The sequence below is a fragment of the Magnolia sinica genome, chromosome 3 (genome assembly GCF_029962835.1).
Source record: "Magnolia sinica isolate HGM2019 chromosome 3, MsV1, whole genome shotgun sequence".
In the NCBI taxonomy this organism is placed as follows: Eukaryota; Viridiplantae; Streptophyta; class Magnoliopsida; order Magnoliales; family Magnoliaceae; genus Magnolia; species Magnolia sinica.
In genome coordinates this window covers 19,736,283-19,804,080 of record NC_080575.1, presented here as the reverse complement: position 1 = coordinate 19,804,080, position 67,798 = coordinate 19,736,283, and the positions used below count along the sequence as shown (strand labels likewise).

The 67,798-nt window shown below is 40.7% G+C and overlaps 2 protein-coding genes across 4 annotated transcripts in view; both read right to left on the bottom strand.

Annotated features, from left to right (window-relative positions):
* Positions 1-7,118: 7,118 nt before the first annotated feature.
* Positions 7,119-14,826, bottom strand: LOC131239655 (small ribosomal subunit protein eS8-like). Of its 2 annotated transcripts, none has more exons than XM_058237460.1 (5): positions 14,678-14,826; positions 14,520-14,592; positions 10,282-10,618; positions 7,563-7,738; positions 7,119-7,438 (listed from the first exon to the last, which is right to left on the bottom strand). In XM_058237460.1, the coding sequence occupies exons 1-5, from the start codon at positions 14,679-14,681 to the stop codon at positions 7,354-7,356; spliced, it is 675 nt and encodes a 224-aa protein (XP_058093443.1). In that variant the 5' UTR covers positions 14,682-14,826; the 3' UTR covers positions 7,119-7,353. The 2 variants fall into 2 exon arrangements, with proteins under 2 accessions (XP_058093443.1, XP_058093444.1); XM_058237461.1 differs by having other exon boundaries at positions 7,563-7,732.
* Positions 14,827-65,076: 50,250 nt separating this feature from the next.
* The window catches only part of LOC131239653 (70 kDa peptidyl-prolyl isomerase-like), an 8,109-nt gene continuing 5,387 nt past the window's right edge, over positions 65,077-67,798 (bottom strand). Inside the window, exons 7-13 of one of the 2 annotated variants that reach the window (XM_058237459.1) lie at positions 67,659-67,748; positions 67,399-67,574; positions 67,170-67,292; positions 66,717-66,863; positions 66,208-66,335; positions 65,952-66,087; positions 65,077-65,467 (exon numbers count right to left, since the gene is read on the bottom strand). In XM_058237459.1, the coding sequence (XP_058093442.1) occupies positions 65,955-66,087; positions 66,208-66,335; positions 66,717-66,863; positions 67,170-67,292; positions 67,399-67,574; positions 67,659-67,748 (797 nt within the window). In that variant the 3' untranslated portion in view covers positions 65,077-65,467; positions 65,952-65,954. The remainder of the gene's footprint in view (positions 65,468-65,951; positions 66,088-66,207; positions 66,336-66,716; positions 66,864-67,169; positions 67,293-67,398; positions 67,575-67,658; positions 67,749-67,798) is intronic. The other variant, XM_058237458.1, reaches the window with a different exon arrangement.

The following is a 67,798-nucleotide window of genomic DNA, read 5'->3' as shown; positions in this document are numbered from 1 at the left end:
TTCAATGCGGACGCGGTTTGCGATTTGGCAGTGTCAGTTCCTAGTAGCGACTCGCTGCTGGACGGTGCTATGTTAGACTCGCTATGATGTATGTGCTCCATCCACGCCGTTCATCCATTTTTCCAGATCATTTTAGAGATGAAAGAAAAACCGAGGTAGATCAAAATCTCAATTGGACCACACCATATCAAACAGTGGTGATTGAACGCTCACTACTAAAAACTAACTTCTTGGGGTTACGAATGTTCTGTATTAATCTTATATTTGTATATTCCCTTCATCCAGATCTGTGCCACCTTATCAATGGTTTAGATTGGAATCAAAGATTACGGTGGGCCCTAAAAATGTTTCAACGGTGAGTGTCATTATCCCCACTCTTTCCTTAGTTGTTACACTTTATCTTCTAATTTTCATATCTTTTTGTTGTATTCATACTTAAAATGAGTTTTTAAAACAGATGAACGGCGTGGATATAAAACATATACATCAAGATGGGCCCCACACGGCCAAACACATTGCGCCGCGCCACCGCTGGGTTTGGTGCGAGCAACACCACCTAATCCGCGTCCCTTAGCTGTAGTCCTGTAGCTGTATGCCACTGCAAAGATAGTGCCTTACACGTGTCTTCCAAAGCAATGGTTTGGATTACGTGTGCAGTCGCCCGTATTCAATGTGAAACGAACATCTACACCCACTCTAACACCATCCTCACCCATCTTTCTACTTTTGGCTGAAAGAGTGGTACAACTTGGACTGAATTTATTACCAAAACAGAAAAGATTGGAATGCATGGTATATTACTTCCCTGCTATTGTCTTAAAAGTGAAAATCAAAAGGTAAGGAAAGCCCGGTATTGTGATCGTGGCCCATCCAACAGTGGGGCCCACCAGATAGCTTACATAACCGGAAACGGTGGCTGATGGTCGGTGATCTGTGGGCCCCACCACGATGTATGTGTTTCATCCATGCCGTTCATCCATTTTTACACATCATTTTAGGGTTTGATCCCAAAAATGAGAGGGATATAAATCTCAGGTGGACCACACCACAGGGAAACAATAGTGATTGAGATATCCACCATTAAAATCCTCCTAAGGCCCAACGTACTGTTTATTTGACATCCAATCGGTTGATTAGGTCATATAGACCTAGATGAAGGGAAAAAACAAAGATCAGCTTGATCCAAAACTTTCATGGCCTCCAAAATGTTTTTAATGGTAGACGTTCATTCAACACTGTTTCCTGTAATGTGGTCCACCTGAGATTGGGGTATACCTCACTTTGGGTCTCATACCCTAAAATAATCTAGAAAAATGGATGGACGGTGAGGATGAAACACATACATCATGGTGGGGCCGACAGAGGACCCACCATCAGCCAATGGCTGATGGCAGGGGGAGTAGCCAATCCGTTTCCACGTAACCCGGTGGGCAGATGAGATCCCTGACTGTGGGGCCCACCGTGATGTATGTTCCTCACGCTATCCTACCATATCGGCAGCTCATTTTAGGGCAAGATCTCAAAAAATGAAGCAGATCCAAATATCAGGAGATGCCACTGGAAACAATGGTGATTGACCATTAAAAGTTTCATGTGGGCCATCAAAGTTTTGGATTGGGCTGATATTTTATGTGACCCTTCATCCAGGTCTTTGTGACCTTATTAAAAGGTTGGATGGTAAATTAACATTTTGGTGGACCTTAAGAAGATTTTAATGGTGGGGGATTCAATCACAACTTGTTTCCTGTGGTGTAGTTCACTTAAGATTTGAATCTGCTTTAGTTTTGGGATCATGCCATACAATGAGCTCTCAAAACGGATCGACGGTGTGGATGTAAGTTAAATATGGCCCCCACGGGGATCTACCCACCTAGGTGTGGAGATAAGTAGCATTTAAGCAAATAAGATACTTTGCAATTATGTTTACCCAACTAACTTAAGTGTTTTAAAAAAGTAAATAAAATTTGGTGGTGTACAGATGTGCTTCCAGATGTCCATGCTATTTAAGGAGGGAACCTTAAATATGAGGAGAACGGATGTAGATTGACCTGATGCTGACAATCTCTGTGGTGATAGGTTTTGATTAGGTCATGTGTCATTGTGGGCTTAATAGACTGCATAGTCAGGATGTAGATTTCATGATGTATGTGTTTTATTCATGTGGTCCATATATTTTTATAGATTATTTTTAGGGCAATGGCTCAAAAATGAGTTGGATCCAAATCTTTTAAGTCCCCACATAAAAAGAAAACAATGGTGATTCAATGCCCACTATAATGCTTTTTTGCAACATTAAAAGCTTTATAGGGCACGCTATAATGCTTTTTTGCCATCTAACCTGTCGATTGGGTCATAGACACTTGTATGAAGGGAAAAAACAAATATCAATTTCATCCGAAACAGCTTTTGTATACTGCGAGAAGTTTTAAATAGTGGGCATTCAATCACCACTGTTTTCAGTGGTGTGGTTTACATGAGATTTAGATCTTCTTCATTTTGGTCCCGTGCCTTAAAATGACCTAGAGAAAAAAAAAATTAGAAAAAAGGATAGGTGGTGTGGATATAACACATATATCATGGTGGGGCCCACAAAGTACCATTCATTAGCTATTCGCCACTGAAAGCAATGAGAGAGGCCATTGGTTTGGTTTGTCAGAGATGGAGCCCACACTTAACAGACGCATATGGCCTAATCATCCTGTCACCTCCTTAGATCATGCAGCTGGGTGATGTTGGAATGTGGCGGGGTTTGATTAGGACATACAGTCAAGGATGGAGCCACGCAAAGCATGTTTTGTATTATTGGGTGGAACATCCCTATAGCAGCACATGTCCTAATTAAATCCCTCCAACGTGTTGCTCTAGGCATGTCCCAATAACGAGGAGCTATGAACATAGCTTTTCTTAGTTGAACATGCTTTGCCTGGGCCTATCTCTGGAAGGTAAGTCGGGTGGTGATCCCAACACCATCTTTATCCCTGGTGACAGGATTTTACAGGACCCACCATGATGTATGTGATCTATCCATGCTGTCCATCCATTTCGCTGGCTCATTTTAAGGCATGGACCTAAAATAGTAGTGCATCCAAAGCTCAACTAGATCACGCCACATGAAAAGCGAGAATTGAATGCCTACCTTTGAAAGCTTTTAGGGGTACAAAGTAGTTTTGGGTCAAGCTGGTATTTTCGTTTACCATTCATCCAAGTCTTTGTGACCTTGCGAACAAGTTTAATAGAAAATAAGCATCACAATGGTACTAGATAGATGTGGGACCCTCCACTACCTAAGTTGTGCCGGAATAGCTCTATACACTCACCATGATAGATGTGTTTTATCCACCCGCCTGGCCGTCTATTTTGCCAACTTATTTTAGGCTATGAGATTGAACACCCATGTTGAAATTCCGCCTTAAGTGACTTTATGAAAAGGCTGGATGGCAAGTACACATTGTGGTGGGCCTCTAAAAAGTAGACCTTGAGAATATAAATATCAACTTATCCAAAACGTCTATAGTTTTCAACTATTGTAGGCATTCAATCCTCATTATTTCTTGTAGTGCGGTCCTTTTGAGCAATCCATGATCTAGGGTTGTACACGAACTGAGTTAGCTTGGTTAGCTGCTCGATTTGACTCACTTTGAAATTGAGTTCAAGCCAATTCAAGCTGATTTTTTGAGTTCGAAAAAATTTTAAACCGAGTTCGAGCTTGCCCGAGCACGACTCAACTCGGATTGAACCCCAACTCGAATCGAACTCGGATCGAACTAGTTCGGTGACTCGGTTACTTGATGTTGATGTTGCTCACCAAGTATTTGATGAAATTACTCGATGAAGTGTCCGCTGATGGCAAGGAAAGTATGTATATGAAACAAATACCATTTTATATTGATTTTGATGTTGCCTACAAGATGTTTGATGAAATATCTGTAAAACCGCTACTACTGTTTTACATAGTAGTGAGAATTTGAAAGTACAGTCCATGTGTTTGTGAAAATACTGCACAGGCGAACTCGGCTCGAACTGGCTCGAGCTGCTAACTGAACTGAGTTGAGTTGGCCAGTCAGGCTCGAGGACCGAATCGAGCTGGGTCAGCTAGTAGCCAAGCTAAGTTGAGTCGTGCCAAGCTCGACTCAGTTTGACTGGTGTGCACGTCTAATTCCATGTGCCTAATTTTCAGGCTAATCACCTCAAATGTTAAAAAAAAACAATTAAAAAAAAAAAAACCTTTTCAAAATGATAAATGGAATGGACAAAACACATACATAACAATGGGCCACACAGAACCCGTTGCGGGACCGTCCCCCTCTAGCTAGGTCCTGGTGAAGGTAGTACCCATGTTTTATCCATGGTCCATCGATTTAGATAGATCATTTTAGGGCATGAAGAGGCAGATCCAAGGTTCAAGTGAGCCATACCACTAGAGCCAGTGGTGATAATGACGCCCCCATTGAAACCTTCCTGGGGCCTACCCTGACTTTTATTTGCCATCCTATGTATTTATTAGGTTACACAAACCTGGATGGAGGGAAAACATAAATATCAACTTGATCCAAAACCTTCTGCGCTCCAAGAGGTCTTCAACGGTAGGCCTTCAATCCCTGTGGTGTATTACACATTAGCCTTCCATCTGCCTCCTTTTGGGGGATCATGCGTCAAAATGGAAGGACGGCATAAATAAAACAGATACATCACGGTGGGCCCAGAGCCCCTGACAGGACCGTCCGTCTCTGGCTAGGTCCTGGTGGGGGTAGTACCCAAATCAATCCAGGCTGATGCAATGTGGAACTACTGTCCACATCACCGGTGGCACTAGTACTGTGTTAATGTCAAACATCAACACCGTGCATTTGATGGGTCCCCTTTAGTTTATGGGATATCCTAAAAATCAGGGTCCCCTTTAGTTTATGGGATATCCTAAAAATCAGCCACACGGAACTCAAGTGGACCATACCATCTAAAACCATGTGAAGACATGCCCAAAACATATAAAAGCACTAGGTGGGGCCACCTGAGTTTTGGATGCGGCTAAAACTTAGTCTAACTCCTCGTCCAAGTGAGGCACACACAATGGATGGGCGGATTTGTGAACCACATCTTGATGGGCCCAATAAATGATTATGAACGTTTTAATGGGAGGATAACCCCTCGCAACTGTTATATGTGGTGTGACCCACCCAATTCATAGATCGAATGGATTTTTAATCCCATGGCCCACCCACGGAATGGTGCATCTGACTGATGGGGTAGATGTTTGACACACAACGGTAGGGCCCACACAGCTTGACCCTATGAGAAGTTTCCATGAGGTCAACCTCATTTAACCATGAGGGCTAATTACTGGGTTTTTATGTCCTGCCAAATCCACAAACCATAGCTACTACCCCACCAGCGCCTAGCTAGAGACTCGTTCGGGCATGAACCCCAAATGGGAGCATATCAAAGGTTCAAGTGGACCACACCACAGTAAGCACCGGGGAACCATTTCTTACCGTTGAAAACTTGCTGGGGCCCACCTTGATGTTTATCTGCCATCCAACCTGGTTCTTTAAGGTCACATAGACCTGGATGAAGGGAGAAAAAAACAAAAGCATCTTGTTCCAGAACTTGTGGCCCCCAAGAAGTTTTCAAAAGGCAGGGTTTCAAACCCCACTTCCTGTGGTTTGGTCCACTTGAGCCTCCAATCCTTTTTAGGTTCACGCCCTAAAATGATCTGTCAATATACATCTCAGTGGACCCCACAGAGACCCTGACAGGACCATCGTCTCTAGTCAAGTCCATGTGGGGTCAAGTACCTAATTTCACCACATCTACCACAGAGTTAACTGCTTTCATGTTATGTTGAGAGAGAGAGAGAGAGAGAGAGAGAGAGAGAGAGGTCCACGTGGGCCATGCAAAATAGGGATTTTGAACAGGTAAAGAGGTCACTTGAGAAGAACCACCAGTAATGGGGTGCTAAGGAGGTCACTTGAGAAGAACCATCAGTAATGGGGTGCTATAGGAAGACTGATCATGATCAAATATCACTGTGGCTGAAGATTTGACAGGAGGGTTTTTGATGGCTAGATGAGGGTATTGCTCAAGGATCCTCCCTTTAGCCTTCAAGCCATGTATAAATTCTCGGTTCCCTAAGGATGTTTGGGTGGATGAGACCTCTCACCCAATAAACCCTACATGAATGGATCCCAAAAAAAAAAAAAACATAAAGATCAACCTAACTATCCCAATCAAATATGGGAAAAATGGGCAGAGAAACTAAACAGGTCAACTTATCATCTTGAAAAATCTATTCAGTAGACCCCACCATATATTGTTTATGATTAGGAGCACGGCTTGGGTTGGGGTCAGGCTGGATATCCTCAACCCCGACCCTGGGTCAGGTTGGGCTTTGGGTTGAGGATGAGGCGCATTCAATAAACAGTATGAATCATTAACACCCAACAGCTATTCTCTGGATGTATCATGTAACAGTATATCTCAAACCCTCTCCAACAGGATAGTTTGATGGGAAGAGATTTGGAACACTTTAATTAATAGCCCACAAGACATCCAACGATCCTTACTAAAAAAACATAAAACAAATAGGGATGAAATTTCCAATCTGAGATTCTCATTTCAACGCATATCCCTTATCCTCAGATAAGCCCATATTCTAAATGGTTCGGATCACTGAAACATGACCAGACATCCACCGGCTATATTCCAGATGTTTTAGCAAGCCTGCATGCAGACAAGAATATCTAGTTGAAGACCTTGGAAATTGGATTATAACATGATGAGGATCCACCTATTGAACAGTCTGGATCACCCAACAATCTGCCTCACCTGGTCAGTAGAATTTACTTCTTGGGTGAACCCCTGTTTTTGGCACTATAACAAGGTAAACTGGAATCGGCCAATCGAGACATTCCTTTGAAACATGGTATCTGGTACACCCAAAGGAATGAAGTTCCTACCGAAATTCCAGTTTGAGCCACAGCCATTCATTGAATTTTGGTCAAATCAGTGTGGAATTGATCCAATTTGCAGACTCATTTTCTAGATCTTCACACATGCATTCATGCTGCCTGCCATTGACGGAAATGATCATTCAAAAGTGTTCCAGACCCATTTTCTAGATCTTCCCCCAAACATTTATGTCTACCATTAATGGAAATGATTGTTCAAAACCGTTCCGATGTCGAATCACATAAAACTTGCTAAGGTCTCTCATATAACTAAAAATGCATAACAAAATTTCAGTCATTTGCATGAGTTCACATTAGGACATTCTTCATTAAATAGAAGAGCACCACCACGATATGAATCTAAAGCTAAGGGGTAGAGCAAGAAATAAGAAACCTGGAGCGGATTTAATTAAGCAGCACTGGCACCACCCTTGCCCTTCTTCCTCTGGATCTTCTTCATATAAAACTCGAGCTCCTTCCCCTCCAATATGTATCTGTTAAGAAAAAAAGCCAAGAGATTACTCACACTGCTGACAAAGAAAGAAGAACCGAATGGAACAAAGAAGAGTATAATGCATGAAGCAGGAGATGCTGCTTTCAATTGATTTCTGCACTTACCCATCAGCTCTGCCACATTGTCCAGGGCGGGAAGAAATGGCAGCTAATAACCTACCACCACCAAACTGCTCCTCGATATGGGGATCGAGCTTATGGCCCTGCTGGCGCTTCTCCAACTTCCTTGTTACATGGTTGCTCTTCTTTGCCTCCTCTGCAGCACCTTCTCCCTCCTGGCCCTGTATAACCAAACAAAATAACTGAGAATCTTTTGATCGCCACCAGATAAATCTCCATTAAAATAAATAAATAAATAAAGGAAGAAGACATGCATGCAAGCCTTTCAAGCTCCTTATCTTTGCATGCTGCATTTTCAACAGCTAACGTAGTTCAAAAAACTAAAAAATAGAATTGACTTGATGTTCAGTCGGGTGGAGTCGTCTCGAAGACTCGAATGAATCTTGACTTGACTTGACTCGATGCTATAAAATATATAAGCAGGTAATTAATACATATATGTAAAATTAATACATAAATTTATTCATAAAAAAGCACAGCTTCTGGTGGGGAATGGTGGTAACAGGGCTGTGCTTTATCAGTACTGACGCAAGTTCGATTTGTATCCTGCATATTTTTCATTTACTAAAATACCCATCATGACTTGGCAGCTGACTTGGTTCGAGTCATGCTGAGTTGTATAGAGTCGGGGGAGTTTTGAGCCAACTCGAAGAGTCTTGTCGAGTTCAGAACGAGTCAAGCTCATGTCTGAGTTTCCTCAAGATCCTGTTGAGTGGAGTTGACTTGCCTGAGCTTCAGTCAAATCAGTGAGTTTTATGACTATGAATGCTATATCCCAAACACATAATTTACACAATCTAACATATATACTATATATAATGCAAGCAGTGGGGGGGACAATTTTACCCAGCAAATGGTTTTCCGAGTGCAAACATTATTAAATATTCCAAAGACATGGAGAGACCTTTTAAATAAAGTGAAGTTTATTTTATTTATGGAAACGTAAAATGAGACTGCCGTTCAAAGGCCGGTTATTATTTTATCAGCAGAAGGCCTCCAAGAATTTACATTTTAGCCACTCAAAGACTCTTCTTTGCATGTAGCCTGCACGGATGCAGTATTAGGTTCCCATGCAACGAAGGCTTTATGGGGCGCAACCAACTCACACAAAATGACATGAAAAAAAAAGTATTTTTAAGTTTAAAATTATTATTTTTAAAAGAAGTTAGAAAGCAATGACTCCAGCCAATTGTAAACTAAGAGACGTAAGACTGCTGTAGGTGAATCTGAGTTGATATAGTGATTTCCACTACGAGTTAGCATGCCTCGACAAGGTATATCTCAGTGAGAACATTCACTTGCAGATGTCTATAATGTTCAACAACAAATTTTGGAGAGCTTTGCTCAGCCCACATGCCTGGACAAGTCAGCGCCACCACTTATGCCAGCTTGGCACACAGGTGCAACAATTAAGCCAACCATCAGATGCCTACCACTCTGTAGATTCTCTATCCTAAGAATCAGGTCAGTCCTAACTGGGTAGGGCATGATTAATTGATCAAATGTACAGTTGGGAAAAAAATCAGCCGAAGTTTTCTTTTTTTGAAGGGTTAATCAGCCAAAGTTTTACAACCGGCAGACTTACATCGTTGGGGAAAAAATCAGCCGAAGTTTTCTTTGTGGTTAATCAGCCAAAGTTTTACAACTGGCAGACTTACTTCTAATGGCTTCCAAGGTGGGGTCCACCTGATGGATGTTTTGGATATTTAGCCATTTTTCCATACTGAGATGCAGTGGCGTGTGCATTGGATATTTCGCCATTTTGCCATACTGAGATATGTGGTGGCGTGTGCATTGGCAGACTTATCCATGCGTGTGGCTTAGCAAAAGCTCTAATTCGGATATTGAGTATGAAGCCCTTTATTTTAGCAAGGTGACCATGTCAAGGGCATTGCCATGGTCAGTGCTTGGAGCATCAAACCAAATTAAAGCCCAGAAGGTCACTTTTTTGAAGATTCAAGGTCACCAAACTTTTCAATCCTCATACCCTTGCATATCCAAGTTCCAATGCTACTACGATAACTTCCCCGTGCTTATTACTCATCAAAACTGAGCTTTAGCAAATTTTTCCAGAGGCCAAACCATGAATCTTGCCTTCATCAACCTTCCATTTCTCCCCAATACGTGCTCATGTTGGGTTGGTTACTAGGAAGGAAACTCGGATATCCTGCCCTATTGCACATGATTTTTAAAAAAACGGCCTACTTTTTATTGGATAGACTTCCGCACTGATTTCTTTATTGGTTATCTAAGAGACAGTTCGCATTAAATTTATAATGAAGGGATATGTAAGTCACAACGTTGAACTAAAATCCCCTCCACAGCCTTGGATCAACTTGTTGTCTTCTATCTAACACCATTACAAAACATGCATGAAAGATTTCAAAGCATCAGATCTTGCAATCAGAAAGATAAGCACTGATGTGGAGACAACCTATATATAATCCATTATCAAATGGAAAAAAGAAAAGAATTTTATGTTGCAAAAAAAAAAAAAAAAAAAAAAAAAAAACCAACAGCAACAACAAAGAAGATCAGATCATGCCATAGCAGCAAAAACATTAACAATAAAAAAAATAATATAAAACTGATTGGATTCATATTATGATCACAAAGCAGCAAGCAACTAAATAACTGATTTCAATTTATTAGAAATTTTATGAATTAATCAGAAGCAATAAAGATAGAATAAACAGCATAGTACCTCTGTGGCTTCCTTCTTGGCGGCGGCTGGAGCCTTCTTCTTCCTGCCAATATCAACACCATAGTGTTGGAGGTACCACTGCTTGAAGGGTGCAGCATCAACCTGGACAATGGCACTTTTCACTAGGGTCTGTGTCCTGACAAGCTCATTGTTCGAGGCATTGTAAACCACGTCGAGGATACGCGTCTTACGGGTAACAGCCTCGCTTCCCCACGAGTAATTTCCTGTGTCCAATCTGAGTGCCCTCCATTTCACATTCCCTCCCCTAACTCGAACTCTCCTAACTGTCTTATTGCTAGACAGTTTCGTATTTGCGGGCTGGCGTCCGAGTTCATACCTTTAGCAAACCAATCAAATGTGTGAACAGAGATTCTTTAAAGCTATTAAAGTCAATCTTATATCCTATATGGTGAACATCTCCATCTTAAAAATGATCCCAATCATGGTATACGGTATACCAACACAGTTACGTAACAGCTATTACAGAAGGAAAAAAAAAAAAAGGGGCACATAATGGAGCTGAAACAAAATTTTCAAGAAAGAAAATTAAAAGGCCATGACAGCTGTTATGGCCCATATCGTAAGGGTAACAGTGGTGGCTATTACGGCCCAACCGTCACCATTACGGAATACCTTGATCCCAATAACCAACCCTCAGTGGAAATTTGCACCAGACAGAATCCCTAAGCTTCTGGTCAGTGTTTTAAAACCAGGACCAACAGCTGGAGAGACCGATTTGAATCAGAACTGGCCAACAAACAAGCTGTTGACCTTAAAACCCATGAAGAATATGTAACTACATCAGTCAAAGCTTGAAACCATGACTAATTCCAAGCAGTCCAACACTAGCTAACAGAAAATTGGTTGTTAATTCTCTTTTTCTTATTATTTCAGATGAGGCAGACTTCTAGACCAAAACAAGCCAGGAATGACCAGTTGGACAGGCCGTTGGACCAAACCGTGAGCAAAAACAGATCAAAGTCTGGCTGATAGCGGACAACCAACCATCGCATCAAAAGCCCCAAAGCTGATGGAGAATGACCGGTTTCTCCCTATATGCAAGGCCTCCCGAGCAAACCCAAGCAAGACCTCCCCGTGAGCAACCCTTGCTTCGCACTGATCCCCGAATTGCACGGTCCCACTGTGGGCCCCACCTTGTGGTCATTCTGCATCTCACAAACCCCACATCGTGGTCATTCTACATCTCACAGACCCCATCTCATGGGCCACCCCACCCCCAATGTGGAGATGCGATGCATCCTTGGAATCACACCAAGATGCCCCCACATCATCCACCCATGCCAATGAGGAGTCTTGAAGACTAGGCTCTTGCTCTTACACCATTTTGATAGTGGACAACCAACCAACGTACCAAAAGCTCCAGAGATGATAGGGAATGACCAATTTATCCCTATATGCAGGCCTTCCCAAGCAAACCCAAGCAAGACATCCCCGTGAGCAACCCCCACTTCGCACAGGTCCCCGAATCACATAGTCACACAGTGGGCCCCACCTCATGGCCATTCTGCATCTCACATACCCCACATTATGAGCCACCCACCCTAGCGTGGAGATACAGTGCACCCTTGGAATCCCACCAAGATGCCCCCGCATCACTGGCCTAGGTTTTAAAATGTTGATTCTTATTACTAGCATGCACACAGATGGATATGCAACAAGAGCGATGCTCTACATTCAAAAGGCTAAGAATCCACCGATAACCGTCAAGATCATCCAATTGGTGCAATTTTTACAGGTGTAGCCCATCTACAGCACTAGATAGAAAGCAAACTCAGAAAAAGAAAAAGAGAAAAAAGAATTGAAAACAAACCAGAACTGAATTTTCAACTCAATTGTTAAAAAATGCAACTCCATTGTGCAACACATGATTTTATAGCAACAACCCTATCAATAAACCACACTTCCTGAAACTGGAATACCAAAAAATGCATTTTAGATCAGTCTAAATGCTTAGAATCTAAATCAGATAATCAAAGGAAATATAAATTTGAAAGAAGAAAGGGAGATTTTTGTGGAAAGAAACATACAGTGCTTGATTGGATGGGCATTATTTTGTACAGCAAGCATACCCATAGGCCCACCTTCCTATGATATGAACATTCATCTAGTGGACCAATAATAAATGACTCATGACCCTAGAATCGACCCATTGGTAAATCTTAGCCACTAAAATATAGCATATACTTGATTGGACAGATGGTATTTTTAATTTCGACAGCATAGGCTGACCTTCCTATGATGTGAACATTCATCTAGTGGACCTATAATAATTGTATTGTTTTTCTCTCCAACCATACATTTCTTTGCGGAGCTATAATAAATGACTCATGACCCAAGAATCTTAGCCACTAAAATGTAGCATAAGATTGATCCGACAGGCGGTTTTTTTGTTTGGACAGCAAACATACCCATAGGCCCGCCTTCCTATGATCTGAACATTCATCTAGTGGACCTATAATAAATAATTCATGACTTGATAATCCCCCCATTGGGATACATAGCCACTAAATTGCACGATCTTCAACATACAGAGCACATACTTAAGATTCGAGTCTGTAACTAGCAGGGCCCATGGTTCAGAAATCCAAGCCGTTGATCCAATGCACACCACACTGTATAGACCACACACAAACTATCCAAACCAAACTGGACAAACCACACATTAAACAATTTAAACTATCTCCCCAGACAAGTAATCGGTACGCCCACCTTCCTCTGGTCTGAAAATGCACCTAGTGAATCTATTTTAAATGAGTCATTCCGCAAGAAACCACATTCAGAAAATCTCAGGGCCTGTTTGGGAGTGTGGATTTGGAACCGCCTGGATTCCAAACCCCCAGGATTGGAAACCCCCTGGATTTGCAATCCTCACAGTGTGTTTGGCACCCTGGAGTGTGAATCAACTTTAATCCAAAAATACCTATGCATGTATATTTACAGGGATTTCAATTTAATTACTAAATCAACTTTAATACCTCTAATTAGTGAGATATATAATTTTTGACACTATGGTTGTGATAAGCCTACTGAAATATATACTTTGCCTGAAAATGATGAAATTCCAAGTCTCAGATGGACCGCAAGCACAAGATCATGTCTGAGTGACTAACCAACGATTTTTAATCGTTGATTAATAGGGACAATGTTTGGACGGTGCTGATTTACATGGACAATGTTTGGACGGTGCTGATCATCATTAGTGGGTCATGTGCCCAATAGAATGATAGTGTACAGTGACACACATGTCACACCTGCAACTATTGAAATGATTTTAGGTGTAATCCAAGCTCTCACCGTGGATTGCAAACCCCCTAAAGAGGGGATTAGAAACCCCCTGGATTTGCAACCCCCATTTACTTTATGGGCCAAACAACCAAGGGGATTTGAAACCCCCGCCAATCCCCTCCAATCCACGATGCCAAACAACCCCTTAGCCACCGAATTAAACAAACATATATATAGCATATCGATGAGCCTAGCAATCCATGCAGTTGATCCAATGGATACGACACTGAATAAACCATGCACAAAATATCCACACCACAATGGGTAGACCATAAACAAACTATCTTCCCAAACAACCAATCCATGGGCCCACCTTCCAGTGATCTGAGCATCAATCTATTAATGGGCCTATATTAAATGAGTCATTTCCAAACAATCCCCATTAGGGAATCTTAGCCACCTAATTACACAATCTTCTACATATAGCATCTACATGGGATTTGAGTCTGTACTAATGGGGCCCATGGTCCAGCGATCCAGACCGTTGATCCAAGACCATACACAAACAACCCCCGGAAGGAGCAATCCTAACCCTTCACAGAGCAGCCTAGAAGAAAAGAGCTAAGAAAGAGAAATAACTACATAAATGGTCCAAGATAAACGGAAAACAACGTTAACGGACGAAACAACTAGAATCTTCCAATTATGGGCACGGTCCATCCATGTTGCGGCCCATCAGATCAACGGCCAGGATTACCAAAACACGGCCCCGCTTTTACAAACTCAGTCACGAATCCACAATCACTGTCGGCAAATGACCAAAGCATCGAAACGGAAGGAATTGAAAAACAACAACAAACGTAGGTTTAAAGCTTCAAACGAAATCAGATCTAGGGCATGAAATGAACGGTTAGGATCGTCCGATGACTGGATCGATGAAGTAGATGAGTACGAAAGAGAAGAAAAATACAAGGAAAGGAGAAAAATGGTACTTTCGCTTCTTCCTCCAGGCCTTCTTCTTGCCTCCAGTGGCGCGCCTCTTGTGCATGGAGTCTCGAGAGATACCTGCAGTAGTAACAAGAAGAAGTAGGACATCAGAAGAAGAACAAGAACGGACGGTGGAGATGAAGAAAACAGGTGGAAATCATACCCATCTTTGCAGATCGAGCGGCGGGAAGAAGGCGATGGGGAGGAGATTCTTCTCTCTCGCCTCTCTCTGTAACTTGGTTCACGCAAAAGGAGCCCTTCCCAATAAAACCCTAGCAGCAACCCAAACTCTTTATATATGCGTGTGGGACTCGCGCGTGAGTAGGATGGAAGGAAAGGCCCCCACCCGCCATCCGAGATCCAGTCCATTCATTGGGTGGGGCCCGCCGGTTAGATGTCCTTGATGGGAGAAGAGGGCAGCCCGGTAATTGGGTGAGCCAGGATTGATTTTAGGCCGTTGGCATATTTTTATTTGATGAAAGTGTGGCCCACTTCCGCCCACGGACCCGACTGATTCCCGGGCAGGGAGATGTCATGGTGGGGACCCGCCTGGAACGTGGATTGCGTCCTAGCCCCGCCCGGCCCCAGCTGGAACGGGCAGGAGCTTTGAGTGGCCACCGTTAGGTATGGGTCTTATCCACACAGCTTATTCATTTTTTCCTATCATTTTGGGTTATAAGCCAAAAAATGAGGCAGACTCAAAGTTTAAGTGAACTACACTTTGTGATTAAACTTCTGAGTGAGTCTTATATTTGTGTTTTCTCTTCTTCTTCATATAGGTACACGTAACTTTAGGAATCGGTTGGATGGCAAATAAACGTGGCTGTGGGCCCTAGAAAAGTTTCAACGGTAAGAATTATTATCAACACTGTTTCTTGTGGTGTGGTCCACTTGAGCTTTGGATCTGACTTATTTTTGAACTTATACTTCTTCTGTTTTTTTTCGTTCCTGTTAGCTTGTTAGTACACCCCGCTGTTAGTTCACACTTCACTGTTAGCCACCCCACTACGGATCAATACCAAAGCCAAAATATTAAAACGAGGTATCCTTCGCTGAGTCTACCTCTTGAGCTTATACCTTAAAATTATAAGGCAGAGCTACGTTACGGTGGCCACTCAAAGCTCCTGCCCTGCCCGTTCCCTCGAGAAGGGCGGGAAAGATGCGATCCGCGTCCACCCGCCTAATGAATGGCCCAGATCACGCAGTGTGTTCCATGTTGGCACGTGTGGGGGTTGCGCCTCAGTGGCGTGGCCGAATGTAGGACCGTCAGCGGGCTAGTCCTGCCTTACATTAGGTGGGCCCAGCCCATTGACAGCCTCGGTGGGGACTCGGATTCGATAGTGTAGCACATAGCACCCTGGTTGTCCTGTGTGCTATCAGAAAAGCTCCATGGCCCCCACCATAATGTATGTGCCTTATCCAAGCCGTCCATCAATTTTGGGGGCTACTTTTAGGGTATCAGGCCAAAAATGAGGTAGATCCAAATGTTAGATGAACCACACCATATCAAATAGTGGTAAATGAATGCCCACCATTAAAAACTTCCTAAGTTGTAATGTTTATTTGCCATTCAAACTGCTGATTAGGTTACACAGACGGGATGAAAGGAAAACACATGTACTAGCTTGATCCAAAACTTTTGTATCCCTTAATGGAGTTTTTAATGATATGCATTTAATCACCACTATTTCATGGTACACTTGCCATTTGGATGTGCTTCAATTTTAGTTTATGCTTTAAAATAAGTGTCAATGTGAGGGTAGTAGATCTTTTTCGGTGGTGTGTGCACTATGCAATTCCGTCCACTATTACGCATGACAGGTAGCGACTCACGAGGATTTTGAATAGTAGGTTATTTACAATAAGTTACTTATACCTTAAGTAACTTTTTTTAGTTTATACTTATTAAACCGTAGTGATTAAATAACTTTAGATTTTTTTTAAAAAGCTATTTATAATTAATCATACACTAAACTTATCTCAAATAAGTTACTTACCTACTGCTGTAAGTAGAAAAGGTAATTTATTTGGTGCTATCCAAATAGGTCGCTAAAGACCATACATGTGGCATTATTATTCCAAAATCGGACTAAATGAGCAATTCTAACTCGTATGAACATGCCTATTTGTTGGACATAAGCAACAGAACGGCTCCATGAGGCCCATTGTGTTGATGTGTTTTATCCACTTTGTCCATCTGTTTTGTTAGCTCATTTTAAAATGGAGCTACAAAATGAGGTAGATCCAAAGCTCAAGTGGATCACCTCATTGGAAATATTGAGACCATCATTGAAACCTTCCTAGGGGCCACTATGACATTAATTTGTCATTGAACAAGTGCATAAGATTCCTTAAGCCTACATGAAGGGAAAATACAAATATCATCTCAATCCAAAACTTCTTTGCCCTAAGAAGCCTTCAACTGTGGGCATTCAATCCCTAACATTTCCTATGGTGTGGTGCACTTGAGCTTTGGATTAACTTTATTTTTGGGCTCATGCCGTAAAATGAGTGGGCAAAATGGATAGAGATGATCTGAACAAAATCACTTACCGCATTCCTTGTTTAGTGCTAAGCCAATGAAGGAAAGCTGAACAAAATTTTCTAATGGAAATACAAATTAAGCACTTAATTTTTATTTTGGATTTGCAAAATGATCTTAATCAAGAAAAAGCACTTAAAATAACTCATTTCAATGATAAATGTTGAAATCATATTTTATCAAATGGCCCCTTAAATGAGTCAGTTATGTGCAAAAGAGACTGAGGATCATGCTAGTTAGGATTAGGATTGAACTAGTACAAGTTAAAGGCTCCAAATAGGGAAGGGAAATGCGCAAAAGGATGTGGATAGAGTTAGTATGACTCAATGACTTGTAGTTTAATTGAAATTATGGCCATTGAAAGATTGGAACGGTAGAATAATATTAATGTATCGAACCCTAATCAATTGGGATAAGGCTTTGATGATGATGATGAGGTGGAGGAGGACGATGACGATAATGACAACTGTTGATGTTGATTTCGGCTCACCCCCTTAGTAACCCTGAAACCTGCACAGGTAGAAGGAAAAGGTGACCCTAGCCTTACCAAGGGACCCTCCGATGCTTAAGTCAGAATCTGGGTCTTTTTTAAAGGTTTTTAAGTCGAGAATTTATGCATACCTTTTAACATAAGGATCTTTGTATTTATAATGGCGTATACCCTGTAGGGCTTTCGTATTCCTTAGGGTAAATCCCGTAAAGATAGATTTCAATATTTGAGGATCCGTAATCCTTGCTACCTCTAGATTCCCGGAAATTATTATCTTATCTTCCTAATATCTCGGATAGAATCCAGAGTTTTACTAGGTAACTTCCAGATATGGAGCGATATAGTTCAGCCGATGCTTATCTTTCCGACATTGTCGTGCTAAGACAAACTCTACAGCTGGTTCTCCACCTACTCTATTGACCGACACAGTCCTTGAGTCGGACTAAAGTTCGGGCGGCTCTAGGACCAACCGATATTATTCTATCGGTTTTGGCTTTCCTCTATGAGGCTTCGATTGGGCATTGAGGTGCAATTCCTCCCTTAGAGGTTTAGCCTTATGGCTCTGGACGCTCAGGCTACGGTCAAGTCAAGGACCTCACAGTCTGAGCTACGTCTCTCCATCCAGCGTTCTTACGGACTTTGGGCTTTATTCGAACTCAACATCCAACGAGTTCGAGCCATTGCTTCACTACTCTTCCGCTTTTCTGGCCGACTCAAGGACTTGTCATATTTTTTTCTCCAACAGTAAGCCCCCCTATTCCGTGCATCGCCTTAAGGCGGTTGCGGAGTATTCCGAAATTGAGTCAGACTGTATTAGAGCCGAGTAATGATGAAGCATTTATTGAGTATAGAGCAGTTTACGCGAATTTTAAGATACATCGCTTCGTTCGACCATGCGTCGACTAGTTTATCGAGACCGCACGAGCGGAGCGGCCACCGTTGCAGCATCAGGGCATATGAAGGTTGCACACGTGGCCGTATATTCGGCAACAACGCACGGGGAGTCGCCACATGTAAGGTCGAGGCACTTGAGGAGGTGTCACTTCGGTTCCTCATTTAATGTTGGAGCCACGTGGCAACCCTACAAAAGAGGGTCGCCCTAGACTAATTTTTGCCAGTTCGCGCCTTCTTTCAATTTTCTCCTGTGTTTTCACCTCCTCCCCCCTTTCGTGAATTTCGGCCCGAAAATCCTTTGCGCCACCGCCTGCTTCAGCATCTTTAGATTCCTCCTGGTGAGCTCTTTCTTCCTCCCTTTCTTTTCTCTTTAACAATGTCAAGTCCCACAAGCCCTAGGGAGGGAGAATACAGCGGTGAGGGTGAAGCGAGCGACTTTTAGGCAGCTTCGGAATCACCTTCACTGTTGGCGGAGGTTGCCGGAGAGGCGGACCTCCTATTTCACCATTCGCAGAGGGTTGTAGACCCTCCGGTAGAGAGGTCGGTGGCGTCAGTGGAGGCGTTGGATCCGCTTCCTGAACGTATGACTATTGGGGGCTCCTCTAATCGCTATGATTTTGAGGGAGGCGGAGAGGAGGAATTGAAACCAAAGAACAGGTTAAAGGACTCGTGCCCTCAGTGATGACAGCAGAGGAGCTGTCTAAGATCCGGTCCGGATATCACATTCCGGATTCAATCATTTTGACTCTTCCTCGGCCTGGAGATCTGCCCGACCAACCTCCACCTAGGGCATTTGTAATTTTTCTTATTGCACTGCAATGTGGTCTCCGGTTGCTGCTTCAAAAGATTGCTCGGGAACTGCTAGGCAGTCTGGGGATAGCCCCGGGATAGGTCGTACCGAATGGGTGGAGGGACTTGTTCGGTTGTGCGGTGCTCTAGGCCGAGACACGACTACCCGAGCTAAGTGTGAATGAATTTCTTCGTTTATACCAAGTGTAGGCTTACACCCAGCATCCTGGTTAGTTCTTCTTCTGCTCCTAGCGGAACACCGGTGGGCCCCTAATAACTAACTCCCCTTCATCGAACAAGCACTAGAGGGATATGTGGTTTTGGGCCCTCGATAGGTGGGAGTCGGCTAAGACTGGACCTATCCAACCCTTTGTTCCTTAAGCTTTTTGTGCAGCGGCAGGTAGAGTTGACGTGGTTTTACCGCCTTTTTCCTATCTTTACCAAGTCAGGGATGTAACTTCTTTACTTTTCAGTAATACTGAAGCATCCTCTGAATCTTGACTCAGATTCTTTGACTCAGATTCAGAGTTTCCGAGCCCTTGACCCGGAGAGGAGATTTTGTAAGAGACTTCTCCAACCAGAGCTTCTTTTTGAGTGGGGCTTCGACTCTATGGTGACTGGTGAGGAAGTTTTTCTTATCTGTCGTTTTTTTTTTTTTTGCCTGTCCGACTGTATTAACATTCACCCTTCTTTGAATGTAGATATGTTTGAGGCTTGGCCTTCTCTTCGTCCGCCATCTCAAATCCGACTCCCACCCCACTCGGGCTCCCGGGCCTCGAAGAGACATAAGGCAGTCTCAAAAGGCCCGGCAAGGACTGCCCCCACTCCTCCCTCGACTGTTATCAAGGTTGAAGAAGGCACGGAGGCGGCAGAGGCGACCGAAATGGCCGCCCCAGGGGTAGGAGCAACTGAGGCGGTGGTGGCGCCTTCTGAGGTGCCTCGGGAGGCACCTGAATCTAAGCCGGCTGAAGCCTCCACTGCTCCGAGAGCTAAGGAGAGAGAGTCATGGAGGATGAGAGCAGCTGAGGAAGAGAGGATAGCCTTTTGGCAGATATTTGCGGGCTGAAGCCTCCTCTTCCACTAGATGGTTGAAGAGATCCTTCCTTAGGCGAGTTGGTAGATATTCGTGAGGGAGTTCTTCGGCCTTTTGGAGGCCGCTTCCATGGACAACATGCTCGGCAGGATTGGAACAATGTTGCTCGAGGCAATGTCACTATCCCTCACGGTCATTTTGTGTTGGATTCTCTTATTTTAACAGAGCTTTTTCCCTTGTGCAGGTCGCCCCTTGTATGCTGAAGGCCCGTGTCGAGATATCTGCCTTGGCCTGTCGTGCTGTGGAAGCGGAGGCTAGGCTGTCAGATGCTGAGACTCGACGGTCGGAAGCAGAGTCTCGGCTATCGTTTGCCGAGTCTCGGGCTCTCTTTGCGGAGGGCCAGCTTGAGGAGGCAAAGGCTGCTCTTGTGTCGGTCACAACCGAAAGAGATTGTGTGGCTTCGTTATTGGAAGATGCCAGTCTGGCCTTTGAACAGGCAACCACAGAGCGGGCTGTGGTTCAGAGGAAGCTTCAGGAGCTCGCAAAGGGGACCAGGGTCACCCTTGCGACTGCGAGAGAGGAGGCAGTGGAAGAGTTTCTTTCATCTTCAACTTTCGAGGAGGAGCGGACCCTCGTTTACCGAGAGGGTTGCGCTAAGTGTATCGAAGTGATGAAGGGTGCTTTTCCCCACTTAGATCTGTCTGGTTTCAATGAGGGTGAGTCGAGGCCCGATGGCGAGGCGGCAGTTGATCCCGAGGCATACACTTATGACGCCTCTACTACAGCTCCTGATGCAACTCCATCAACATCTCCTGGGTTATTCTTGGTGTGGTGGGCGAGGCCGAGCCCTGAAGTTAGCGTGGCGGAGAATAATTCATTTTTGCTCCCCACATCTGCTTTGAGCACTTCAACCACATCAAGCCTCAGGGCCGAGCATGTTAATAGCATCGAGCGTTGTCCTTTATCAATATCCGAATGTTGAACACTTATTGTTGTATTATTCCGACTCAATTATAATCAATGAACTGACTAATGTAACACTTTACTAATCAATTAATATATGTTTTTTGCTTATTCAGCATTCTACACATTTTTCTTTCTTTGATTTTGTAAGCGTATAAACAATTAAGCTAAGTATAGATCACTTTTAGCCGAGCTATGGATAGTTTATCTTAAGGTGCTCGGTATTTCATGGGTGAGGCAGGAGCTGCGCCGTTAGGTCTTCCAATCGATAAGTACCTGGTCGAATAGCATTGGCAATTATGTAGGGGCCTTCCCAGTTGGGACCCAACGTTCCTACTCAACTTTTTTTAGTGTTTTGAAACGTTCTTCAGAGGACTAAGTCTCCCGCTCAGAATCGACTAACTTTGACTTAAGCGTTGTAAGACCGAGACACCAATCGTTGATAGGCGGATGTCCGAAGCCGAGCTAATTCTCTGATTTCGTTTAGGAGGTTGAGGTTGAGAGTTAGTAGCTCCTCATTGTTTTGCTCATCATATGAACTTACTCGGTCGGTAGGTAGGCCGATTTCCATAGAGACGACCGCTTCCGAGCCATAGGCTAGCGAAAAGGGGGTTTCTCCTGTCGCAGTTCGGTATGCCCAAAGGACTTTGGAAAGTTCTTCAGCCCATGCTCCTTTGGCTTGGTCCAGCTTAGTCCAGAGGTATTGTTTGATAACCTTGTTGACGGCTTCAACTTTTCCATTTGTCTGTGGATGACGGGGGGACGAGTAAATGTTCCTGATACTACTTGTTGTCAAACTGCTTCCCGTTGTCGGAGACAACAGTCCGATGTTTTCCGAATCGACAAATAATATTTTTCCAGACAAAATCTGTGATTTTCTGCTCGGTTATCTTGGCTAGAGGCTCGGCCTCGGCCACTTGGTGAAATAATCAATGATGACGGCAACAAACTTAGTCCGTCCTTTCCATAGAAGGAATGGCCCGATGATGTCGATTCCCCATTGGGCGAAAGGCTAGGGCCCGGCCATTAGCGTCAGCTCTTCAGGTGGCTATCGAGGAATGATAGTAAATTTCTGGCATTTATCGCAACCCTAAACGAGTTTCCGAGCATCTTGTTGAATGGTCAGCCAATAATATCCTGGCCGAATGACTTTATGGGTCACGGATCGGCTGCCCGAGTGATTACCACAAATGCCTTCATAAATTTCACGTAGAACATAGTCAGCTTCGCTCGGCCCCAGGCATCGCAATGGGGGTGCGTAGTATCCTTTCTTGTATAGAACATCACTAAGTATAGTGTAGCGGCCCGCACGTATCTTCAATCGTCGAGCCTCGACTCGCTCTTCAGGGAGTTTGCTGGTTTATAAGTATTTGACGATTGGGTCGAGCCAAGACGGTTTGGAATCGATGGGGAGTAAGGTGAAAGACTCGATTCCTCCAACGCTTGGCTCGGCCACGAATTCGATAGGAACAGATCTGTAAATATCATCTTTGTCAACTGAGGTAAGCTTTGCTAGTAGGTTGACTTTAGCATTCTCGGCCCTTGGGATCCGAGTAACAGAGCTTTGATGGAACCTGACGATTATCTCTCTGGCCTTTGCAAGATAAGCTTTCAGTCTTTCCTTCCTAGCTTGATATATGTTAGCTATTTGATTGACAACTAGTTAAGAGTCGCTATACACGTTCAGATGAGTAGCCCCTAGACTGGCCGCTAGCCGGAGTTCGAGGAGGAGAGCTTCATATTCGGCTATATTATTAGAAGCCTGAAATCTAAGTCTCAAAGTATACTGAATGGCTATGTGATCAGGAGTTTCCAGGACTACCCTTGCCCTGCTTGCCTTAAAGTTGGATGAGCCATCAACGTAGAGAGACCGAAAGGGAGGGCTCGGTGGGAAGCAATCGGACGACTCTACTAAGTCAGCGATAGGAATTGTCGGTTGCACTGTGACTTCGACGATAAATTCTGCCACGGCTTGTCCTTTAATTGCGGTCCGGGGTTTGTAATGAATGTCAAATTCACTAAGCTCAATCGACCATTTTGTTAGTCTCCCAGAAGACTCTGGTCTCTGTAGTATTTGACGTAAAGGTTGATCGGTCACGACGATGATCGAGTGAGCTTAGAAATATGGCCGCAAGCGTCAGGATGATATAACCTGGGCCAAGGCCACTTTTTCCAGGGTTAAATATCTCGTTTCCGCCAGAACAAGGGCCTTGCTGATGTAGTAGACAGGGAGTTGTTTACCTTCATGCTCACGGATCAGGGCCGAGCTTACGGCTGCATCAAATACTGCTAAATAGATCAGTAATGGCTCACCTGGCTTGAGCTTAGAAAGCAACGATGGCGATCCTAAATATTCCATGATCTGTTGGAAGGCGCCTTCGCATTCTTCTGTCTAGTCGACAATTTATTGACCCTTCAACTGTTTGAAGAAGGAGAAACACCTGTCGGTAGCTCGGGACACGAAGCGATTTAAGGCGGCTACTCTTCCAGTCAGTCATTGGACATCCTTGATTGTCTTAGGAGACTCCATGTCGAGCAGAGCTTTAATCTTTTCCAGATTAGCTTCGATCCCCCGTTGGCTGACTAAGAACCCTAGGAATTTGCCTGAACCCACGCCGAATGCACATTTGCTTGGGTTAAGCTTCATTTTATACATCCGCAAGAGGAGGAACATTTCCTCTAGATCGGTCATATGGTCGGTCGCTTTAATGCTTTTGACGAGCATGTCATCAATGTAGACATCCATTGTTCGTCCTATGAGTCAGGCGAATATTTTGTTGACCAATCTTTGATAGGTCGCTCCAGCATTTTTAACCCAAATGGCATTACTCGGTAACAATAAAGACCTTTGTCGGTGACAAAGGTGGTTTTTGATTTATTAGAGTGATGCATTACAAATTGATTATATCTTGAATAGGCGTCCATGAAACTGAGTAATTCGTGCCCCGTAGTACTATCAACCAACTGATCAATTCTATGAAGGGGAAAACTATCTTTAGGGCAGACTTTATTTAAGTTAGTATAATCTATATAGAGTCTCCACTTCCCATTAGCCTTTTTGACCAACACAACGTTGGTTACCCATTCAGAGTAGTATACTTGCGTATCACTTAGGGCCGAGAGCATGCCGTTTCTGACGAATTGGTTTATAATTCGGGTCGATATTGAGCCGGTGAGTCATGACTGAAGGGTCAATACCCGGCATGTCTTCATGAGTCCATGCAAAGATGTCAGCATATTGGCGTATCAGGGCTATCAGCTTCTCTTTTAACGGCGTAATCAAGGACGACCCGATTTGGACGGTCTTCGATAAATCCGATTCATTCAAAGGTACTTGGATGAGTTCTTCCATGGGTTGGCCACGGCCAGGAGATTCATCACGCAGATCTAGGTTTTCAATCGTTGCGACCTCCGTAGGTACTCGCAGGGCAATAGCATAACATCGTCGAGCGTCATGTTGGTCTCCTTTCACCACCCCGATGTCGTTCTCAGTTGGGAACTTCATGGACAAGTGATAAGTTGAGACAATGGCTCGAAGGAAGCAGAGGGAAGGTCGACCGAGGATAACGTTATAAACCAAAGACTGATCAACTACTAAAGTAGATCATAATAGTGGCTTGATTCGGTGCTTCCTCAGCAGTGAGCGGGAAGCAAATTGCTCCCTCGGGAAGAATCTGTCCGCCTGAGAATCCGATCAATGGAGTCCTTACGGGCCTCAGAGCCAATCGTCCAACGCCCATCTTGTTGAATGCTTGTGTAAATAGTATGTCCACAGATGAACCCATGTTAATAAGAACTTTGAAGACTCAACGGTTTGCAATAGTAACAGTGACGACTAAAGTGTTATCATGCGGGTAATGAATGCCCTTTGCATCTTCCTCGATGAACGCTACAGCGTACTTTTCGAGCTTTCTTTCCTTCGGAGGCCGAGCTAGAACCATAATTTTAGACTCAGGCCGACCAATATTCCTCGCATGCTCTTTCCAAGCGTTACTTGAATCGCCTTCACCCAAATGGCCACCAATAATAGTCTGGATATCCTCAGTGGGCTGGTTGTCATTTGGGCGTTCTTCCGTGGTTCTAGCTCCAGGATTGACATGCTTGCCAAGATGGCCCTCTCGGATGAGCCTCTCAATCTCTTGCTTCAGATTATAACAATCGCTAGTGTTATGTCCATGATCACGATGGAAATGATAGTATTTGCTCTTATTCCGTTGGTTCGGGTTACTTCGAAGTCTACGTGGCCAGTTGACAAATCATTTACTTTTGATCTCCATTAATACCTGTTCTTGTAGCTTGTTGAGTGGAGTGTACGTCAAAAATTTGTGATCAGGCTATTTTCCTGACCTACGTTCATCGCGAGACCGATCATCTTTTTGCTTTTTACCATTAGCTAAGTCAACTTTTTTTTGGTTGAGTCTTTAGCTGGAGTTTTCTCGTTTTGGGCGGCCTCACGCAGGATTCGGGTTTCTTCAACGTTTGCATACTTATCTGACCGAGCCATAAATTCAGCCAGAGTAGCGGGCGGGTTCTTATCCAGAGATGTGAGAAATGACTTATCTCGAACACCTTACATAATTGAATTGAGAGTTATCTCGTCCGAGTGCTTTCGAACTTGGAGCGATTCAAAATCGAAGCGCTTGATATAATCCTTAATTAGTTCTCCTTCCTTTTGGATTATATTATTCAGATGCGCAGATGACTTCAATTTTTTCTTTCCACCAACAAAATTGGCAAGGAAAGCATTGCTGAGTTCGATGAAGGAGCTGATCGACTTCGATTTCAACTGTTTAAACCAAAGCCGAGCTACGTCAGCCAAAGTAAGAGAGAAGACCCGGCACATCACGACGTCCAAAGCGTTATGCAATTCCATATATGTCCGAAAGGACTCAATGTGCTCGATTGGATCGGTTTTGCCGGTGAAGGGCGGGATTTAGGGAAGGCAGAACTGCTATGATAACCGAGCTTGCATGATTTCTTCCGTGAATGGGGATGCCCTTGTCTCGGGTCTGATTTGATTGGCGTAGCGTTTTTGCTTCATATCTGTGATTCCCTCTTGCATTTCTTTTCGCAAGTCCTGCATATCAGCTTTCTAGGGCTCGTCACTATCAGTTGTGCCCTCAACGGGGCGCCTGTTGCACCTTCTCCGATCTATTTCATGTCGTAGATTGGTGGCAGGCAGTGGAGCGGTCACAGAGATATGGGACGGCGCCGATTCAACTGGAACCTAGTGCTAGCTTTGCTGAGGGACACTTCGAGGCGCAACGGGCTGAGGATCGACGAATTGGCGCTGAGCATTAGCCCAACCATCGCCTTGCTGGGGTGGCTGGACCTGCTGTCGATGAATTTGGTCCAGCATTTGCTTCATATAATTCAAGTCGGTCTTAAGATCTTAAACCTCCTTGTCTAATCGTCCATTGCCACAATTCCGTTGCGTGTGTCTGGTTGAAACAGAGGTTACCTGACGGGCCTCAAAACCTTGTCGATTGTCAGGTTGGTTCAGAGCCACTTGTGCATGAGCTCCATTTATACCAAGGGGCCTTCGGTCGCCGGTGGTCCAGTGACTGGGACCTCGCTGGGCTCATTCTGGATGGTTCTTCTTGTTCTCGCCATTAGAGAGCGCTCTGTACCTAGAGAAAATAACTTTTCATATCGCTTCCCACAGACGGTGCTAATCTGTTAATGCTGATTTCGGCTCACCCCCTTATAACCCTGAAACCTACACAGGTAGAAGGAAAAGGTGACCCTGGCCTTACCAGGGGACTCTCCGATGCTTGAGTCAAAATCAATATCTTTTTCAAAGGTTTTTAGGCCAGAATTTATGCATACCTTTTAACATAAGGATCTCTGTATTTATAATGGCGTATATCCCGTAGGGCTTTCGTATTCCTTAGGGTAAATCTCGTAAAGATAGATTTCAATATTTGAGGATCCATAATCCCTGCTACCTCTAGATTCCTAAAGATTATTATCTTATCTTCCGAAGATCTCGGATAGAATCTAGAGTTTTACTAGGTAACTTCCAGATATAGAGCGATATAAGTCGGTCGATGCTTATCTTTCCGACATTGTCGTGCTGAGACAAACTCTACGGCTGGTTCTTCGCCTACTCTATTGACCGACTAAGTCCTTGAGTCGGACTAAAGTTTGGGCAGCTCTAGGACCGACTGATCTTATTCTATCGGTTTTGACTTTCCTCTGTGAGGCTTCGATTGGGCATTGAGGTGTACTTCCTCCCTTAGAGGTTTCGCTTTATGGCTCTGGACGCTCAGGCTACGGTCGGGTCAGGGACCTCACGGTCCGAGTTACATCTCTCCATCCAGCGTTCTTACGGACTTTGGGCTTTATTCAGACTCGGCATCCAATGAGTCCGAGCCATTGCTTCACTACTCTTCCACTTTTCTGGCTGACTCAAGGACTTGTCATATTTTTTTCCCAACAATAACAATAATGACGATGAGCTTGACTTAAATTAGATGCTATGTGAGCAATTTTAAAGTGATTTTCATGTGCTTACATATCATCCATCCATAGACACCTCACTCAATACCAAGTGACTAGCCCCATGAGTATGAATTGCGAACCTAAAAATTGAAACCATAAACAAGAATCTTAGAACCCATAACCTTACAGCCAATCGAACCCAAAACCTTGGAAAACATGTGCTCATAAAACCTTGTCCAAGCATAAATAAGTCCTTAAAAATCTATCAAAACTTCCCCAACCAAATCCAAACTAATCTCAAGTGCCATTGGGATGAATGGAATAACAAGATAAGAGTAGGGGTGTACACCGAGTCGAATCGAGTCGAGTTGGCCTCGGCTCGGCCACTAGCTGACCCCAGCTCGAACTCGGCTCAGCTTGGTCCTCGAGCCTGACTGGCCAGCTCGACTCGGTTTGGTCAGCAACTGGGGCCAGTTCGAGCCGAGTTATCAAGCCTTTACAACATTTTCACGAACACATGCAGTGCACTTTCAATTTCTCACTGTATGTAAAACAGTAGTAGCTATTTACAAGTATTTCATCAAACACCTTATAGGCAACATCAAAATCAAGGAAAAATGGTATTTGTTTCATATACATACCTTCCTTGCCACTAATCGACACTTCGTTGAGTCATTTCATCAAACACTTGGTGAGCAACATCTGTCACACCCTGGACTCGGAAACTGGGCTCACAAAATTCCCGATCGCCGAATCCGGCGCCGACAGCCTCCGTAGAACCCCATTCTCGGTTCCCGGTACCCATTTACCAGGTTTCGATCCTGGGATCCCACAAGGAGGGTTTCTAATATAATTTGATTCGTAATGAGCATAACCAAAAGCATAACCCACGAACAATAAACACAAGAACACCACCACAAAATTCACTATGATAAAAAACTTTTGAGTATAATGCGTGTAAAAGGAAAATACAAGGTGATGATAATAACAGGAACTCCAAAATCTCGACTGCACGCTCCAACTCTGACGAGGCTACGGCTGCGTCTTGGCGTCACCTACACGCATCAATTGTGCATAAGCTTATAGAAAGCTTAGAAGGTGGTGTAAGTGTGTGCGCAATATAAGTGCGCTCAGAATGCAATGTCAGAGTAATGCGGAATCATGGTGATGAGTACATGAATGCAATCAGCCGTACCAAGGCCATGCAGTGCAAAACATAAATGCGATCGGCCACATCAAGGCCATGCGATGCAGAATGCAAGTCAAGCATGTCAATCCTCATCCACATATCAATGCAGCTCCTCACTAGAGCATCAAATCAATGCAGTTCTCAGTATGGATAATCACCGGGGTCAAGTACACTCTACGCCAGCTTGCCGCCCCTATCCGGACGCACAACTAGGAGGGTGGAAGAGACATCGCTATCCGCCTGCCAATATCGGGCCCGACTCGTCGATAGCGGACCGATTCCTCAAGCTGGTCAAACTCAACATAGAAATTGCCCCCTCACTCAGGTGGGTAAGGTCACACCCCTTTCGACACAGTGGGAGATGCGGCCTACTGGTATATGGCCCTCGCGCACTCGTGTGTCCACTCGGTCTCGACGTTGGAGTCATCCTCTGGTACCATTGGGTTTAGAGATTTTCACTCAGGGACATCTATGGCGCCCGTATGCTAGAACTAAATATTTTGGGTATCCAATCCTGCCATCCACGGTGTGTCTGCGGAGGCCATGGCCCTGATGTCGCTAGGGCATACAGTTACAATCACACAAATGCAAGTGCATGAGTCACTCCATCAGTCATGCAACAGTCCTACGTGTACCATGCACTTATATGGAGCAACTTCGCCTATCAGGGGGCCCATAAATAGTCCGCCCGAAGGCATATGCTATGATCGGTCACTCCTCACATCAGGCATACATATGATGCGAATGATCATGAATCATGGATTTATACTAAACATGTATAAAGAGATGGGATCTGTGTATAACGGAGATAGGCCTTGACGGCCTACTTACCGCAAATATGGGCCTATCCGTGGGCCTTAGGGAGAGTTATAATGCGGACATTTAACCAACATTATCCATTCAATGTGGACGTTAAACCATCATTGCTCCCAAGGCGTAGCCCACTACAAAATCAACACATATACCATGGTAGAATTACACTACAATGGGCCTTATGTACATCCTATTGGGCCTTGACCCATGAGCCTCCAGTACATCAAATAGGCCTCATACATGGGTCTCGTATATACATAACAAGGTAGGCCTCAATGACGGGCCACAAATACATCAACATGGGCCTAGTCACGTGGGCCTTGCATACATCACAATGGCCTCATAATATGGGCCAAATACAAATCAAGGTGGGTCTCAACAAGGACCACCAATACATCAAGACGGGTCACAACAATGGGCCTTAAATTATCTCTAAAATGGTTGGACAGTCGGATGAAACACATGCATCATGATGGAGCCCACACTAATGGAGGGTGTGGTTTACAATACATACATAAGTGGGGCCCACCATAATGTTTATTTTCCAACCAACCTGCTGATGAGGTCACAAGGACCTAGGGCCCACTAAAATGTTTATTTTCTATCCAACCTAGGGCCCACCGTAATGTTTAGCTGCCACCCAACTTGTTGATAGGGTCATGTGAGCAAGGGCCCACTGAAACGTTCATTTTCCATCCACCCTGTTAAAAGGTCACATGGACAGAGCCACTATAATGTTTATTTGTCAACCAAACTTTTAATACAGTTATGTGGTCCTGGGGTCCACTGTGATGTAGTTCACAAATCCAACTCATTCATTGTGTGTGTCCCACCAATTTAAGGGTCCAAACCGAGTTTCAGGTGGATCCAAGCTGCATGTGGATGCTAGCAGTTGATTCCATGTGGCTTGGCATACCACCGCATGAATGGTGATGGTGTGGGTCATTCGAGAACTATTTATGGCTAATTTTTGGAACCAACGCATCATAAAAGGGGACCTATTAAATGAACGGCATGGATGTAGAACATACATCATGGTAGGGTCCACAATTGGAGCCAAGGGGGCCCTCCCTATTTAACGTTGGACGTCCAGACTCCTCTGGACGTCAAGGTGTGTACATATATATTATTATTTATGTATTTTTTTTTTCTTTTATCCTAAGTGGGACGCACATTAACCAGATCTACTCCGTCCATTATATGTGTCCCACAAAATTAGAGGTCCAAACCAGGTTTCAATCACATCCAAAACTTAGGTAGGCCCCACCAACTGATTTTATATGTTTCAATATGTCTTCACATGATTTTAAATGGTCTGGCCCATCGGAGTTCCGTATACGACTGATCTTTGGGGTGGTCACCTGGTCTGAAGGGACCCATCAAATCCATGGTGTTGATGGTCGAAACACCTCACGATAGGGGCCCACAGCTGGAGCCGTGAGGCCCAGCTGGTCGTCCGCCAACAACCAGCGCAGGCGATGCCTGCCTTCTGTCAGTAGCAGCAGCGCTGCTGCTGTTGTGTTTGTTTTTTTTTTGAAAAAAATCATTTTTTTGCGGTTTTTCACAGACAGGGCCCACATCAACAAGATCCACACCAGCGATTGAATTCCTTGGTCCAAGACCGACCAAAAGATTCCAATATGCGGCCCGTTTTGGGTAAATAGAAGCTTCAAGGTGTGTTTTAATGGTATACACTACTATTCCCTATGGTATGGCCCGCCTGAGAATCGGATTAGCCTTAAATTTCTGCTCAACGCCTAAAAACACGTGAGGAATGGAATGGATGGTGTGGATTGGATTCATATATCAAGGTGGGGCCTACATAAGCGGTCCACCCAAAAGCAACCCTCCTTCCCCTTTTTTTTTTTTTACACACTCCATGTTAGCCTCTCCCTCCCACGGTTACAGGTCCAACGTCCCTGGACGTTGGACAGTGTTGCTACAACACATGCACCATGGTGTGTCCCACATGTACATGGCCTACCACCATGTGTGTGTATATATATATATATATATATATATATATATATATATATATATATATAATATACTATATAACATGTGAAACTTTCCACCATCCCAAAATGGACGATGGATTTCGCCTAAGATGTGGTGGGCCACACCATTGATGAATGGAGTGGATTTAACATGATTTGGTGGGGCCCACTTCATTCTAGGGAGAGGAAAGAAAGAGAGAGAAAGAGAAATATACGGTGATAGAGAGGAGGGACCCCGCCACTATGAGCCCTCCATTGATACAACACATACATCAAGATGGGTTCCACCTACAAGTGGGCCCTAAAATCGAAAATAACGGTAAATCACCCACCTTATCTTCCTTCTTCTTAGTCCCTTAACCTTCTATGCTCCTTGCCTTGCCTTTTGATGGAGGTTGATGGACTTTTGATGGTGTGGATGAAAGATGAGAGGGTGGGCCACACTTGTGGTTTGGGAGAGAGAGAGAGAGGCTTAGACGTTTTGGGGTTCTTAGTTGCTTGGAGAGATTTTTGGAGAAATGAGGGAGAGAGAGAAGATATGGATGGGTGAGGTGTAATGGGTGATGGGTTGGGTTGAAAATTTTGTAAAAGTGGTATGGTTGTGGTTGAAATTTAGAAAAAGAGGAATGGTGAGGTGGAAAGAGAGTGGACTTTTGGAAAAAGAGGGAATGGGTTGTTGTACTTGAGGTAAGGCTTGTACTTGACATTAATTGATGGGACATATCGTAGAGATTCCCTCGAGATTCGCAACGCGCGGCATTTCTTCGGAATAAATGCAGATCGACATCTTCTATCCTGGGTATCGGTTCGGTGCGCGAGTCGCGGCGTGAGAATCGCAGCGACGGCGCGGTCGCTAAGATATAGGTTTCAATTCGAGCCGACTTTAACATACAGGTCTCGGCTTAGGATTGCGCGCAGACGTCGGATATGGTGCGAAGGTTGCTGAAATTTGACCGGTAGGATCGCGGAAGCATACGGAACGGTACGGACTAGGGCACGGGTCTTACAACATCAATATCAGAGTAACCGAGTCATCGAACTAGTTTGATCCGAGTTCGATTTGAGTTGGGTTCGATCTGAGTCGAGTCGAGCTCAGGCAAGCTCAAACTTGGTTCAACATTTTTTCGAGCTAAAAAAACAACTCAACTCGACTCGAACTCAGCTTCGAACTGAGTCAAGTTGAGTCAAGCGAGCTAACCGAGCCAACTCGGTTCATGTACACCCTTAGATAAGAGCAAACTAAACTCTATATGCCAACAAAAATCCAAAATCTACTGACATATTTTGGCCAATTAAAAGCTATTATATGCCACTCGGGGAAGCAGCATAATAGTGGTGCATGGGAATTAGCGAGTAGCTAGGTAACAAAAATTATTTTCACTGTTACCCTAAAAGTCAATTTTTCTATAATATTGCAGTTTACAAATTCCTATGTTAAGATGCATTAGGATATGCCATGTGGTATTTTTACTTGTCAACCACCTTTATTTGCAAGAATATCATTAGATCAAGTATAAATATTCCCTCACTCTTCATTCTCAATAACTAACCAAAAAGAGAGAGACCATTTCTTTATATTCTTAATTATTTTATCCATTCCATCTATCTACCTCATCCTAACTATCAAGTCTGTCTAATACATCAACCTAAACCATCAAAACAACTCAATTCATTTAGAGTAGGGACAGGATTCGGGATCTTCAATCAACTTCTTAACGAGTATTGAGGCTCTTTATTCCCTCTCAAATCTCCCACATGCATAATTATTAGAAGTGAGCTCCTATTTTTGTTCATCTTGCTCATTTACATACTGCAACAATTTCCTTCTCATACATCCCCTTCTATAGTTTTTTCGCTTAATGTATCCTTTGTGTCTTGCCAAATAATTGGATCATGGCATATCCAAATCAAGGATCATCTAATTTCTTTTTTTAACTTTTAAGCGATGATAATCTCCTTAGTTATGACTAATGTTGAGCATTTTGTCTCTAAGGTTTTAATAATTGAGCTACATTAGTTATTGTATCCATCAATTTAACCATTTCATTAAGCACGATTGTAATGGAGCAACTACAGTCTCCTCAATCATAATCAAAGTTTGAGCAATAAATCATTCTCGACTTTGGATCTCATTTGCAACTGGGTTAGGAAATAAATATCTAGATCATCAAATCTCTAGAAATCTCTATATCTTACAAAGTAGAGACTGCACATGTCACGACTCGAAATCCGGTATAGAGTGTGCACCCTCAGACCTGAGTTTCAGTTCGTAACTCGTACACAAAGTGTACCAATTTAATTCCTTAATCAGTTTAATCAGAGATGATAATTACATTCAGTCTAAGTTCCACCACAACTCCAATCACACATACATAACACTTAACACCAATCAATCAGGTATATATAAATCTTGAAGACCCTTAAAATAAAATAAACCTTAAAATTCATTCATTTATTATATCATTATACTATAATGATGTTTATTCCATTCTAACATTGTTTCAATGAAATAAATCTAAATAATTCATTAAAATCTCAAAATCAATACTAATATGCATTACACGTTAATCAAATTATGCTAACAAATAAATCACATAATCAAAAATCGTCTAATGCCATCACTTCATCTTTAGATAAGTATGGTCACATTTCACATGGGTCATATTCAGGTACAATAGATCCTTCCAGTTTTTGCGCCACATCATCTACTAATGACTCCTCTGTACAATTTTTTTCATCAATAAAAAGGTAAGCTAGTCAGGCTTAGTGAAATAACCCAGTATGGTTCATAATCATAATAATTAAAATAACATTAAAAAAATGTATGTACAATGATATGTATGCAAATGGTGTATGAATACATCAGATAGGGTGATCGTCCATCTGCTTGAGTTGGAGGTCGTCAACCCGCATCCACCCGTTAGGTAGGCTTCTACCTTTCGGTAACTTTGGGTATATCCCGCATCTGGTAACGCTCTACCAGGATCACATTTCTTCTAGAGAGGGTCCCTAAGATCGACCATGCATTATGCAATACAATGAATGCTAGAAGATATATAAATGCATATTTTTCATATTTGGCATAGTTATTTTGATCAAAATATTCACATATAAATTTAGCATACAATTATCATAATAAAATTCTCAAATCAGTATATCAATAAATCAAACAATCACAAACAATTTATTTTAATTTTAATGAATTATGAGACAAATTGGGTTCTTCACCTGAGTCTGGTAGTATAGACTCTGCAGGGTAACTAGGTTGGTTTGAATTCCAAGGTCCGATCAATTATATCAACAATATTATTATTCATATATTTTTATTACATGGTGGGGCTCACCTTTGATTAACATCTTAAGTGATCAAATCTAAAATAATCAAATAATTAAAATTTCTATTTTTTATTTACTTTTTAAGATCATAAAATTAATCAGGAATTATTTGATCGGAGAGGCCCATTGGATGTTAGATTATTCAGATTCTTGAGGTCTTGACATGTTTTGCCTCTACACATTGGATGAATGGTGTGGATCTAACCACACATACACCAATGGCTCATCTCGACCTTCTACGTCAAGTAATACCAACACTTGCGAAAAAAATCTAAGATTCCCTTATTAAACACTTCTAGGACTAATGTGACCCATCCGATGGTCAAATTGATCTGAAAATTAGGGCCCTTGTATATTTTGGCCTTAGGGATCATATAATCTGTACAGATCTAATCTAATTCGATCAGATTGCAGTAATTAAATTTATTCTTAAAATAATACTGAACAGATCTAAAATCATGAAGCATCACTTTGTTAAAATTGTCTCCACACACTCATACAATGATCATGTGGATGATCCACACCATCCATTATATAGATCAAGAAGAAATTAATAACATAATAAAAAAATTAAAAAAATCTGAGGGTTAGAACTTACCTAATTAACTCCTCTTAGAATTTCCTCTTCCTTTTACTTTAGGGCTTCCTATCTCTCTTTTTTTGTTTTAATGCAGAAACCTTCCGTATCCCTTTTTAAAGAAAATTCTTATAAAATAAAATGAGCACATCCTCCTTTATCCTGAATTTGAATTCTTTTATGACATTTGATAAAAAAAAAATTATTATTACTACTTCAAGAATTGATTCTTAAACCTCTCTCTCAACTAAGAATATCTCTACCAACTCAACTATTGACTTATTTTTATTTTTTATTTAAAAATAAAATCTTGAAATATTTATTTTAATTTTTTTTAATGCACCAAAATTTAGGGTTGTTACAACACGTGACTATGGAGTGGAGAAGAATGCTTAACCCTTTTCTTCTCCATCACGAGGCCTTTACTCGAAATCTTTAATCGCAGACCAACCATAAGAGTCATCTCAATTAAAAGAGCTTTGACTCTTGAGTTCATGTAATTCTACGATGTCTAGCTGACTGTATATTCCAAAAATTGTGGCTAGTGGGGATTCCAAGTTAATCATTCCATTCAAAGCCATAACCCAGTAGTCAAATCAAATGAAGTGAAAGTGCCCAGGGCATCCTCCTCTCGCACACACCCACGTCATCACACTTTGTTATAGTATTAACACTATTTGGATACAACAAAATTTTTTGCATGGTTAAATAAATAAATAATACCAAAACTAAATATAAGCATCGGCCTTAAGTGCCAATCTAGGTTGGGCCTGACCCAAATTAGATCTATTGTCGCCACTTGTTATGTATTTAGTGAAGAATGATAGAAAGATGTAAAAGTGGTAAAAATGAAAAATTATTATGTAAAAGTGGTTAAAAGAAAAATTATTATTATAAGAGAAAAAAAAAACTTTTGAGGCTTTGTTTAAAACATTAACCAAGAAAAAATTTCTTTCACTTATCATTAGTTAACCAAACATTATTAAATAGTTAATCAGTTAAATTTTTTTACTTAACTGATTATTGGTGTATGTAAATGGCCACTCAAAGTTTTTCTTTTTTTCAAAAAAGAAATACTCTATACAATATTGTTCACATATGATATTTGATCACCAATAACATGTTAAATTTGTAAAATATTCAATCTGTATAAAAGATGGGATGTAGCATAAAAATCACTTCGGGTAAACACAAGTATTTTCAGTCATCCAAAAAATCGAAGCAATCGAGCAATTTAAACCTTCCAAATGAGGACGTAAATTGCGTATTGAGTAACTTAGTGGGCCCACCATGATGTATGTGTCTTATCCACTCCATCCATCCATTTTTCTAGCTCATTTTAGGGCATGAGCCCAAAAATAAAGCATATTCAAAGCTAAAGTGGATCACACCACAGGAAACAGTGGGGATAATGGCATCCACCATTGAAAGCTTCCTAGGGCCCATAGTGATGTTTGTTTGTCGTCCAATATGTGGATGAAGGGAAAATACAAAAATCATCTTGATAAAAAACTTTTGATTCCGTAAGAAATTTTCAACAGTATGAGTGCAATTCCCATTGTTTCCTATGGTATGGTCTACTGAGATTTAGATATGCTTTAATTTTGGGCTCATTCTCTAAAATAAGCTTGAAAAATAAATGAACAATGTGAATAAGACACATGCATCACTGTGGGCCCCACAAAGTTCACTCAACACGCTATGGCATGTGAGTTACTCAATAAGAAATATGCATCCCCAAATGATGGATTTTAAATGAATGGTGAAAAATAAAATATATAATGGTCCAATTTTTATGAGAAAGGATTGATAATTGTTCCTTTGCATAAGCTATCCATAAACATGGCCTACTAGATAAATAGCCTTCACCATGTGAAAACCTTAAAAAAGTTACAAACTTCAACAACATTTGCCATCGAATGTAGTTTTAATTATTCAATGGTGCTGTCAAAATTTTCTAATTTAGGTATAAAAAATTGAGCTAAAAAATCATAACTCTCTCTCTCTCTCTCTCTCTCTCTCTCTCTCTCTCTCAGGGTTGTACATGAGTCAAGCTAGCTTGAAAAGCTTGCTAGGCTTGGCTCAATCTACCTCATCTTAACTCGAGTTGAAGGATGACTGGAGGCAAGCCAAGCTTCATATGACCCAACTTGTTTTGAAAATGAGCCAATGTCGAGCATAGTGCAGCTTGACTCGACCCAACTCGAACTCAGCTCAAAGCTCAAGCTCAGCTCAATTCAAATATTATATATATATATATATATATATATATATAATAATAATAATAAAAGTTAAAACTTAAAACAAAAAAATCCCTACCCTACCCGACCGTCTGTCCCTTTATTATCCTTCTTGTTTCCCTTACCCAACTCGTCGCACCTAAGATCCTCTCTCTCTCTCTCTCTCTCTCTCTCTCTCTCTTATGCCCAAGCTCTACAATCTCTCTTTATATATATCTCCTTCTCATCTCCTCACTCAGCCACTCACCCGAGCTTGGCTCAGCGTATGCTTGGCTCAACGTCTGCTTGACTCATCTCAGTCGTATGGCTTGCACTCAGCCACTCGTCCAAGCTCTCTCTCCCTCTCTCTTAGCACCCACAAAGGTACATCTATCATATATGGCTCTCTCTAATATTTTATATATAATTAAATTTGGGGGTTGGATCGGGTGGTTAGGTTAGGTCGAGGTGCGGGTTGGGTGTGGGTGTTGGGTTGAGTCGAGTACGGGTTGGGTGTTGGGTTGGGTCGGGTGCGGGTCAGGTGATAGGTTAGGTTAGGTCAGGTGCGGGTTGGGTGCTACGCTAGGTCAGGTCAGGTGTGGGTGCTGGGTTGAGTCGGGTGCGGGTTGGGTGTTGGGTTAGGTCGGGTGTGGGTGCTATGTTGAGTCAAGTGTGGGTGCTGAATCGGGTTACGTGTGGGTATTGGCAGCCGGGTTGGGTCAGGTTGGACCGGGTTAAGGTTGGGTTATGTGTTGGCAGCTGAGTTAGGTCTGGTTAGGGCTATTAAGTCAGTTGGGTTGGGTTGGTATTGTTGAGTCAATTAGGTCAGGTTGGGTGTTGGGTGGTCGGGTTGAGTCAGTTGAGTCGGTTGAGTTAGTTGGGTCGGGTTAGGGATGTTGAGTGTTGAATTGAGTTAGGGCTGGGTGAGATCGGGTGGAGATGGTCGAATTAGATTTATGTTTTCGATTATATTTGTAATTTTTAGAGTTGAAATTTTTGAATTGTAATTTAAATGGATATTATGGATTAGATTTGCATGATTTTTTTCATTTTTATTATAACAATGTTTCTCTTATACAAAATGGTGTGCAACTATATCTTCAGATGATCAATTCACAAACATTTAGGTCGATTACGATTCCCAAGTCTACTCACTAGACTCTAGAAGAATAAAAATTCAATGCAATTGTGTGAGGCCAGATTTGTAAACAAAATAAATTTACTTAAACTATACTTATCAGGTCGAGGGGAGATACAAAACCATGTCACAGAGCATCACGGGAGGTACAAATTTTATTCCAGACTCTCATAGACTTCAATAAGAAGCCTTCAACCCCCTCCCTCATACCAAATACAACTACCTACAAGATATACCACGACAGACCTATTTTAATCAATGAATAATCTGAAATAGAGAAAGTGAAGAGAATTAATAGGGAAGAGGAGGAAGAGAAGGAAGTTAAATTGAAAACTTTAGAAGAAGAGAAATTAAAAATAGTTTTAAAGTTAAGCAAAGAAGGGGCAGAAGATCAATGATATCCTCCTTGACAACATGACATTGAAGCAGGGTTGAGCTCGATTAGCAAGAAAACATCGAAGTTTATTTTCAAACTCATTTCATTCTACAAGATCTTGGGTATTCCGTATATATCATCTCACAAAAAAGTTTTAAAAAACTAGCTGAATCTATACAATAACATAATGTAAAAGTCTCCCACCTTTTAATTCAGGGGAGGTTAATGAGCATCCTGGAGAAGATACCACCAGCTTGGGCACGGATAATAAAAATGATGTATTCGATTCCGGTTCAGATGAAGAAGATGAGTCTTAAGGAGAATATTAAAATAATGAAAGATGTATTAAGTTTTTTACTTGTAGTTGTATGGATTAAATACACTAACTTAACTTATTTACTATAAATGCACTAACTTAAGTTACTTATATATAAATTGTTAACTGATGTTGTTAATTAGTATTCAGGCAATCTAGTGGTTCAACAATGTATCCCCCATTTGGAAATTTATATTAAACAAGTATAGTCATTCGACTGAAAATGTTTGTTCTTTATGGAATCCTAAATTGTGCTAGTTTGGACAATTCAGTACCATATAATGTATTTAGGTTGTCCTCATTTTCAATTTATATGTAGTTGAAATTCGGTAGCGTCTCCTTATATTTTCTTTGGATATGTGGTTATTTACTAATTGGTTCCCTCTATCTATGTATAATTGATTACATGTGGCAACTAATCAGTATTGAATTTTACATATATTGGGAGAATATGAGGAGATGCTGTTGAAATTTTGCTCGCATATAAACTGTATGAGGACAGTACATGTTATGTTACCGAATGGGATATAGACAATTATTACCACTAGATAGAGACAATTAATAATAAATAAGACATTCAGAGACAATTAGTAAATAAATTTTGAAACAATTAGAGACAATCCATAGTTATGTATATGTATATAACCCAGCAGATTTATTTATTGGGGGACTATTTGAGACACTTGTGTCTTCCAATTTATGGAAGGGCTTCGATATTATTAGTATTATATATTTATATACATATAAATGTAATTAACTGATTACTTCAACATATAAAAGTCTTGATCATACCCTATCCTTATTATCTTTTAATTTATAAATGACTGGTGAGAAAAATCCAAGTACCCCCGATGCAGGTGCGTCAGTTACATCTCCTCTTATCGTGGAGGAAGACATTGAAAAACAGTTGAAACAACTTTACGTTTAGTGAAAGAAAAATAAATCAGCGGTATGAATTTTTTTATGAGATCACGCTCTCAGATGGTTTGGTTAATATTAGATGCAAGTATTGTAAAACTCTTTACGACAAGTATTATAATTCTTCTACTACTCATTATCAGAGGCATCTTAATAAATATGAGAAGAGAAAAAGAACGTCGACGGGTGGAGTCCAACAACTGCTTTCATTTACCACTTTTAAAAATAATGACTCTCAAGTTACACTCTTCACCTATATGTATGGTCAATAAAAGCTAAAATAGTTGTATACAAGATTGATGATAGTTAATAAGAAGTCATTTAGCATGATGGGATTTTGTAAATTCCTTCATCCCAAATGTGAGAAGGTCTTTAGTCTTACTATGAAAAGAGACTGCATGAAAATGTATGTAATTGAGAAAATAAACTTGAAAGATCTTCTGGCATCCGTATCAAAAATAAGTTTGACTTTATATATGTAGACGAGATCAAATCAAAGAAAGGTATATATGTTTTTAACCGCATGCTTCGTTGATATAGATTGGAAACTCGAAAAGAAGATTCTAAACTTTCGCTATGTTCCTCCTCCTCATACTAGTGTGGTAATGTTGGACTACATTTATAATTATTTTTTTGAGTTGGGTGTCGAAAAGAAAATTTATTCAATAACTTTAGATAATGCATCTTCAATGACACTTTGGTTTCTTTTTTATATAGTTAATTTAAGGTAGCTAGAAATTTATTCTTTAAGGGTAAAATATTCCAAGTCAGATGGTGTGTGCATATATTCTTTAAGGTCCCACTGTGATGTTACTGAGAAATTCACCTGTCCACCCATTTTTAGAGCTCATTTTAGGACACATAACAAAAAATGAGGCAAATCCAAAATTCAAGTGGCCCCACGAAAGGGAAAATTGGAAAAAGAAATGCCCGCCGTTAAAACCTTCCTTGGATCCACCTTGATGTTTATATTCCATCCAAACCGTTTATAAGGTCATAAACACTAGGATGAAGTGAAAAGACAAAATACTTGGGTTGATACAAAACTTTTGTAGCCATACTAATGTTTCAACGGTGGTCACCAAATCTCTATTATTTCCTCTCGTGTGGCCCACTTGGATTTTAGATCCACTTCATTTTTTGTATCATGGTCTAAAATGAGCTCATAAAACGTATGAACGGGGTGGATTTTGCATAAACATCATGGTGGGCCTCACTTAATATCCAGTGCAAGAAGTTCCTACAATATGGAAAATCTGCATCCGCGTATTGAGTGGATTAGGTGAGACCTTGGATCCACCAACACAAATAGGACCCTGACTGTGGGGCTCACTATAATGCCCCATGTTTTCCGGACCCGAGTATATGATTCGTTTGCCGAAAATCTGAGTGTTAACCTTAAAGGATGGTCAAATTCGAGTATATATATATATATATATATATATATATATATATATATATATATATATATATATATATATATTAACTATCAGAGTAAGCAGATGAGCGTAGAGTGAACAAATCAACATTAGAAAATTTTCATTATCATTCAAATATATAAGCAGCCCATAATGACTTATACAAACTAATGTCTCAACATTAACAATTACAAGATTTGCATACATAAGAAATAACAGAAAGCATATAAATGTAATCCGCATGACCACACAGCTCCTCTTAGAAATACAGTCGTGCATCCATGACACCTGCACAGCTCCTCATCAAGTCTGAACATATACATCATCTGGACCACCTATTCTACCTGTACGGTTGTATATTTGATGGATGAGTGGACAACTCAGTGTGAATTCCCCTTAAGATTACACACCGCCGCATTAGGTAAGCATAGTTATAAAAAAACAAAGTCATCAAAACAATACACGATGCAATCGTTTTAAATGCATGAATGCATGAATGCACATCGGCCTAGGGATGCACATCCAACTAGACTTGGGCTCGTCACCCATGCAAATCATCGACCTGGAAAAATCATCCAGTCGGACAAGGGTCGATAGTCGGTGGTCTGGGAGCTAGCGAAATGATACCCCGAAGATCCTAAGGACAAGTGCTACAGCATCCAGATTAGCCACCCGTCATCGCCAACATGCTATGGATGCATGATTAGCCAAACCGTTATTAGTCCAGTTACAATCAGCCAATTTAGGTAAGCTCAAGGTCACTACGGGGAGCTCAGAGCCCAGCGTAGGTCGACAGCTCGGGCATAGTGTCCCATTACCATCATCCCCGGCTCATGAGGCTACCACCATAGGATGTTTAATGGAAAACCGTCGACTAGTGGTCAATCATATTACAACATATGGGGCTTGCCATCGCATGGTTGCACAGTATAAAAACATTGAGCTCATATAGAAAAAATACCAGGACAAGGACATATACGGCGACATCAAAGTAAGACACATAAGGCAAATATCAAAATAAGCCACATAGGGTGAGTATCAAAATCATGCGATAAAAGACCATCCTTGAAAACCGTTAGACACAACAACCCTGGATGGTAGGCCCACATCACTGGTTAATTTAAACCACCATTCAATAACCACTAAGCCGAAGGTCCATTACTATCACAACCAGTCGGGTTACATCCCAAGTATGGGTGTACACATATAAGTGGGGGTTTCCCACTGGTGTACCAATTCAAGTTCCATAAGCAATCCACAAATAATCCACAAGCATGAATGAATATGCAGGATAAACATTAAGCATGTAATATAGCAATTTAATTCTAACAATTAACACATGTGACCATGAAATGGATATATTAATTATAAGTTAAAATAAAAACTATAACTTAAGCTAATGAGAAGATGGAAAGCTCAAGGGGAAGAATCATCACCTTATACTTTGGATCGCCTTCTAGTGTCGCTAAGTGCTTGCGCCCTTAGACTTGTATCCTACCACAAATCATGAACTTGTACAATTAGGTCCAAGTTCTAATCACTACCTAGGGTTCAAGATCATAACCTAGGGTTCGGATTACTTTTAGGATTATAGAATTAGAGCTTCATGTTAGATTTTAGTTATAGGCTTTAGATTTTAGGACTTGAATTCTAGATTAGTATTCCTGTTATTATTATTATTATTATTATTATTGTGCAATGGGCCAAATAATATTCCTAATGGTGGTATTAATCCATTGATATGAATAATGGTGGTTCGTAAGTTCACGTTTGAATGTATTAACACTATCTAACATCTTTATAATGACTAATAATCTCTTAGGTAATACAAGTAACAATAATAGGATATTTTCTAATGATAATACAATAAGGACTAATACTAATAATTATATTAACAAGTATTTGACTAATCCCATAAAGGAAATGATAATATTTAGAAGCGGTAAGTAAAATATAACTATTTACCAATAGTAGTTTCATGAGTAGTTCTAGCACAAATTAAGGGCTAAACACATATAATGTTAGCAACCTAATTAATAAGGGTGTAGTCATGATATTAATATAATGAGGCATATCTAATCTAGAAGGAAAGCATTGACTTATTGAGTCAACTCGATCGATTTGGATTTGGTTGAAAATGTTACCTGACGACGATGCATAGTACTAGGATCGAGACTGGGAGCCCCACTGTAGTTGGTCTGCTGACTGAGCATGGTCCCTGAATGGCATGGGATTCAGGTCAGTCTTGACTCAGTGAGTTGACTCGGTTTGAAACCGAGTTAACCCGATCTTCTTCCTTTTTGTTTCTTCTTTCCTTTCATCCTTCTCCTTTCTTTCTTTCTTTCTTTCCTTTGCTTCTCTTTCCTTCTCATGATGTGGCTGGACTCTATCCAGCAACTCAGTCAGGCCGGAACTCAGATACTGAGTCAGCAACTGAATCAACTGTAGTAGCAATAGCAACAGCTTCGCCACCCTCTTTCTCCTTTGTTTCTCTTCTCTTTTTTTCTCTCCTCTCTCTCTCTCTTTTTTCTATCATTATGATTGCCTCTACCAACATCCTAGCAGCGGGTTGGACAGACCCACTCAGCAGACTTGGTCCGTTTTTGGGCCTGAGTCATAACCGTGACTCGGTTTGGATCACATGGGTGCAGCAACGCAACCACCCCTTTCACTACTTCTCCTCACTCCTTCCTCCCCCTTCTTCCTCCACTTCTTCTTTCTCTCTTTTTTTTCCAGCCGAAACGATCCATCTTGAGAACAACGTGCCCGAACCGAGTCTAGCTCGGTTTTGAGCGGTGAAGAGGACAATGGCCATTAATGGTGGATTTGAAAACACCACCTCTTCCTTCAATCTACTTCCTTCAGATGGTCCGTATGAACCCTACGAAACTTGAAGATAAGATTTCTTGAAGCTTCGAGAAGGTTAGGTCGGTGGGTTCGGAGATGGAAGGTGACAGCCGATTTTCGAAGATATGGCTACCAGAATGGAGGACGAGCTCCTGTTGCTCAATCCAACTCCTTATATTCACTAAACCTAGCATCCCAGAGCCGTCCGTTTAATGGTGAACGAACCAGATCTGATCTGGTGGAAAACGTCCCTCAAAACAGTGGGTAGGGAATGAAACCGCCCTGGTTTTGTTTGGGGAAAACCCTGAGCCAGTGGATGGCTGAGATGCTTTACATCTGATGGTTGTAAATGAAGGAGAGTAATGTACTCATATTGCCAGTCTGGCAACCTTTCCATTTTTGGAAAAATCCATACTCACACGGCTCCGTTGAGCCCATCATTGTGTCCTCATACGCGTGCAATTCCGTGTGAAAGAGTAGAGGTTTTGGTAGGTTGAGGCCTCTCCATCAGATGGACGGTTTGGATCGTCCAGATGGCCAGTGTAGGTGGGCCACTGATCAAGGGAAACGGACGGTCGTCCGTCGGCTGCTGCAACTGAGGAGAGAAGGAGAGTTTTCTCCTTTTTTTTGGGAAAAATACGAGTCAGAGCTCGTCTGACCGTGCAGGTAGTCTGGTGCACCTCGCGTGTACACCAGTTGTGCACATGTGCACCGCTATGTGGGGTCCGCCATGATGTTTGTGATAAATCCACCCCGTCTACCCCACTTAGAGGGCCCACTCAGAGTCTTTTACCAAAGATGGGGCAGATCCAAGGTCCAGGTGGGCCATAAACCAAATTTTCACTTGTTTTTAGCTCTAATTATAGATTCGGGTTATTTTGATGGTTGGATCACCTAGAAATTAAACATCGATGATCAAGAGGATTCTAATGATCCTAAGGTATGTTCGGGCGTGTTATAGGGGTCGATCTGTAACTCAGGTGGGCCACCCTTTAATCAACATGGGACTGTGTTCACATTGAACCAGGAATTCATTTACGTGCATTGATTCACGTAAAATCTAGACTTGCATGCACGACTGGGGAAAAATCAAGTGGGGCCCACAGTGATGTTTGTTAAGAAATCCACTCAGTCCACCAGCTTTAAAAATCATGTTTGGCCTAGGGCTAAAATATAAAGCAGATCGTAATCTAAGGTGGGCCACACATTTGCAAGAACGAGTGAGGGAAATTCACACGTCAAAACCTATGTGAAGCAAGAGAGGCTGCTGTATATATGAGTCTTCATTTATAATTTACAAATTTGCCCTTTTTCATGGTTATACCATCTATCATATGTAACTCCCAATTGCACCATCTAAATAATACGAAACTTCACCGTTGTTTGTTATTTTTCATGCTCTTTCATTCACCGCAGTTTGGGCTCCGATCTCTCTAAAATGTCCAAGATGCTTTTTCGATGGCTAAGTCTTTTCCAAATTTAAAATAACATTTGTACATATTTAATTGATGAGCAACTCGATAGTATAAACTTAAATCCGAAGATCTTCATAATGACTACTTTACCCTAATATTCAGATGGCCCATTTGGTGGATCCAAGCCTGATGGATAGTCAGATGACTTGTTAAAAATAAAGAAACTTTACTGTTAGCACTTTGACCATGTATATAGGTGGATGTATGATCAATTTTGTAAATGGATGTACATAAAACGAGTTTCTGTAGTGATTAAGGGTAAGACATGTATACTGTTAGATTTGAGTGACTTATTCACATGTATAAGTTCCTCGGATTATAATTCTAATGGTGGGTTAAGCATATTCCTATGGGGTGAACAAGATAAACAGATTAGAATCTCGATCTGATAAACGTACATACGGATGCAGAAGTCAAGTAGTTGATTTACTGTAATCTAAGGCCTGAAATTCGACATGTACGGTTATTTTCTAGTAATTAGGCATGGTATAAAATTTTACATTAAACGGATAGTGAAAACCACGTGATCTAGAATCAAGTGGCCTAGGCAATGGTGTTTTCGTAATTATTACTGATATGAGGGTTTTGTGAACTCTAATGGCTCCACATGGTTTTAGGCGTGCTTCTAAGCAATTCTTAGAAAAGAATATATATCTAAATTGTTATAGATAGGGACTTATTTGTCAATTCCTTTAAGGGAAGACACGTACGTTAGATCTCATGACGGAGAGTCTTACCTTGAAGTCTACGGTCAGATGGCTTGATCTATGAAAGAAGATCATTCTCAATGGTTCAATTTTTGTTGGGGAATGGATGTAGGGTTAGGATAGCTAAGTTGGTGTCGTACACATGTACGTATCAAGTTAAACTTCATGGTAACACTCGAGGACTTTTAATACTCGGGTATTGAAAAGTTCAGGGTGTTACACTCACAGTGATGCGTGTACCTTAAATCCACACCGTCCAACCATTTTGAAAGTTTATTTTAGGATGGTCCCAAAAATGAAGCTAACAAAAATTTTAAGCAAACCATACCATAGTAAACAGTCTTGATTTAATCCACACCATTAAAAACTTCATGAGTTCCATTGAAATGTTTATTTGCCATCCAACCTATTGATAAGGTCATAAACAACTAGATGAAGAGATAACACAAATATCATCTTGATCCAAAGCTTTTGTGACTCACAAGAAGTTTTTAATGGTCAATCACCACTTTTTCCTATACTATGGTCCATCTAGGAATTGGAACTGCTTCATTTTTTTGGATTATGCCCCAAAATGAGCTTTCAATGTGGATGGACGATGTGGATGTAGTTACATATATCACAGTGACCCCACAACGAGGGATCTCACCCATCTCAGTGGATCCAGGGTCACACCTAATCCGCTCCCCCAAATCTGGGTGGGGATTGCATATTACCCCAATAGGATCGAGCTAGAGATGAAAAATCTGTCAAAGGGCTTTGTGGGGCCTATGGTGATGTATATGTTTTATCTACACTGTCCATCCATTTTTTCATATCATTTTAGAAAATAAGAAAAGAATAAGGTAGATCTAAGACTCAAGTGGGCCACACTATCAGAAACAATGGGAATTGAGTGAGTACCTTTAAAAACTTCTTGGGGCCACAGAAGGCTATGACCAAGCTAATTTTTGTGTTTTCCCTTCATCCAGGTCTGTGTGACCTTATGAAAAGGTTAGATGGCAAATAAGTTTCACATTAGACCTCAGGAAAGTTTTAATGGCAGTTGTTCCATTCCCACTACTTTCTATGGTGTGGTCGACTTGAGCTTTGAATGTACTTATTTTTTATTATCATGCTTTATAATGATATAGAAAAGTTGATGGATGGTGTAGATCTAACACATAAATCATGATGGGCCGAGAGAAATGTCCCACGTAAAAAGTTGGGTGGTATATTGCGTAAAAGTTTTCTCCTATCACATTAAGAAGTTTGGAATTTTTTTTAAAAAGTTCGTGGAGCGAATTTGGATTCACCATTAAGCTAGACCTTTGTCGTCAAAAAAATCAGCATAAAATTAAGGAGCGCTTTCCACGTTCGGCATTAACAAACACTACTAGATACTTTCTGGATTCCGCATTAAGTAAAAAATTTCAGTGTTAACAAACATACCTTACATGTTGTCAAATTCGGACCAGCAAGAGACGTCCAAACCTAATGTTTTTATGCCATCAAAATATCATTTACAATAACTCACAAACTGATGTGGATTGGACGCCCAAGCTTTCATTTATGGCACCCGATTGGCAAATCATTAAACCTGGACCATTAAGTGTCTGTGCAAATTGGATAGTTTTGTAACCATAGAAGGGATCCAACTTGGTTTGATGTACATTTATTAGATTACATAATTCTTAATTTGATACACATTTATTAAATTATATAACCCTTGACTTGATGTACGTTTATTAGATTATCTAACTCTTGATTTGATGTACATTTATTAGATTACATAATTCTTAATTTGATATACATTTATTAAATTATATAACCCTTGACTTGATGTACGTTTATTAGATTATCTAACTCTTGATTTGATGTACATTTATTATATTATTTAATTAACGGATTGGTAAGCCCCACTTCGACACGAGTCCCAGGAGAAGAGTGCAAAGTTCAAGAAACTTCACATCATGATGAAGACTACACCATAGAAAGAAAGTATAGTGATTAAAGCCAATGAGTTCATAAAATTTTAACTCACATTAGTTATTAATTTTAATACGTACTTGATTGAAAATTAAAGCTTATATGTTTACTTTTTATTATACAAAAAAAAGTGCAAGATAAATGGTAGTTCGGTCAGTACGACTGAATTATACATCGACAGTTATATTGGGCAAGACGGTCACACTTTAACACCTGATACAAACACAACCATTGTGAGTGGTCATAAATTTATTTAAGTTAAATCCTTATATTGTAATGCTTCGATTTTCATGGCTTGGGTGCATTTCCCACATACCACATGGTCCAATTCACATTTACACGCTCATAATCAGAGTGACTTTCATTCATGCAGTGAGTATCAAAGATGAGTAAAGATAATTATACCATAAAGTATCAGGACAATATTAAAAAATATATGTCCAAAATTTTCTCTGCTAAGGACTATACAAACCATATACAACTCATATGTGCAAGATATACAAAACCATCAAAGGAAAGGCCAAGCATCCTGTAACACCCCGTACTTTTTAGTAATTGAGTGTTACCATGGAGACATAACCAAGCATAAACACAAACCTGATTTGCGTGGTCATTCACACCCTATAGCCTAAATCTGACCATTGGGAGTGATTTGCACCCACAGATTAATGCATCCATTCGTCATCTTCCAAGATGGAGCATCACACCACAAGAGAGGTTTTAGGGTTTCAATCACCCTGATAGATAGATCAAACCACTCATTGTCGACAACAAACGCCGAATCATCAAAACTCACCATTTATTAGACCAACCACTTTCTATGAGGCAACTTGGATATTTAGTAAACAATATAGTCATTGGGCTTTGGAGGTTTCGGAGTAAGTGTATCTAAATTAGTCCAGGGATGTTTAAGGATGTTAAAAACTGAGTATGGACATGATCTGACCGTTGGATTGTCAAGTATCACTAGATGGAACACAAAACCATCAGATAAGGCCTACTTCGGCTGTGGATTTGCCTTATAGCTAGATTAGTGGCCCATCTTAAGCTCTTGGGGTTGATGGATGGGCTACATTTCATGCAAACATCTTCGTAGACCACTAACAATTTGTGTTGAGGCAATCCGTCCATTTAAACTCACGATCATGCGTTCAATTGAGATATAAGATCAATGGATCATAGAAGAAAGTGGACTACAAACCCTTATAACCACCGATGAACACATTTAGATGCAATCTAACCGTCGAATTGATAAAAACCTACAATTAAGGATCCCAAATCACAAAGTATGGCCCACATGAACCTTGGATCTGCCTCATATCTGGCCGGATATCCTAATAGGACCCATAGAATTTGATGGATGGACCAGATCCGCCGAATCATCACTGTGTACCCCACTTTATGTGGTGTATGTGCACAGTTAGTGCACAACCGTTGTACACTGAACTGGGTAAATTGGTCAAACCTGGTACCCATGCCAAAAGAGGAAGGTTGTATCCTTCCTTTTGAAATCTTCTCCCACACGCTGGACAATTAAAAGAAGAGCGTCCGTTCGCCAAGGCAATGGGCCACCATCTTGGACTATATCCCTGATCCAAACCATTCATCATTTTTGGGACACAAGTCTGGCAAATCCCTACCCATTTTCAACCATTGGATCGCACAAGTGTGCGGACAACTCAGCCGCAAACTGGACTACGTGCGGCTACTGTTGAAAATGGATAGATTCCGTTCTTTCCTTCCAGGCTGGTGATCCAAGCACGCCCATCTCCCTCCATCCGAACCACCCACTCCAGCGAATCCTAGTCCTCCGTTCCACCTCAGTTTTAAGGCATCTATAGCTAGCGTTTGAATCTCTCCACCGCTGCCGCAACTGAGATCAAACCTACTAAGCTAAAACACTAATCATCGTACAACTGGTGGGTCCCATAGTGATCATGGAATAAATCCACACCATCCATGTGCCTCAGATCGAACGATGGGCCACCCGATCAAAATCTGTCATGATTATGGCCATCATCTTCTCCATTCGTTTGAAAAATCCACCACCTATATGTGGGTCCCACTTGCTGATCTAGACCATCCTTTAGGTAGGCCAGGGTCCCAGAAATTAATACATAATGTCTGATTGAAGCCATGCAAGGGTTTTGGTGGTGATCAACATCCAACGAACCTAACAAACCGAGTTTGCGAGCGGATTAGAACTCGTTTTATAGCAAATTCAAAAATTAGTCACAACTATTTTAGGTCAAAGTAAGGGCTATAAATATCACCCTTTTTAGGGCAGCCCTTGTCCCAAAGAATGTGAAAGCAAAGGAAAGCTTGTTCAAGTTGCTGCCATGCCGCACCATGTTTACACGGACCAAGTTTGGTTTGAGTTCGGTCGAAAACTCTGTCTAACTGGCAAAGGTAGAGGAGAAAAATCAGAGAAGAAGAGAAGAGTGGAGGCTGCGACCAAAGTTCTGCTGCACTCGTTGTGCCGCATTGAGATACGGGAACATGCCCAACTCATCGCTGTGACGAGCTCGACACAGGCGCTGGTTGGCCCAGGGTGCTGATTGGAATGGAAGAAGGGATAGAGAGCAGAAGGAGAAGAAAAGATAAACGAGAGAGAAAGGAGGAAAAGAGAAGGAGTAGATGAAGAAGAAGAGAGGGGACAACACTGCTGAGTTGAGCTAACTCGCTGACTCGACCCAGTTGGATATTCAACAAGAATATTGGCCTTGGCTTAGGTCGGGGTTGCTGGTGGACGTTCTAGCAAGAGGAAGAAATGGAGAAAAGGAGGAAGAAGGAAAGGAAGAAAGGTAGGGAGAGGTGGTTGTTCAACACCAGCAACTTCCAACCAAGCTGATTCAGTTGAACTTCACCAAGTTTGGGCCGAGTCTGAGTCCGAATCGGGCTTGGACCTAGTTCGGGTTTGGGTTGTCCAGACCTATTGCTAGATATTTCAGCAGGGAGGAAGAAAAGAAAGGCAGAAGAAGGAGGGAGAAGAGGAAGAGATAAAAGAGAGGAGGGGTATGTGGTTACCTCGACTCGCTAGTTAGCACGCAGGGCCAGTTTTGAGTTGACTCAATAGGTGTTGAGTGGTGCTTGGACCCAAATTCGAGTTGGGTTTGGCTCAGTGGGATAGGTAAGCAACATCTCTATATTCTAAGTTATAAAGTCATGATAGTTGAAAGTATTTAATTCTAAATTTTAATTGAATATGTAAGAACCTTACAAGTCTCTTGAATTCGCCATACTTAAGCTATAGGCAAAAATCAAGACAACCCATGTAAGATTGAGCCGACCTCTTATGATTTCAATTGAATAGGATTCAATCCTAAGAAGCACACACACTATCTGATAATGCGAACTAAATCATAAGGTGAGGATTCTACCCCTTAAGCTTTTCTCTTCCATGTTAACTCATGTGTTAGTTCAACCCTAATTTTTACCTAATAATTAATGACTTCGCTTTCATGACTATTTGCGATAGTTATTAAATTTAATTACATGCTCAATACATATTTTGTGGAAACTTATATATGTGGTATACCAATTTTTGCCTAAAGGATAAATACGTAATGCATGCCTATAAACTTTGAACCATGACACTTATTTGAATATCTACCTAAACTGGCTACTAGCAAAGTTTGAATAATAATAATTATGCATATATGGCATTCCCATTTTTGAATGGACTAACTGTTTGAAAGGTCCATTCCTTTATTAGGGATGAGCCGACTGTTTGAAAGATCCACTATCTTACTTGGATGGGTTGACTATTTGAAAGACCTGTTCCCTTGCAAGTTGAATGAACCGAATATTTGAAGTCTCATTCTCCTGCCTTAATAGACTGACTATTTGAAAGGTTCATTCTCTTATTAAAAATGGGTTAACTGTTTGAAAGACTCCTTCCCTTGCATGAATGGACTGACTGTTGAAAAGGTTCATTCCCCTATTAGGGATGAACTGACTATTTAAAAGGCCCATCCTCAGGCATGAATGAGCTGACTATTTGAAAGGCTCATTCATGTCTCAGTGAGCCGACTGTTTGAAAGGCCCACTGTCTTACTTAAGCGGGTCGACTGTTTGAAAGACCCATTCCCTTGCAGGTTGAATGAGCCGACTGTTTGAAAGGCTCATTCTCTTGTTTAATAGATCGACTGTTTGAAAGGTTTATTCTCTTATTAAAAATGGGTTAATTGTTTGAAAGACCCATCTTATTACTTGAATTGGTCAACTATTTGAAAGGCAAATTCATGTCTAAGTGAGCCGATTGTTTGAAAGGCTCATTCTCTTGCATGAATGGACTAACTGTTTGAAAGATCCATTCATTTGGCCAACTAGATGTGCATCCCCAGTTGATGTGCATTCATGCATCTATGCTCTTAAACAAGATCACATTCGTGAACTGTTTGAATGTTTTATTATCTGGAACAACGCTTAGTTAATGCGGTAGCGTGTAATCTTAGAGGGTATTCTCCATTGCGATAGTCATTGACGCTATCAAACAGTAACAGTTGATGCAGGTGTTGAGTGAGCCGATGTCATTCACTGGGTCGCTAGAGCAGATTGAGTAGCTGAGGAGCTAGGCGGGGTCCCTACGACCCATGTTGAGCTCCATCATTAGATGATAGATTCCTATCTTTATTTAATGAACTTTGTTATTTCGGATTGTATAAGTCCTGTATGGGCGCTACATTTTGAATTTTGTAGTGGTCAGAATGCTTTTATACAATGCATGGTTTATTCCGCCAACAATTGCCCCTAACTCTAGTTAATGATAAGCGGTTCAAATTTACACTGAATTTTAAAGGTTAATACTCGTGTTTTTGGAGAACGAGTCATATACTCGGGTTCCAAAAACCGGGGTGTTACACATCTAGTACTAGTTGAGCTCATATAGCTTAGACACATCAGGGTAAGGTTCCTCCTCTCACTACTCCTAGTTAAACTTTACAGGAGCAGCCTCAAGTGCACCACTATCCTGCTATACTCCTGAATCATATGTATATGTCAAATGAAACAGTGTCAGTAGCCATCATAGTAAAGAAATACCCTCAAGATTATGCACGCTACATATTAGCCAAGTAAGGTCTTTAAATAAGAGCAAAGATTATCACACATATAGTCCATTCATGATGCCCAATATAATTACAAATGAAAAACCATGACGCTCACAAAAGTCATATACTTTTATCTTATTTAGATGCATGCATGCGTGAGATGCACTGAGTCTAGGGACGCACATCCAGCTGAGAAATGACAACCCATAGTAAACTAGTCAATCGATAAAATACACTAAGGTATAGCAGGGGTGCACATGGGTCAGTTTGGTCCGGTTCTGGGGTAAACCGGAACCGAACCATTCCTAACGGTTATGGGATTTTTAGAACTAGAACCGGACCATTATCACACTAGAACTGAACCAAAACCGGACTGTGAAAACTGGTTCGGTTCCGGATCGGTTCCACAGTTCTAGGTTTTTAGAAAATTCAACAAAAGAAAAAAAATGTGAAAAGAAAAATCCAGACCTTAGGTTCCCTGATGTTTGGGTAGCACCGATGATGGGTGGTTGAGCTAATAGCTTCTGGGTTTGACCCGATGATTACGCAACATAATCCCCATTTGCCTCGCCCATTTCCAGCTTCACGTCAGCCGATATATCATACGTCATTTCTAGTTAAACAATCCACTGAATTTCCTCAAATCATAGAAAGAAAATGCAAAGAAAATAAACTAAAGATGGCTTTTTCTCCTCCAACGTTGTAACCCTAAGAGCATACCTTGAAAGCGAAGAAACCCTAAAGTAAAGGGTAAAAAGCAAAACCCCATATTCCAATCTAGCAAACGCACCAGCGAAAAACCTAAAACCCTAAAAAGAAGCAACGACATTCATCTTGAAAACCCTAGAATTGAATTGAAATTGCAAAAATTCAAGTTAGAATGAGAAAATAAATAAACGGATCTAGGAATATTCCGACAGAGATGAATGGAAGACTGTTAGATGAGGTGGAGACATCAAAAGGCAAGAATCCGTGACGTTTCGAGAGAGGAAAGGAATTACAAAATCGCCATTGGAGAAGGGAAAACGTGAAATTATATCGGAGAAGGGAAAATGCAGGGTGAGAGACGGCGAGAGAGAGGGAGACGGTGAGAGAATGAGAAAGAGATAGGTTTTTTTAAAAAAAAATCTTTTAAGTTGGGATCAATGGTTCGGATCCAAGGTTCAGATCCACGGTTCTGGGCCACAGTTCAACGGATCGGTTCCACAATTTGGGTCCACGGTTCGGTTAACGATTCGGTTTGGTTCTACATGCCCCTAAACCGGAACCGAACCGTATCCAAAGGTTCTTGCAATTTTGGAACTGGAACCGGTGCTGTCTAGAACCAGACCAAACCGGACCGATCCAACGGTTCCGGTCCGATTCCACGGTTCTACTGGTTAAATGTGCATCCCTAAGGTATAGTGCATACTGACTAGTCACCCGACAAAATCCATTCAAAAAGGATGATCCATAGTAAGTTGGTCACCTGGTAAAATGCATTGTGGTACAACTCATGGTGACCAGCCACCCGGTGAAATCCATGTGAAAGGATGACCCATAGTGGACCGGTAACACATGTTGATAACTCAGAGTCACATGGTAAAATACTCTACGGTACGACCCATAGTGACCCGAGAAACCTTGCGTCTTACATCGGCCACCCGGTAAAGTTTGTGTACCATGTATGTGTGATTAGTTCAACTATTATTAATCCAATTTACATGCAATCCATTTATGACAAATCCATTCGACCAGTGACATTTCCAATTGACAGTTACATAATAGACCAAATGTTCTTTTTCCTTCAAAGTCGATACACAAAGGGTTCAGCTCAAAAAGGCCACTTAGGTAGAAAAATCTAAAAAATGATATAAATTAAGGGTTTATCTCGAAAAGCCATATGGGGCACAAATAGATCGAAAGATGGAATTCATCAAACGGGTTCAGTAGCTCCCCATGAAATAAGGCCACTAGTCCAAGGTATGCTTTCATCAATTCATAGAAGCGGCAATGCAAACCATATATACATTTCATAAGAACAGCAATCAAAACACATAAATAACTTATAATTTTCACAAGCTTCATAATTACAGTTCAATCACCATATTTCCATAATTTTAAGCTTATTACCATCCAACGTATGTAATATATAAGACAATATGTTAAAATTCATATATAAGGGAATAATATAAATGATTCACTGGTAAACATAATTTTTAGAAGCTATAGACCATATCCACAAGTCCAAGCAACAGTACAATACATATACAGAAATCAATATCGAACTAAAATGTAAAGAAAAGTTTGAAGGGTAGATCTTCACCTCTAAGTCAGAATTCCTCAACTAGGCAAGAAATTTTGGAAGAAATTCAATACATATAATTAATTCTCACTTAATTTAATTAACCCTGGGTTCATTTCTAATTTTATCTCAAATGGTGAGAACTTGGGGATGGATTCACCTCGAACGATTAGCAATTCGGTGGGTAGGCTCGACGCTAACTAAGACTCTCAAGATGTTAGAACCATACAACTCGTACATACAGTTAGGATGCCCTGTAAATAAGTCAAGATTTTAAAACTTGACATGCAACAACACATCGGTTGAGGATTCCAAGATTTAAGTGAATCGAAAAAGATTTCTTACCAAGCTAATACCGAATTGATGGGGAATTGAGAAATAACTTGCATGCGAGAGTTAGAAAGTAGTTTACTTGAGCGCTAATTGGTCGAAGGGAGCTCAGGGTGGCCTACTAAACCCAATATCAATGAAGAACAGCCCAGCCAACTCGACAGCCGCGTATACGATTGAAAGACTCGAATCGCCAACCCACACTATGATTTCTTTCACTTCTTAGTTTTTTTACAATATGAAAAATGGTCAAACCTGCCAATATGCAACCCACAACATCTCAATGACACAACCCGCACCCACTCTCTCAATATCTCCCTCCATCTCTCTATTTTCTCTTTCACTCTCTCAGTTTTGGAAATTCTAATGAAATAGAAGAATAGAAAAGAAAAGAAGCTTTATAGCCTCAAGATGAATGGTTAGGTGAATCGCAAGTGTACAATCGTAGGTGTCTGTCGGCCGGACCGACAAGAACCAACAGCTCTGTCGGTTGAACTAGTAGAGCACAAATTTCGCAGGTTTTCAGTTTTACACAGTTAGTTCGGACCAACAAGCCTATGGATTGAACCAACCAGCGCCCACCTAACTTATAATGGATATTTTCATGGCTCTAGGGTCCTAGGGATTAATTTACGTGTTCCTTAGGTTAATCTCTTGCCTATAATATTCAATTTGGAGTGTTTTCACATAGGCTCTACCTAACCAAGCATTTGGGGTTAAATGAACTGGGGATCCGATGATCCGGGTCCCACGGGTACTATTGTATGGTTTTGATATATCAATGCACGGAGTGGATTTGAGTTAGGGGTTTCTGGAATTAAGGTTTCATTTATAATACCTAAGATTTTGGGTTAAAAGATATGTGTGTGAATGTGCGTTTGCGTAACTTAATTGAAAAGAAACAATTTTTTAAGTAATACCCGAGGACCAACCAATACCTGAGTATTAGAGAGCTAGAGTGTTAGATGTATAGGTATCAAACTTTTTATATTTTTAATAATTTTTTCAACCACAAATAAAAATCCTCATTGCAGTTGATCTCACATTTAGACAACAGAGAGCATGATGTTGTTGCAATTGTTTTAGGGAATGATAAGAAAGGAAATATAGGGGTATGGTAGGGGGATCACAATGACTAGGTTGCGTCATACAACTCATCTCTGGGGGCGACTAGAGACGATGGAGAGTACAATTGTTACATGTGACTCAATAAGTGCAAACAATGACAGCAAGGATGGCCTTAATGAGGTAGCCGTCCATGGGGTCTTCCAATATGCTGACCGTAGGATCTTTTCAATTAAGAAATGAAGAATCTATTCCCAAAAGGTGAGCAGGCAAAGAACCAACATCCTCTCTCTCGCCCCATGAGAGATCAATAGTAGGTTGTTGCTGAAGAATTTTCAGCTGAGTAAGACTTCTACTATTGGAAGTTGGTTGATGGTGAGGCCCCTGATCAAACTTATATACACATTTGCCTCGAGGATATCTTCAACCGCACTGCAAAACTGTAAGACAAGAACTTACTTGAGGGGATGACATTTGCATATGTTGATATAAGAGAGGTAATAAGGTAACTTCTGAATATGATTGAAGTAATTATGGGTTGACATTTTTTTAAAAAAATTGTCTTTTACATTTTTTGTTATTGTTAGTTGGTGTTTGGATATGTTATGTATCACTTTTTTTTTATAGTATGTGAATTGGGAATGCATGCTTGAATTTGAATGGATTTATAGATTTTTCATGGATGAGTTTAAGAATTGATGGATTTGTGATGTGATACGTTTGAATTTCTGTTTTCTCTTTTTCCAGACATGTCTTCGAAATTTCAAGTTGTTGATTTAAAGTTGGGTACAGTTCATGCAAACAATGATTTGCAGTTGATAACGTTGATCATTTTCTGCTAACAGAATGGACAATAACAATGCTTATCATTCATTCCTTCACTGGAGAATGATTGGCGTCTTCCACTATAGATCAATTGTTGCTATCAATTGTAATTGGCAGACAAATTCTGGAAGGACATCTAGTAAAAGAGAAAGATGAACTACAATGATCTTATCTTATCATGATTGTAAACTCTCTCGTTAGTTACAGAGAATTCGGTCAAAAAATTTAACTCAAACAATCACTATGAACTTTTTTTTTATTTTGTTAGTTGGTTAGTACACACCACTGTCAATTCACACTTCACTGTTAGCCACCCCCACTAGGGACACTATGAACTAATTATAGTGCTAGTTTGCATCTTAATAACAAGTTACAAACTTTTTTGGTTGAAAGAGGGAACTAAAATTTTATTAAGACTTAAGAGGACCACTGAAAAGCGAGAAAAGAAAACATACTCACAAACAAAGAATATTCTTTCAACTAAAATTTTATTAAGACTTAAGAGGACCACCAAAAAGAGAGAAAAGAAAACATACTCACAAACAAAGAATATATATATATATATATATATATATATATATATTCTTTCATGTAATGTGTTATTAGGAAATCACATTGCCACTTTTGTAGGGTAGAGAAATGGATATACATACTTCAATTCTTCCCACTCCACTTCACCACAAAGTGAGATCTTTAGAGAAAAACTAGACACATGATCCAATGTAACAAACACCTATATTGAGTGATTCGCACATCGGATTAGCATTCATCTATAATCAATGTCATTCATTTGAGAGATTTACTTCAATATAGTTTTCTTCCATTTATCTTTGTTTTCTACAAATGGAACATGTAGATGTGGGAGAAAGATTGGGCCATATGCTATGGCCTATGATTCATGATCAAGTTCTTGAACTTTTGGTTCATGATCCATGTAAAGTGAGTCTCATTACTCGGGATAATTTGATTTGAGAAACTTTCATTTCACATCTACAATTTTGTACTGCCTGCTTATCAACCATCACAATCTACCAGAGTATGGAAGGTTTTTTTTTTTTTTTTCTAGAGGAGATATAATCATTCAACTGCGTATGAACTTGATAGGAAGGTACTTGAAGTGGTACACATGGAATAGATTAATTTGATCTATGCAACTATACCGGCTAAATTATGTAACACACTGTATATGTAAGATCCACTCCATCCATCCTATTCTATCTTTGATTCTAGGTCCTTGGGAAAAAATCAATGACATCCACACAACTCAAGTGGGCCACAGTGTCGGGAATAATGGGGATGAGATTTCAAGCATAGGCTTGTTTGTGAAGCCACCATAGTGTGTATCTTTCATTAAACCAAGCAGGCCAGGCCGCATGGTTAGAGGATCTAGGAGCAATTTTACATTTTTTTCGTTGGTGTAGCCCAAAAGAGTTTTTTATGGGGCTGATCTATTGTATGTATGGTTTAAATCAGAGTTTTCACCTGATGAATGGAGTAGATTTATGTATACAATATGGTGGGCCACACATAGATTGGGTGGCATAAAGATGTTTCTGGTCCAACAATGTTACAAGTGCAACAAGTTGTATCATAAAAAAACTAAATAAACATTTCTTTGCCTATGTAATCATATGCTTCTTAAACCATATTTGCAATAAATGCAATCATCCATCATGAAATAACTCCTCTCTCTCATATTTATTTTGAAACTTAATTGCAATAAGGCGTACAACCCAACTAATTACATGTGAGACCTTTCATATCTATCCCACAATATGTATTTTTGGCTTTCAAAATAGTCTCATTTCAAGGATTTTGACAGGTTTATGGTTGCTCTGGGGTTATTTGGAGTGAAGGATTTGAGGTAAGGATTTTATGAAATTCACATATTCCAAATCTACCATGTTCATTTTCCAGTGGAAATTTGCCAAATATATAGATTTCTCATATTCACACTCCAATAATCCATGAATTTGGGGCAAATTCAAATTCTGAAAAGACTTGAGACTTGGCAAATCTATAAAATAAGAGACCTTCAAAATTTTATAAAAGTTTTTTTTACCATTGTAATAAATGCTCCCCCAACCCATGTAATAAATTGCTGTTGTTAAAAACAATCTTTCCCTTAGCGTGCTGTCAGGTGTGGAAAGCCCATAATGCATGCACTCTAAAAAAAATAGAGAATTGGGTGGCAAGAGATCAGCCTGCATTTGCATAGAAGTGCTGCGATGAATGTGGCACAAAATGTTATTGAATCTAGTTTCTCTACTTGTCACAAGCAGAGATTTCCTATTTTCTTGTATAGTAATTGATTCACGTTATCACTAACGTTATAAGCACTACTAAATTAAATGCAATCTGTGATGATGTGGCCCAATCACATTGCAACAAGTATAAAATTCTTATTTGTGGCAAGCAGTGAATCTAAACTCATTGTTATTTTCACAAATCTCCATTTAACTATTCTACATAATCATCTTAAACAAATTCTCTCTCAAGGAGCGCAAGTTACATTGGTTAAATGGGCACTAACTAATTCAAGATGGCTTTTGATGGCTCCTCAATAGGAAACCCTCCAATAGGTAGTAGCTGCATTGTTTGGTAGATCTATCATTGTTCTTGGAAAGGTAATGTCACTGCCCATAACCTGGTAGAAAGCCATCCACCCTCTAATCTGTGATGGTTCTCAGTGCCCAAACACCATAGATAGAGTCTCTTTTCATATGCTTCCTATTAATAGATTCACTGATTCTTTCAAGTTTTCAATGAGCCAAATGGCCCTTGGAAGAAGCATTATTACAGTCTTACTATGCGAATAAATGATCTTTAAACTAAAATTAAAAGAATTTACAAAGTCCATACACACCAGCAGTAAAATTCCAACATACATGGATACTCCTGTCTAGACGTCCAAATACAGCATCATGACATCGATCTTCAAAATTTAAATCATAGGCATGATGGACATCTGTCTTAAATGAGTTTATTTACATTGAAACAACCATTTGGAGCATTAGCATTTCTATTATGTTTTAAACTTTATTTTTCATCTTCAAAAATGATGATCTATCAGAATCAAACCTGTAATTAGTTTGAAATTATACGTTCATTCAATAGTGCTCAAAAATGAAAAATACCATGATGCTTCTCATGACAGAGGGTACCACCAACTAATATCGATGGGCGTAGCAACATCATAAAACTCACAGCCTGTTTGAAATGATGTAATTCTTGTAAATTGTTATGTATTTAATTCCTTTTAGCAGTAATTACTTGCCATAGAATTTCTAATGGAAGGGAAACTGTGTGATGGTGACACGACACCTTTTAGGTAGGAAAAATGAGACGAGCTCTGTTGGTCACACCATGATGTATGTGTTTTATCCACACCATCCATTAACTTGGCCATATCATTTTGGGGGCATGATCCCAAAAATGAGCGGATCCAAAGCTCAAGTGGACCACATTAAGGTTGGCGCTCAATCTCTACTGTTTCCCATGGTGTGGTCCACTTGAGCTTTGAATCCGCCTCGGTTTTTGGTGCCTATGCCCTAAAATGATCCGAACTAATGAATGGATGGTGTGGATATAACACATATATATATCAAGGTGGGGCCCAAAAAGTTTTGGCTTGGAATCACATGTCATGAAAATTAATCCAATTTCCTGAGGGCGACTCCTCACTTTCAAACACCTGTGGTATTGTCTAATGTACACAGTTATTGCTGATTTGACATAAAATTCATAAAAATACAAGTGAATACATACAACTAAACAAACCCTAAAAGATTTCCCTAAAAGTTGTAAAGAACTTAAACAATAATTCTTCAGTCTTTTTTCAATTAAATGTGATGCTTCTCAGATAGTTTCTAATAGCTATTACTTGGGTGGACATGTGATATCATAATAAACAATTTTCCACTCTTTATACTTTGATGTAGCTAATTAATACACTAATTAGAACATATTTTATGAATCGCCATGTAAAACACACACTGATCAGATGATCTAATCCATCCCTAATTTGCTCTTATTTTTTGTAGCCATCCATTTTTGAGGCATGGATAGATTGGTCAGGATGGCCTAACAAAACCAACTCTTTAGAATAAGAAGCAATCTACGGTCAGCCCCAACCAAGTAGATTGAAGGCTAAACTGATTATTCATACAGTTACATTCTAAAAATTGGTAGCATTTATAACTTATGCTAGACATAATGAATAGTCTTAGATCAACCCATTGGATTGTTTAACTGTCTAATGCAACTAGGAACACGATAACTTACTGGACCATTTTTAATTATCTTTAATTGCCAAAAAGTTAGAAGAATTCCTTCAAAATCCAAGGTCACACGGGGTACTTCACACACACACACATATATATAATAGAGTTGGGCATGGGACTGCTCGACTCATCCAACTCGTTCAGACCCACCTCGATCCAAATTGAGTGGGTGAGTCAATCCGAATCGAGTAGACTTCATCCAATCCAAACTCAAACTGAGTTGAGTTCTGGTCACCCAGTAACTCAAACTCGACCCATATATATATATATATATATATATATATATATATATATATATATATATATATATATATATATATCCAAATTTGATGTTTCAGATTTGAGATGCATGCTGTTGGAGAGGCTGCAATTATGGCAGGTGCACCTAGGTTTGGAGTTGTGATTTCAGCCCATAGATACCTGCTGCACCTGACTTGACTCAGTGCCGACTCAGTATTTGTGACTGGGTCGAACACGGTCTGGATTAGTTCAAGCCAGACTTGGACTCGGATCAGGCATGCTGGACTCAGTACCGAGTTGGGTCGAGTTCAGGTCAGGTCTATTTCGAAACCAGATTGAGTCAGTTCAGCCCTAACTCGGTCCAACTCAACTCAATGCCCATGCCCAGCTCTAATAAACGAAGATGAATGAATATATAATGAAAATTGAATATCAACAATTGACGATAGCTTTTGACAAAACAACACCCATTAACAAAGTATAGCTGAATTGCAAGCCAACCAACCCAACCAATTAAGGTTGTATGGTGTGTAAATGTTGCCAACTCTTGGAAGCCGCAGACCCACAGTACAAGTAACAAATATTAGTAATGAACTCTAATGTCCAAACAGATCAACATGTTGCTAGAAGATTACTAATCCTACCTAATCTAATTCACTTGGCCATGCCCACAATCCTAACCCTTTCAATTACAAATACGAAAAGCATAGTAATAGTTCATATTCAACTGGAGAGAAGATCATGACTAGTGACTAACGTCTCCCATCCAAGCAGAGTTTCCAGGGTATAATCCACCCCTTGGCACAAATCCATGTCAAAAGTTCCTAAATTGAAAGTGTAGTAGAGAAATTTCGAGAAGCATTAGTAGTGCTTGTTTGTGTGCCACTCAATATGGAAACTTGTGAGGAGGTTTGCTCAAACACATTACTGGGACTATAGCCATTGGACTTCAGAGACTTTTTTCAATCAACCAAACTGTTTATTTAGCAAGGCTCCTCTCGAAGGGGGGCAGAGGGAAATTTTTTTTAAAAAATGTCACTATAAAAGTCTTAGTGTCCTTCAATTACACAAAGGTCATGGTAACAATTCATCTTCAAAGTGAAAGAGCAAATTATCAAAGGTTTGAAATAATCCAATAGAGAGCTCTTTTTTTTTTTTTTTTCCATTACCCCCATCTCATACATAACTAACCGTAAACCCATAAGCTTACCAGAGAGTATGTTGGACGTCCATCCCATTCATTGTGGTCACTCCATAAAAATGAGACACCCCAAAAATCAGGCTGTTGATAAGGTCACACAAACTTGGATGATGGGAAAACACAATAATAGCAGCTTGATCCAAAAAATTTGTACCTCCAAAGAAATCTTTAATGGTGGGAATTCAGTCCCTACTCTGTGGTCCACTTGAGTTTTGGGTCTGCCTCATTTTTGGGACCATGCCTTAATATGAGCTGGCAAATTGGATGGAATACAACTCATAAATCAAGGTGGACCCCACGGTCAGGGCCTCACCCACTAAGCTGTCACCCGTCTCACCTAATCCGCATCTAACATCTGTAGTAGCCGTGCCATCCATCAGGTGTGCCCCTCATGTTCACACCTTGGGTGGATCCAAAACTCAAGGCAGGCCACAAGGAAGAGCTTGGATTGGTTGCCTTGTGTATTGGGCACAAGGTTTTTTTTACATGCTATCCGATTAATCCACATGACACTCCTTACCAAAATGTAAGGCAAACGTGGTGGACCACATAACATGCAGTTAAAGGTTTTAACCAGATTTTATCCTGTTTAGTGTTAGAGATGCGGGCTAGTTCTGTATAAAAATGATGCCATGGATGGATCATCTCACATTAATAGCAAAAAGCAGACATACTGCCCACGATTTTCTAAAGATCATATATATCATGAAAGTTTTGAAATCTTGACAATATTGGTCAGTATTCCATAGAAATGTCAAAAGGTCTTATGAAGGAAAGCAATCAAAACCAATACAAATTTGCTTTCTTCTTTTTTCTTTTTTCTCAAACATGGAATGACTAGGAAAGTGGGAAATGTTTTCATTTGCAAAGTATTCAACGTTTTCAGAGCCTGTTAAATTCTCACAGACAACCAATGGAAATGCAAAATACCCAGAGATCATTTTCCACATTCAGACCCCACGTTCTATGATAAACCATTTTCTATAAGTGTTAATAGTCCCTACCTCCTACCACTACTAAAGAAGCTGACTCGATTCACATGAACCTTGATTGCATCACATTCCTTCTTTGGACTAGAGAAGCATATTCAGCTGAAAAGAAAATAACAAGCCATAAGGGAAAGGGAAAGGACCCAATTAAGCCACCTCTCCTAGTACGCTTATGCAGCACTGTCAACGCTCATTGGCTCCGTCTCCTGTTTGGCTGCCACATTGCTTCCAGATTTCTGCACATACGGAAGACCATCCCAAAAGGTCAATAAAAACAGATGCAATCCCACTTGGATCATCAATTAACATCGAATTTGATCACTGCTCATATTGAGGTCCATAGGATCTACATCTGGTTTCTCGATGTAAAGGTCAATAAAAACAGATGCAATCCCACTTGGATCATCAACTAACATCGAATTTGATCACAGCTCATATGGAGGCCCATTGGATCTACATCTGGTTTCTCCATAAAGCGCTTAACATCGAGCATCTACCTTAAATCTCAAGTCAGATGAGAATAGCACCAAGACATTCTCATCTCACTGGAAATATAGGTACTGAATTGCATCCAATACAACATAGACAAAAACAAAAACAAGGGCCGGTTTGGATGTGAGCAGTTAAAGAGGAACTGAAAAACCCAAAAGCTAAAATGCAGAACCTCATTGACAGTTTTATCACGATACATAATGCATCCAAACACCACAGTGGAAGATCATCTCATGCACTTACGATAGATTCCATTTGCTGTAATTTGTTCATCTTAGCAAACATGTTCCCGTAGAACTTCGCATCCTTCTTGTTATACTCTTTCACCTTCTCCTTCAAGGTTTTGTACTCCAGCTTCACATCCCTGGCCATCCAAAAAACCACATGCATGCATAAACAGACTTAAATGCCAAGGGCTACAGTAAGGGCAGTATGTGAATAGAAGAGGGGAGTATTGAAGGGCTGAGGGTGCATGCATGCATACCTATTGTCAGGATCAATTTCAAGAGCCTTCTTGATATCAAGCTCAGCCAAATCTAGATCAGCAAGCTGGATGTACGCTTGTGCCCTCCGATAGAGGGCTTTCACATTCGAGCTCTCAACCTCCAATACCTGGCAAATTCATATCCCGCCAAACGTCAACTTCACCAATCAAGAACATTAAGTATCTCGAACACTAACACTACACACGAGAGTGCCCCTACATGGCAAACCAACAATGTTTTAAAACCCGGGAGAACTGGTTGGGACCCAAACCGGGCCATCAAAATGGCATGGGTCACCCTAAAACAGGGATAGCAGATTACTGTTATAGTTCTTTTTTCATTTATTATTTTGAATGAAGCAGCCCTGATGAAAAGATTAACCATGAGAAGTTGTTGCTGCTGTCTATGACTCTTGATACCACCATTCTACTATAGTGTAGGACCTACTTCTAGATCGTAGCAAACTCAAAGCACAAACCAAATGAAAGGATCCATCAACTTAACAGACCTTAGTGCATAGTTTCTCTGCCTCTTTGTAGTCTTTGAGCTTCAGCTTGCAGGCTGCATTATTGAGGTTGCAAGTGACCTTCAGCACCTTGGACTTCTTCTTCTCTTCTTCACTAAAAGTGCTGTCATATTCAACGAACTTTGCAGCCTACAATTTTAGAAGAGAAGAAATACCACATTTGAGGATTCATCAAAAAAGAAAAACTAAGTTTCAAAATGAGAGAAGTATTATAGATGCACTTGGATGCACCATTGAATTGAATTGCAATGGCAAGTCCAATAAAACAGAAATAACTAGATTGCGATTTAATCACCAATGATATGGACAGCTTGCCTCCAACTTATAGCCACAATTTTAGAGTCGTCGAGTCAAGAGTGACACATCCAGTTTCGAGTCAAGTCGAGACTCAAACGGAACGGGGGGGGGGGGCGCATTCACATCATATGATTTTACCTTTTCATATCTCTTTGAGGCCCTAGCATATTTTCCCGCTTTGAACATTGCATTTCCTTCTTCCTTCTTCTTCCCAGCAGCCTCTATTTTCTCTTCATTGTTCATATCCCACGACTCTTTATCCTGAATGATGAGGGCAATAGATTGACTAGCACTTCAATCAGCCAGCCATGCTCAAGACAGTGAAAGGGACGGTGAGCAGTAAATGGAAATTGGAACTTCAACTTACCTTGACAAATGAGACAAGCTCCACCTCATAGTATACAGTGGAATTGGGAGGAACAACTGCCAATTCCTGTTTTACTTCAGAACTAGAGAAAGCATATTCTGGTGCAATTGTCACCAATGCAAACTCTCCCTTCTTCATGGCCATCACTGCCCTGTCAAGGCCATCAATGACTTGCTCTGTGCAAAGGTAAAATAGCATTCAGCCATGCAGACCCAGAAAAATCCATGTTTGAAAAGCATTGATCAAGGTAATTTTATTACCATCATCGGTTTTGAACTCAAAGGGTTCCTCCTCGTCATGACCCTTCTTCAGAAACACAGTACCATCTTCCAACTTCCCAATCAATTTCACTGCCAGCATACCAAAAATTTAGATTAAAGTTAGGCACCACCAAAGATCT

Bases quoted from the DNA above. Each gene is read 5' to 3' on its own strand.
- LOC131239655 (XM_058237460.1), bottom strand. The intron at 7,739-10,281 runs GTACTATGCTGT...TTGGTTATACAG, and splicing joins CCAAGAAGGAAGCCACAGAG to GGCCAGGAGGGAGAAGGTGC. The intron at 7,439-7,562 runs GTAAGTGCAGAA...TTTTCTTAACAG, and splicing joins CAATGTGGCAGAGCTGATGG to ATACATATTGGAGGGGAAGG.